Genomic DNA, 67,277 nt, shown 5'->3' with positions numbered 1-67,277 from the left:
CTTTTCAAACTCTGCCAAGCTAACCGCCTTCACCACGTTCTCCGGCAATGAATTCCAGAGTTTAATTATGCGTTGGGTGAAGAAAACTTTTCTCCGATTTGTTTTAAATTTACTACACTGTAGTTTCATCGCATGCCCCCTAGTCCTAGTATTTTTGGAAAGCGTGAACAGACGCTTCACATCCACCTGTTCCACTCCACTCATTATTTTATATACCTCTATCATGTCTCCCCTCAGCCGTCTCTTCTCCAAACTGAAAAGCCCTAGCCTCCGTAGTCTTTCTTCATAGGGAAGTCGTTCCATCCCCGCTATCATTTTAGTCGCCCTTCGCTGCATCTTTTCCAATTCCACTATATCTTTCTTGAGATGTGGCGACCAGAATTGGACACAATACTCACGGTGCGGTCGCACCATGGAGCGATATAACGGCAGCAGAGTGGACAGAAAGTATCGGAAGATTCTTCTGCTATGCAGGAGGGAAACAGGTCTATTCCTCTGAGTCATCACAGTGGCCTGCCGAAATTCCTTTTCTTGGGTGTTGTTGATCCAGGTGTGGCTGCATCAGAGCTATTAAAAGAACCATTCGTTTTGTTTCGAGTGGGTGGAAATTAAACATGGAAGGAGAATCCACAGCCATCTTTCGTTTCGATAATATGGTCAGGGACGGTCAAATCTGGAAATTTAGGTCGACCGTAGAGATGGTCGCCCTTAGACTTGGTCGTTTCTGATTTTCGGTGATAATGGAAACTGAGGAAGCCCATCTCAGAAACGATCAAATGCAAGCCCTTTGGTTGTGGGAGGAGCCAGCATTCCTAGTGCACTGGTCCCCCTAGAGGGCACTGCAGTGGACTTCAGAAATTGCTCCCAGGTGCATAGCTCCCTTACCTTGGGTGCTGAGCCCCCCAAACCCCTCCCCCCAAAACCCAACCCCCACAACTGTACACCACTACCATAGCCCTTAGGGGTGAAGGGGGGCACCTAGATATGTGTACAGTGGGTTTCTGGTGGGTTTTGAAGGGCTCATATTTACCACCACAAGTGTAACAGGTAGGGGGGGATAGACCTGGGTCCGCCTGCCTGAAGTGCACTGCACCCACTAAAACTGCTCCAGGGACCTGCATACTGCTGCGATGGACCTGAGTATGACATTTGAGTCTGGCAAAAAATATTTTGAGGGTGGGAGGGCGTTAGTGACCACTGAGGGAGTAAGGGGAGGTGATCCCCGATTCCCTCCGGTGGTCATCTGGTCAGTTCGGGCACCTTTTCGGTGCTTGGTCATAACAAAAAAAGGACCAAGTAAAGTCGTCCAAGTGCTCGTCAGGGACGCCCTTCTTTTTTCGATTATGGGTCGAGGACGCCCATGTGTTTACGCCCAAGTCCCGCCTTCGCTAAGCCTCTGACACGCCCCCGGGATCTTTGGTCATCCCCACGACGGAAAGCAGTTGGGGACGCCCATCTTCCGATTTGTGCTTTGACAACTGTAGCTCGGGGGGGGGGGGGTGATCCTTTACTGATGTTAATTTAAAGTTTTAAATTGTTAACAAATCAAGCTGCGGCCTATGGTTATCCCACAACTGTGTGCAGAAGAGTCATTGATTGATGAAGTATGGAGGCGGGGCAAGCAAAGTAAGGGGGAGGGGGAGGGGCATGCCTGGTCGAACGGGTCCCTGCTCCAAGGGTTAATACCAAAGAGGACATAGACATTCATTACATCACTCATGCACATCACATCAATTATAATATAATATAATATAGAGACCTTGTCTTACTCGAGTGCTGTATTGTTACATCTTTAGGAGGTATGTTGAGATTTTGGAATTGGTTTTCATTCCTTGTTGATTTTGATTATTTTCATTTGTCATCACTAAAAATTGTTGGGAAATAAAGGAAAGGGGGTGGGAGGGAGAAAATGTAAAATCTCGATGATACAGTTGAATGATTTATATCTAAGTGTATAAATATGGTGGATGCTTAAATGGTTATAACAGAAATGTTATGGTTTTTGTTTAAACTGTTGATCGTCAATAAAAAATTATTGAAAAATACATAATGTTATATTTCAACAGCTTTAAAAAAAAAAAAAAAAAAAAAGCGTATACAAATCTTGCACTTTGAATGAATCTCTTTAGGGCCCTTTTAATAAACGGTGCAAAGCCCGCCGCGGGCTTACTGTGCGCCAAACGGAAACTATCACCGGGCTACCGCAGCAGCCCAGCAGTAGTTCCCACCCCCACCCCCCAGGCACGCGCCATTTTGGCACTACAAAAACGTTTTCTATTTTTGTAGCGACAATGTTTACCCGGCGGTAATCAGGCAGTGCCGCGTGCAACCTGGTTACCGCTGGGTTAGCGCAGGAGCCCTTACCGTCACCTCAATGGGTGGCAGCAAGTGCTCCCCCCTGAAATGGCTGCGCGGTGATTCACTTATCGCACTGCCATTTGTTAAAAAAAAAAAAAAAGACAGCCTTTTACCAATGCAGTAAAAGGGGCCCTCAGTGCGCATCAAAAATACGCGCTGATGCTAGTGCAGGCCCCCTTTTACCACAGCTTAGTAAAGGGGCCCCTTTGTTTCCCTGACAACCAGTTCTAATCCCTGGTTCCAGGGCCGCCGAGAGGGGGGGGCAGGGGGGACAAAATTCCCTGGGCCCAGGCCTTCAAAGGGGGGCCCGGCGCCGCAGTCCCCTCCACCCGCCCCCCTCCGTCCACCACTGGGCCGGGCCCCCCTGAATTCAAATCATAGCGCCTCACCTCGACCGCGCTCAGTGTGAAAGAAGCGCAGAAGCGGCAGTCTGCAGAATGCCTCCCTTCGGGCCTTCCCTCCCTGTGTCCCGCCCTCATCTGATGTAACTTGCGTGAGGGCGGGACACAGGGAGGGAAGGCCCGAAGGGAGGTGACCTGCAGACTGCCGCTGCTGCGCTTCTTTCACAAGGAGCGCGGTCGAGGTGAGGCGCTATGATTTGAATTCAGGGGGGCCTGGCCTGGTGGTGGATGGAGGGGGGCAGGTGGAGGGGGGCGGCGACGATGACGCCGGGGCCCCGGGCCAGGCCCAGTCTCTCGGCGGCCTTGCCTGGCTCTGTCACTAATGTTGTGTGTAACCTTGGAGGAGTCAGACATTCTTTCTGTGACCCAGTTGTAATCTGTGGTTCTGTTATCTCCCCGTGCCCCAGTTCCAATCCCGGCCCTGTCTCTGACTCTCTTTGTGTGACCTCAGGTGAGTCACTTCATGTCCTTGTGCCCTAGTTTTAATCCCGGCTCTGTTAGTAATGCTGTGTACAACACTGGAAGAATCACATCATTTGTTCTGTGACCCAGTTAAACTCTGTGGCTTCTGTTACTGTCTCTCTTGAGCTGTGGTGGGTAACTATCTTGGGGACCTTTGTACATTAAAAATGGGCTAAGTGTGTTTTAATGCAGGGCTTTCCAGTGTGCCCAGCAGTGAAATAGGTTTCTTTATATATATATATATATATATTTTTTTTTTTTGCAGGTCCAGTGCTCATTTTTCAATTTGTGTGCAGGACTTGCAAAAACATTAACCACTTTGAGGATAGCAACATGATTTTACGTACATTTTTTGTTGTTGCATTATGTCCATTTGATGAGTTTAGTTTTATAATACTAAGGGGTCTTTATCAAAACACTACACTTGCAAAGTTCCACAGGTGCTCTGTCGATATTAGTACACCGACAGCTGCTAGTGTGTCTTAGTAAACAGGGGGGATGTATGTTTATTTTATTATCCTATATAATAATTTGCACCTCCAACGTTCTACGTCTGGATTCGTAACATCCATAACCACTCATTGCCCTGCCCTTGCGTCAAAACGTAATGTCAGAGGGCGGAACAGTGAGAGGAAAGGGAAGCCAGCGCCAGCCAGCCAGAGAATGTTCAGGTACAAATTGTGGGGAGGAGAGAATCGCGAGGGGAGGGGAGGGGAGGGCAGGGCAGGGCAGAGGAGAATGGATGGGATGGGATGAAAGGACAGTAGAGGAGAAAATCGTGGGACACAGATGGCAGGGCAGGGAAGAGGAGAATTGCTGGACATGGAGGCAGAGGCGTCGACTCCGTGGGTGCTGTGGGTGCTCCAGCACCCCCAATATTTGACCTGCCCGAAGTCCCGGAACGGAAGTTCCCAGTCAGCCCAACCTGCACTGCCCGCCCTCTTCTCCCTGTCCTTTGCCTGCTCCTCTCCTTCCTGCGTGCCGCCCAGTTCTTACCTCAGGGTCCGGCGGCAGCAGTGAAAGGCGAGCAGACTCGGCACTTCAGCCTGCCTTCCCTTCTCTCTCAGCTCTGCCTCTGGTCCTGCCCTCATTTTCTGTTTCCGCAAGGGCGGGAGCAGAGGCAGAGCTGAGAGAGAAGAAAAGGCAGACTGAAGCACCGAGCCTGCTCACCTTTCACTGTTGCCGCTGGATCCCAAGGTAAGAACTTTTTAATTCTGGGCGGCACGCAGGAAGGCGAGGGGCAGGCGGAGGACTGGGAGAAGAGGGCGGGCAGTGCAGGTTGGGCTGCCTCTCGGAGGAGAGGGACAGAGAGAGGGAGGGAGGCAGGGGGCCTGGAACTCAGAGGAGAGGGGGGCCTGGAACTCGGACGGGAGGAGAGGGGCATGGAACTCAGAACCTGTACGCCCTACGCGTTAATGAGCGCCGTGTCAAACTCGCGTCACAACTGGCCGTTGACGTCCAGACTCCTGCGCCGCTCAAACTCCATCGTAACCAGCAGGGTGGTGGGAAGCGGGTGAGCGCGGAACTCGCACCACAACTCGCCTCCTAACGGTTCCCTTAAAAACATAATCGCCATTACATGATAACCTTGCTAGCGCCCGTTTCATCTGTGTGAGAAACGGGCCTTTTTTACAAGTTTCTTATATTTTGTATGTAATTTTTACTAATTTTCATTGATTTTTTTTTGTTTATGAACTTGTGTTTTTATTTTACCCTCATTTGTTGTTATTTTTTTTGTTAAGGACTTTACAGGCTCTTTTTATTTATTTTTACATTTGTTGTTTGTTATGTACTTGACAGACTCCTGATGCAGGCCTTACAGCCGAAACACGGCCCATGTTGAGTCATAGTTTGAAGATGGTCATCCCTACTGTTTCTTGTGCTACCAGTTCATCAGTCCACATGTGCTAACAAGTTGGCGCTTACACACACACTCTCCGCCCATTCCCTGCCCATGCCACGCCCCCTCCCAAAAAGAAATAATCCCCCAGATTCTATATAGCGCAACGTTAAGTTGCATGCGCAAACAGTCATATTTTTTATTTGCGCACTCAACTTAGTTAACAAGCCAGTCTGCGCTGATAATTGCCAATTAACAAGGAATTTTTTGACACTAATTGGCACTAATTAGAATTTACATGCAGAACTGTCTACGCATATTGCATAACGTGATGCGTGTAAATTCTAAGTTGCATAGTTGAAAAGGGGGCGTGGCCTGGGTAGGTCATGGGCATTTCTAAAGTCTATGCGTGTTACATAGTAACATAAAAACATAGTAGATGACGGCAGAGAAAGACCTGTACGGTCCATCCAGTCTGCCCAACAAGATAACTCATATGTGCTACTTTTTGTGTATACCTTACCTTGATTTGTATCTGCCATTTTCAGGGCACAGTCTGTAGAAGTCTGCCCAGCACTAGCCCCGTCTCCCAACCACCAGCCCCGCCTCCCACCACCGGTTCTGCCACCCAATCTCCGCTAAGCTTCTGAGGATCCATTCCTTCTGAACAGGATCTCTTTATGTTTATCCCACGCATGTTTGAATTCCGTTACCGTTTTCATCTCCACCACCTCCCGCGGGAGGGCATTCCAAGCATCCAGCACTCTCTCCGTGAAAAAAATACTGCCTGACATTTTTCTTGAGTCTGCCCCCCTTCAATCTCATATCATGTCCTCTAGTTCTACCGCCTTCCCATCTCCGGAAAAGGTTAGTTTGCGGACTAATACCTTTCAAATATTTGAACGTCTGTATCATATCACCCCTGTTTCTCCTTTCCTCCAGGGTATACATGCTCAGTCTGAAAATATTTTTATTTTCTGGCGCGTGGGCGGTAAGCGGCATTTGGGCGCGCATAGACCAGTTACCGCCCGGCTACCGTGTGGCTCTTGCAGTAATTTCATTTTTGGCGTGCGTCCAATACGCGCGACTAAAAATATTTTTATTTTCTGGCACGTGGGCGGTAAGCGGGCATTTGGGCGCGCGTAGACCATTACCTCCTGGTTACCGCGTGAGTCTTTACTGCTAAGTCAACGGCTGGCGGCAAGGTCTCAGTCCCAAAATGGACGCGCGCCAATTTTAATTTTGCCGCACGTCCACTTTCGGTCGAAATTTTTAAAAACACTTTTTATAGGTGCGCTGAAAAATGTTTCTGCGCGCGCCCAAAACACGCGCCTACACTACCGCAGCCCTTAGCAAAAGGACCCCTGGGAGTGTGGGACCCTTTCACGAGGAGACAGGAAGGGGATTGAGGCTCCCACCAGGCTTTGACAGAATTACTCTCTCTCTCTCCTGCAGCCTATCAGACCTGGTCTAGTTTCATTGTTTGATGTTTTATTTCTGTTGTGGTCGGGTTTTCTATGTTCTGTTTATTGCGTATCATTATTTGCTAACAGTTTACAAAACAATATCAGCAGAAAAGAGCATTAATTTCGAGACAGGAGCGAGAAGAAACAGAAATCAGGGTCAGTTGCGGAGGTGCGTGAACAGATGGGGGGGGGGGGGGGGGAGAGAAGCACAAGGAAATAAGGAATGTGAGAGATCCAAAGGACAGGGGTGGGGGAGGGCTGTGTGGAATAGAAACCCTCTGTTAGGATCCATTTCCTCCTGTACAAAGTGTGATGTCGTAATGTTGATTTCTACGAATAATGGCATCTCTACCTTACTAAAAATATAGTTGCAAAAAAAACTTTGCAACCTGGAGCAATGGCACTTTCCTTTTTAAAGTGGACAGACTAGTTTTGCTGGTTGCAAACTTTCCTGGCTGGGCTGTGCACTGACAGTCAGAGGAATCCCAGGACCTGTGATCGGTTTGTCTCTTTAAAAGAGACTCCTCCCTTGGTGACACTGCCCCTCTCCACCCCAGCGTCTGCTCTTTAATAATCTGGCCCTGGTCCCTTTTTTGTGTACAAGCCGGCTCTTTAGCTGCCCTCACTCTGCTTCCTGGTCGCAGGTGCTTTCCTTGGCCTGGCTCTGGAAGGTGTTTCATTTCTGGCCAGCGGCTCAAACACTCTGGAAAGAGCCGGGGACGCTTTGTGTCACTCCGGATTCAGCAAGACAAGGCAGGACAGCGGCGCTGGAACTTGTTGGAGCCTCCAGGTCTGTCCGTAAATTTCTCCTGTGGTGCCTCTTTCAGATCTATTCCCTTCGCCCTTCCTTCTTTTCACCCTGGGGGGCGAGATGCTGAACTTTGATCCCAAGACCGGGGCGGTTGTTTTCGGAGGCCCGGTCGCCCTCAACGTGGGGGGCAAGCTCTACAGCACCACTCTGGAGACGCTGACCAAGTACCCCGATTCCATGCTGGGGGCCATGTTTAACGGGTTCTGTCCCCCTGCCCGGGCTGACGGCGGGGGGCGGTTCTTCATTGACCGCGATGGCAAGACCTTCCGCTACATCTTGAACTTCCTACGCCTGGGCCGGCTGGACCTGCCAGAGGGCTATCGGGAGCTAGCGATGCTGAGGCGGGAAGCCGACTTCTATCAGATCCAGCCTCTGCTGGAGGAGATCCAGAAGCGCGAGGAAGAGGTGAGGGGTCTGCGGGGACGCAACGCCATCCTGCACGCAGATGTGGACCGCCAGTGCCGGCTTTTGCACTTTACCTTGAAGATGGGGCCTCAGAGCTACGACCTATCCACTTGCCACGTCCAGATCTACACGGCTAACCTCTTCTGCACCGACGCAGCCTTCCTGCAGCTCCTGAGGTCCCGCCTGGCCTGCAGCACGCCCAGCAGTGACGACAGCGAGCAGGATGTCAGCTGCTGGAAAGACGAGGTTAAGGACCACCACATGCGACTGGAGTGGGCCCCGCGACCCCCAGACCTGCCCCTGGCGGAGTACTGCAAGCACAAGTTCCAGCAGCTGCAAGTGGTACCCGAGGGCCAGGAGCTCATCAGCGCCGGAGATTTCCTGGAAGAAGTCTTGAAGACCGCCTTGAGCGAGGGCTTCCGGATCGAGTCCATCTTCCCAGACCCCGAGGACATCTTGAACTCCAGGTCATTGCGATTCGTCCGGCACTGAATCCCTACAGGAAGGAGAGACCCAGAGCAGGGACTGTGCCACTCCCCTCCACGCTAGGAGCATATCCTAGGATACGAGAAACAAAATACTTGTGTGTGGGTGGCTTTATCCAGCCCAAGTTACTTCCAGCTGACTCCCTGTGCCTGGGTGGATCTCGGGCTGAACCTGCACTGACCCTTGAGATAAGGACTGGGGCTGGTGAATGCTTAACCGCACTGTCCTGGAAGAAATTGCATTGGTGTGGGATGTCACCTGGTCTCTGGAAAAGCACCTGTGAAACCTCAATTGTAAGCTGTTACTACATGTTACCCTGCAGATGTTGTTAGGATAATCCCATGGGAAAACAGAAGGGGAGAGAGCCGTTCGTTCACCCTCACACGTATGCATGCCACAGCTCTACACACACACACACACACACACACACATGCTTGTGTGCTCACATGCTTACTAAGCTTTGCAAACTACCTCAGGCATGCGGCTGCCCCTTCTGTGCCCATTCTTTGCAGACTCAGGGGTTGGGGGTTGCCAAGACTTGTTAGTGGAACTCCTTTCCTAGTTCTGCTCTTTATAGAGAAAGGTTTTCATGTACTCGCTCAGCTTCCCAATTCACAAAGGGAGAGCTGGAATGTTTTCATCCCTAAGGAGGTCCTGCCTGCTGCACTCGCTGCTGTCTCCCCCCCCCCCCCCCCCCCCCACCCCACCCCGAACTGGTAGAGAGAACAGAGAAGGACAAAGGAAAAAAAAATGACTAACTTTTGGATGCCTCCAATACCAGCTCCACATCTGTCATTGTCACCTTCCCCTTGCTCCTGCCTTGGGAATTGGTTCCCAGCGCAGGGCGAAATGAGAGCCTGCCAGTACAGTTTTTTTGATTCATGTTTTTCATTCTGGATCCTGCTGCCAGGATGGTGGAAAACAGGGGCCATTCTTGTTTCTTTCTGTTTTGGTCTGACTCCTGGACAACCCTAAATTCTCCTAAGACAGGTTTTGTCCAGTGATTCTGCAGTGGAGTTGCATCTTGTCCATCTACCTCACCCACCCCTCCTTCCGTGTATTTCAGATTTATAGTCTGCTTCCCCCACCATTGGAGGGGGGGGGGGGGATAAGCTTTTTGGGTATGGGTAGGAGGAATAGTTACCACGATAAACCAGTCCTTCTCGTGCATATTAGGTCTTGTAGTCCAGATTTCTTGAGAAACAGGAACTACAAGGCCCATCGTGCACTTGAAGTAAACCCAGAGCTGCGTCGGCCTCCCCTACCGACATGGAGTTTTGTGGTAACATTGGAAAGGGGGAGGGAAGGGTTGTAGTAACCCCGGATCTATGAACGAGGGCTGGCCTGTGGGCTTTTGTTGCTTTTAAGTCTGGTACTGTTCAGGGCCTAGGAAGCCTTTGTATTAAGAGCTTCTGCCTGGAGCGTTTCCCAGGCAACTCCTGGAGGAAGGTTCCGGCAAACAATGGAGGCTTTCCCAGCTGCCCCCCCCCTGAGACCGGGGAAGAGAGGTGCATGGGGAAAAAGGGGGCACGGCACAGGGAAAAAGAGATAGCCATGGAAAGAGGAAGGGGAGAGAACAGAAAATAGGGGCATAAGACAGGGGAGGGGATCCAGTGGAAGCAGGGAGGGAAGGAGGGTGGGAAAGGGGGAGAGGAGAGAGGGAACTGGATAAAGTGGTGTAAAGAAGGGAAGAAGAAGCAGGGGAGGATGAGAGTGGAAGAGAAGAAGGAGAAAGATAAATGGGAAGAAAACTGGTGAAGGGAGCGTAAATTAGGGAAGAAGAGGGGAATTGAGATGGGGAAGAGAGGGAGGCAAGGGTGTGAGGAGGAAGGCGAAGGAGAGAGGAGAAGGGTGATGGAGGAAAGAGGAGAGATGAATGGGCTTGTAGTCCTGTTTCTTCTATGTGTGGAATCAGCTCACCAGGGACCAGAATGCCACCAGCAAGAAGGGTATCCCAAAGCCCAGGATGATTCCTCTTGGTTCCACCAAGTGGCTTGCTGGACAGCCTTAAGGGTAGGTGTTCACTCCATACCTTGCAGGTGGCCCTGGCTTGCTAGAATCTCACCCACTGGGGTAAGTTAGTTCAGGTCCTAGAATCCTGAAGCAGGTTGGAAAACAACCTCCGGGTCATCCTGAGACAGACCGACCCAGTCATGGTGCCCCCTCCCCCCCTGTCACATCCTCCATGCCTCTGGACTTTATCATCCTGATGTCTTGGCATCTAAAAGATCCCAGACATGACTGGCATGCAATGTTTGGAAGAATCCTAACCCTCATTAACTACAGAAACACATCCTGTGTAATTAGTAAAGGTTTATATTTATTAATTGGAAGATGCTCCACTCCTGCCTAGTTCATCACGCCATGGGTGGGACAAGAGCTATTTTGGGGAAGATTAGTCATGGCGTATGGTTATAGGAAGGACATGCTGCATGTTGTATGGTGCTACAAGTCTAGGCACATAACCGATACTTGGTCAACACCCCTTTCTTCACGGCATGAAGTCATCTGCTAAGCCTTCCTGCCCCAGGGCATGCTGGGAGAGCCAAGAACTACTACGTATCCCAGTCTTGTGATGTCACCCATGGCAGGCTGACTTTCTGGTTTCACCTAGTCTGCCCTGTGAATTAGCTTGTGTCGGTAGAGGGAAGATGTTATTTAATTACTTATTTATTAATGAATTATTATTTTTTATATCTTGAATGTCTATAAGTGCGGTTATTTATTCTTCCCTCTTCACTGCCCGGCTGTTTAATTTGTGACTTTAAAGGGAGGGCAGCCATGTTGCTGAGGGTGTCGTGGAATGATGACATCACCCACATCCGTATCGCCAGTGCCTTTGTTTCACAACATCACTAGCAATCTGGATCAGATACTGCCATGTGTTGAGAGGGTTGACCAACAAAATTCATCTCATGAGGGACAGATTGAGCCAGGCCCCCCTCCCCCTCCGTCCATTGCATGCCAGGGACTTGGACTTGCTGCTTTTCTTAGAAAGAAGTCTAGAGATGTAACATGGGTAAATACAGGCCTGGACTGAGTACCTGGAGCTGCTTCACCAACCCTAAGGCTGCCAGCTAGGGTTTCTACCTCACTCAGTTCAATCCAGTGCACGGATGCCAAGTTATCCAGTTCCAGGCTGGAGAGTTTGGGATAGTCCTGGATTTCTGGGAACGCCATCATGGTGCATTGTGGTTACCTGCAGCACTTATTTCAATGGGCAGATTCGGGGTCTAAAATCCCACACTGCTTTGGGGTGTAAAAGTCCAAATCCAGGACTGGCCAAAAAGCCTCCAGCCTGGAATTGGGTAACTAACGTGGCGCCTCTGCCAGTGGCCAAGCTCTTCAGTCCCATGATCCTGCCCTGCTTTTGCCCAATTGCATGCAGGGGGTCGTAGTTCTAATTTACTTAAGAAAAGGAGGAACCGCATCTCTCTGCATACAATGGGGCAAAATCCAGACTGGCTCTGGCTGTTTAGATTGACCTGGATGAGGTGACCATCTAGCTGTAATGCCCTGTCCGTAATAAAGGCTCGTAGGGTAGACCAGGGAGCGTGGCAGGGCACCCCAAATAGTTCATAGTGATTTATTTATGTGAAAATGGTTTTTATATTTGGGTAACATTAAATTGAATTCTGGTACTTGCTATAATAATCAACACATATATAAGTCCACTGATAGCAAGTAACACTCTTGTCTACTAGTATACTAATTTATATATGTAGAGGAAAAGACTTCAGATACTCGGTTCAAGTAACGGATCACTGAGACCCGTGAACCGAGCCGCTCAGCGTAACCTCTGGGGTAATGAAATTCCTTTAGCTCAATCTGCTGGTGAGTGTCCTCCTTAGTCTGAATAACCTCTTATCTATTAAATAGTCTTTTATAGCCATGTAGGTGAACTTATACTTAGCTCCACACTTGCTGGGAACCAGTGGTGTAGCCACAGGTGGGCCAGGGCCCACCAACTTAGGGGCTCAGGCCCACCCACCAGTAGCACACATTTGGTGGTTGCTGGTGGGGATCCAAAGCTCAGCCAGCTGAAGACTTCCCCTTGATGGTAACAAAAACATGATACCAGCACCTGCTCGCTACAGACCGAAAAGGTGGAAAGAAGCGTTTTCACACCTGCTGAGATTTTTTTTTTTGGGGGGGGGGGGGGGGAGAACATTTGGTGCCCACCCACTTCTTGCCTAGGCCCACCCAAAATCTGTAGTCTGGCTACGCCCCTGCTGGGAACGCCCGGCAGTGAGCTCCTGGCTCGCAGATGCTTCTAAGGAGCTGAACCCAATGGTCTTCGTTTACATCACCTTGATGTCTTCTACGTCACCCTAGGTTTAAGACAAAAGTCAAAGACTAAGTAGACAAGAGTGGAGAACGCGAGGACGTCAAAAGAATAGTATAACTATGCCTGAATATTCAGCATCTGCACTAGTAAACTGTTTTTTCATTTTTCGTTGCCGTTTCGTTATTTGACGATTAGTCTCCCTTTAATTATTTTCTTCAGTTTTGATTGGTGGGTTTCCTGGGCATCCTATTTAAAAACCTGGCCGCCATGTTTGAAGTCGGAAATATCCCACACAGACTACTTAAAGCAGGTACTTATACTATTCTTTTGATGTCCTCGTGCTCTCCACTCTTGTCTACTTAGTCTTTGACTTTTGCCTTAAACCTAGGGTGACGTAGAAGACATCAAGGTGATGTAAAAGAAGACCGTTGGGTTCAGCTCCTTAGAAGCATCTGCGAACCAGGAGCTCACTGCCGGGTGTTCCCAGCAGGGGCGTAGCCAGACTACAGATTTTGGGTGGGCCTAGGCAAGAAGTGGGTGGGCACCAAGTGTTCTCCCCCCCAAAAAAATCTCAGCACGTGGGAAAATGCTTCTTTCCACCTTTTCAGTCTGTAGCGAGCAGGTGCCGGTATCATGGAGAGTACTGTTTTCGTTACCATCAAGGGGAAGTCTTCAGTTGGCTGAGCTTGGGATCCCCACCAGCAACCACCAAATGTGTGCTACTGGTGGGTGGGCCTGAGCCCCTAAGTTGGTGGGCCCTGGCCCACCCAGGCCCACCTGTGGCTACGCCACTGGTTCCCAGCAAGCGTGGAGCTAAGTATAAGTTCACCTACATGACTATAAAAGTCTATTTAATAGATAAGAGGTTTTTCGGACTAAGGAGGACACTTGCCAGCAGATTGAGCTAAAGGAATTTCATTAACCCAGAGGTTACGCTGAGCGGCTCAGTTCACGGGTCTCAATAATCCGTTACTTGAACCGAGTATCTGAAGTCTTTTCGTCTACATATATAAATTTTTTATATTTGGGTGCAATGTTGCATTTAAAAAGCTCCCAGCTTGCCTTATAACCCTGCGTTATCAATGCTGTCCGTGCAAAGATGACTGACTTTCACCACGGCGAGGTCAAGGTCATATTTACTAGCCTCGCATGGCTACCAACTAGGCCAGTTGGTAGAAAACCTTCTAAGACACTGTCTGTCACCCACAATGATGATTTCTCCTGCCCACAAGAGTTTACAGACTAAGACAATAAATTTGTATTGGAGGGGAATGAAAGAAACCTAATGCAATGTGGTTTGTCTGCTTTATGGATTTTGACATGTGTAAGATAACACTGTTTCCTTTCCTCACACGCTGCTGAAAAAGATTGAACTTGTTGTGTTCTCCGTCACAAGGAAGGTTGTTTTGTGTCGAGTGCCCTGGATGGCACGGCGCTGTCTCTCCGTTTTAAGTTTTACAAATAATCTCTCACGCTGTAGCCCTGGTTTCTTTTTCTTAAATGGTTCTACTTTCATCACGAACAGCATTACCCTAGTGAAAGCGTCTCATTCAGAGCTGATACTGTTTAGCAGGCAGAGTACTGGGCTCTGGCATCTGCTGATTCATGTTCCAATTCCACCACTCCTACAAATCTCACTGCACAGACGAGTGCTGGGGGGTGCAGTCCACCGTGATGTCCATGGATCCAGGCTCTGACTGTGCCCGTGCTGCCCGTATCACTGTGCCGCGGTAAAAAGTGGCCTGCAGTAATGCGAGCGCATCTTTTGGGCGTGCGCTGGGCCAGTTTTTTTACCGCGTCTAGGGAAAAGGGCCTTTTTTTTAAAGGGGTCGGAAAATGGACCTGCGCTAAAATTGAAACCAGCGCGCGTTCATTTTTGGCCTGAGACCTTACCGCCACTCATTGACCTAGTGGTAAGGGCTCATGCACGGTGACCGGTCGGCACACGCCAACTGCCGATTAATGCCGGAAATGACGCATGCGGTAGGAAATTTAAAAATCATTTGTCCAGGCATTATGGGTGCATGCCAAATCTGAAATTACCGCCAAGGGGGGGCGCGCTAGCCTGGCGGTGGTCTCATTTTGGCACACACACACACATACAGCCTACCAGGGCCGCCGAGAGGGGGGGGGGGGCAGGAGGGATAAAATTTCCCCGGGCCTCCAAGAGGGGCCTGGCACCGGGGTCTCTCTCCTCCTGCTCCTAGGCTGCTGGCACTGCAGTCCCCGGTCTCACCTGCCTGACCTCGGCTCCGTCGACAGCCCCCCTCCGTCCGCCACCGAGCCCCCCTGCATTCAAATCGGCAGCGCCTCATCTCTGTGTGAAAGCAGCAGATTGCCTCCCTTTGGGCCTTCCCTCACTGTGTCCCGCCTTCCTCTGATGCAACTTCCTGTTTCTGCGAGGGCGGGGCACAGTGAGGGAGGGCCCAGAGGGAGGCGATCTGCCGCTTTTACACGGAGGTGAGGTGCTGCCGATTTGAATGCAGGGGTCCCGGTGGCGGACAGAGGGGGGCTGTCGACAGGGCTGGGGTTGGGCGGGTGGAGAGCGGGGACTGCGGTGCCGGCGGCCTGAATGCAGGAGAGGGAGGCGATTGGGGGGAGCGGCCGTGGCAGGGGCCCCAGGCCCGGCTCAGTCTCTCGGCGGCCCTGCAGCCTACCTTGCATTTGTAAAAGGTCCCCTGTGTGACTCAGTGCCGAGAGCATGGAGCTGGGACACCTGTAGAGCAAGGTTCTAATCCAACCCTTGTCCTCACTTTTGCTGTGTGACCTTGATGCAACCACCTGACTTTTCCTGTGGCTTTTGGTGCTGCACAATTTTGTAGATGCATGATGCAGAGAGGGATTTTGTGCAGAAGCTAAGCCTGGGCACAGTCTTGCCTAGACACCAGCGCACAGCATATTTAAACCCATAAGTAATGAAGCTAATTAGCTAGCCTGGGCTGATACTGAGAAGTGCGCAGAAGACTTAAAGGCTTGAGCACAAGGCCAGGGCTTTAATGCCAAGTCTGAGAAGGCGTAGATTAAGAGAGTTAGCTCATTCTGCAGTAGCATCTGTGAGGATTTAACGCCTGTTCTTTCTCCCGCAATCATCTGGGACCTGCCAACTTTTCTTTGTGGCCTCCGTGAAGAGCGTGGGTAAAAAAAAGTACGTCAGAACAAGGGAGGTGATAGTTTTGTTCTAAGGGTCACTATCTGCTCACAGATCTGAGCAGGCAAATATCGTATCGGCACCCATCTGTGCCTGTCCCTGGATACTATTCTCTGCAAAAATGTTATGCAATGGAATAACATTCTGGGACATGCACAGAGGTCATAAGTACATAAGTACATAAATACATAAGTAATGCCAGACTGGGAAAAGACCAAGAGTCCATCGAGCCCAGCATCCTGTCCACGACAGCGGCCAATCCAGGCCAAGGGCACCTGGCGAGCTTCCCAAACGTACAAAACATTCTATACATGTTATTCCTGGAATTGTGGATTTTTCCCAAGTCCATTTAGTAGTGGTTTATGGACTTGTCCTTTAGGAAACCGTCTAAACCCTTTTTAAACTCTGCTAAGCTAACCGCCTTCACCACGTTCTCCGGCAACGAATTCCAGAGAACGTGGTGAAGGCGGTTAGCCGATATGTTTTTCTGCTCAGACATGCTCACAGCATTGGCTGCCCATAGTGCAGAATCTTGTGCTAATGTGTCCGATGCCCTCTCCCTGGTTAGCGCATACATTTTACGCAGGTCCAGTCTGCATATAATTTACTGCCCATCACCCTTGCACCAGTTCTGGCCAGGGCCTTCTGTGTAATGGCAGAGCTAAACAGAAGGGAAGGAGTGGTTATAAAAAAGGGGAAATCCATTAGTGATTACGAATGAAGGCTGATGGCACTATAGACCTGATAAGGCTGGTTCTGATTGAACTATGAATTCCGAGCAGCAGAAGGAAACCGCCGAGTCCAAAAAAAACCCAGATAAGTCTGCAACCCACAAATCTGAAGGAGAGTTGCAAAAATTACTGGACTGCGGGAATCTAAATTGCATTTCAGGTGATTTTGCCAGGGTTGGGTCTTAAAAATGAAAAACCACAGAAGGGAGGCTTTTTCAGTCAGAGTGATAAAGTGGCAGAGATAGACACCCAGCATCTCTGCCACTTTATCACTGACTGAAAAGCCTCCCTTCTGCGGTTTTATAAGGGTGTATAAGGGGTGGAACCACCAGCAGGAAAACGGGGTGAATATTACCTTTGTATAGATCAATGATGTATTACCACTTTGAGCTGAGTGTTCAATTTTGGAAATCAGACCTTCCTAAAGACATTGAGAGGGAGCCAGTGTGGCTTAAAGAAGACCTACCAAAATGGTATAGGGCCTACGACATGAACCCTACCAAAGACAGGCTGAGAACACTGTAAAAATCGAATTTTTAAGGGGAGTCCGCTGTCCTACGTCAGCCCAAGGCAGAGGACAGTAGCGGATAATACACACGCCCCATACGATTAAGCAAGAAATAAAACCAACATGAATTAACTTCTAAAAACAGCCCGGGTGATATTCAGCCCATGGCAGTCTGCATTTTTGGAAATGCTGAGTGCCACGGGCAGCTGTAGGATTGGGTAAATCAGTGCAATGGCAAATCCAGACACTGGTGCTGAAGTTATCAGGGTCGGCCAAAAATTCAGTGAGGATAACCACATAGCTATCCGAGCAAGGTAGGACGACTTTTCTTCCAGTACAGTTTGTCCAGCTAACTCACAGCTCAGACTGCTCCAGCGTTAACCGGCCTGGCACGGCAGTCTGTGCTGAACTTGGCAGCACCGTCTGCTTGATTTCCACTGAATAACAGCTCCAGATCCAGATAGAAGCTCTCCTGCCCAGTTAAATCACGCAGTACAGCTGGGACAAACAGACTGCATTAAAAACACTAATATCCAGGGCTTTTTTTTGAGGGGGTACTGAGTACCGGCACCTTTTCCGTTGTCTGCTAAAATTGACCCATGGTCCCCCAAGTTTTAATGAAAGAGCTCAGGTTCTGCACACCAATTCTGCCTTGTCATAGATTCTGTGACTGGTTGCAGGGGGCCTGGTCCCTCAGTGATCACCCCACCCCTGAAGGGTGGCCTTAGCATTTGAGTACCGGCACCTTTTTTGCTAATAAAAACACACGGCTAATATCAAACCAGTTCCTGAAGATATCATTTTAAAAATATATAACATCATCACATTAAACGGTTAAATACAGACAGCAATGAACAATCATATCCCGGAAGACACAATGACAGCAGGCTGTAATAAAGCGCAAGGAATGCTCAAGGGCAGTGAATTGAAAGTGCAGGAGGAAGGTGCAAAGGAACACGAGAACCTGCAGAATGGAGTCTGGATACTGGGAAAAAAATCTATCAAAATCAATCTCTTGTGTTGTCGCCCTCTGCCATCTGCTTTCTCATCCTAATTTTATAATGACTTCTGTTTCCTAGTCCAGTTCTGCTTTGTGGTCTACGCCCTGAAAATGGCAAGGGCAAATCAAGATCAGGTCTACATATGGAACAGAATCAGATCATCACGATCTTACCTAAACCTACATTACCCAAACTGCAAAGGACTCAAATACAAAACAACATACACATCTAGCTTCTCCTACATAAGCACACAACTATGGAATGGACTCCCAAAAAGCCGTGAAAACAATCCATGACCATGCCCCTGGCACACACTCTCAATCTCACACATACTCTCTCTCTCTCACACAGACACACTCGCACCCAGTCTCACTCTCTGTCACACGCACACACTCGCACATTCACTCTCTCTCACAGAGTCACTCTCACACACACTCTCTTAAACATACACACTCCGAGGAAAACCTTGCTAGCACCCGTTTCATTTCTTCCAGAAATGGGCCTTTTTTTCCTAGTAAACCATAAAATTGTACTGCTTTGTCACCTTCCTGTCTCCATGCATATCTTTCTCACCTGTCCCTCTTCCTGTCTCTCACCTACCCACCCCCATCCTGTTAGACTGTCACTGAAATGCTTTGATGTTTCACTCATACATACTGTCACCTACCAACATTTGCTTATTTCCGATCTGACGAAGAAGGGCAACCTTCGAAAGCTAATCAAGAAATGTATTAAGTTATGTCCAATAAAAAAGGTATCTTATTTTCTTTTCCATGTTTTATTTTGTTTTATTTCTATTGATTACCGCTAAAGAAAAACAATAGACCCTGCCAGAATCCGAAAGAACCATCAACGTGCGCCTTTAATCACAGAGGCCCCAATGCTCAAAACTCTGGTGCAAACAGCACGGAAAATTACCGCCACAGTAGTGCGAGGAAGGAATTCCCTAACGGTCAACACTAATGGCATGCAAATTTAGGCGCGCTGTTGGCGTTGAGCACTAGGGACGGGAGGATTGTGCCTGGGCATGCACTCAAGAGCTGTGCGTAACAGCAGTGCAGGAATTAATAAAACCAACCTATCCTTTTCCTTATCCTCAGAGTTTATGGTTAAAAAGACTCTGAATTCAAGGGCTGAATCTACAGAACGAATAGTTGGAGGTGAGTATGGGAGACAGTGGGCAGTGACTTTTCCCCTCCCCCCCCCAATGTTGCAGGTGCTAATGCTGAATTGCTCCCAGCCAATATGATTCGCTTACCCCTCTCCCCTCTGATGCCCCCACAAGTAAGCAGGCAAATTACACTCATGGGGCCTGTTCATGCATGCCTAATGCTGCCTGACAACCAATACAGAGCCATGCTAATCAGATAGGAAGTGTAAAAGCGGCTGCTCTAAGGAATTCGTTGCCAGAGAATGTGGTAAAGGCGGTTAGCTTAGCGGGGTTTAAAAAAAGGTCTAAAGGAAAAGTCCATAGACTGTTATTAAATTGACTTGGGGAAAATCCACTGCTTATTTCTGGGATAAGCAGCATAAAATGTATTGAACTTTTTGGGGATCTTGCCAGGTATTTGTGACCTGGATTGGCCACTGTTGGAAACAGGATGCTGGGCTCGATGGACCTTTGGTCTATCCCAGTGTGGCAATACTTATGGCCTCAGTGACAGAGAGAGATGAAGGCTTGTGACCCGATGTGGAATTATTCAAACCAAGGCTCCACAGTAGTGGATGCTCTCTATGAAGACCTATGGGGTAGTGAAATATACAAAGCAGATTGGTGTATTTAACCTGCAGCTTGTGATACCAACTATGATCAATAGGTGGCAATGCAAACAAAGAAACAAAATTAAAACTTTTCCCACAGGAAATTAGAGCAGTGAGTGGATGTTCTTTCAAATAATGTCTTCCCTCAGGCGATGAGCAGATCATTAATTAGTTTCTTCATCCCAAAGCTTTACTGAAATCTGAGCAAATCACATCCAGAGCCCACCCCTGAATTAATTCTTTCATCACCCAGTCAGACATATTGATCAGATATAGTAACATAGTAGATGACGGCAGAAAAAGACCTGCACGGTCCATCCAGTCTGCCCAACAAGATAACTCATATGTGCTAATTTTGTGTATACCATACTTTGATTTGTACTTGTCCTCTTCAGGGCACAGACCGTATAAGTCTGCCCAGCACTATCCCCGCCTCCCAACCACCAGCCCCGCCTCCCAACCACTGGCTCTGGCACAGACCGTATAAGTCTGCTCAGCACTATCCCTGCCTCCCAACCACCAGTCCCGCTTCCCACCACCGGCTCTGGCACATATGTTGGATAAGTTCTCACTCTGGTAAAAACCACAGGGCCCTGGATCCTGCAGCCCTCTGGGATTAAGGCACTCCACGTCCCTTTCTTTCAGGAGACTCTCCAATTTTCCCACCACTGAATTCAGCCTCAGCCTGTAAATTTCCAGCCTCCTCCCTGTTACCATTTTCAGGAAGAGGGATGACCTTCACCCTTCTCTGGAATTACTGCTGTCTCCAAAGAGGGGCTGAACAGAACCATCGATGGAGCACTGTCAGAACTCTCTGGACATTCTTACATGCCTTTACATCTTATAAACTCTAGAGGGAAGCTGTCTTTGGCACAATGCAATTACTACAGCGAGCCTTAGCAGCAAATTTAAGAGTCTGAGATCATATTCCATACGCCCTGGTTTTGGAATGAGATTCTTTACTGTCATCGGGTGTGCAAAATTAACCCTTTGGAGATGTGTTCACTGATGTAGTGGGGTTGAGGGTATCCTATGGGGCAGGTACACACATTATATATGGTGTCTGTGGTTATAAAATCAACATCTCCTCCAAAAACCTTCTCCCTAAGCACACTGAACAGGTACAAAGGGGTCCCCTGATTGCTGGCTGTATAATCTGTGAATAGTCTCTGGATAGGCTCAAAAACCCCACACTGGAAAATAGTATTTAAAGGTGATGATATGGAAGAACTGAAACAAATCTCGGTGAACCTGGAAGATGCAATAGGCCAAATCAGCAAGCTAAAGAGCAGTAAATCACCTGGACCGGATGGCATACACCCCAGTGTACTGAAAGAATTCAAAAATGGAATTTGTGATCTAATAATCATCTCTAACCTGTCATTAAAATTGTCCATGGTACCTGAAGACTGGAAAGCAGCAGACTTGCTGCCTATTTTTATAACGGTCTGTAAGGGTGATCTGAGAAACTACAGACATCAGTACCAAGTAAATTAGTAGAAACTATTATAAAGAACAAAATTACTGAACACACAGACTAACAGTCTCTCATGAAGGAATCCTGAGGAAATTAAAAAACCATGAGATAGAAGGCAACGTTCTGGTTTGGAATGAGAACTGGTTAAAAGATGAGATTAATTTGTATTGTGACCACTGGTTTTTAACATATTTATAAGTGATCTGGAAATGGGAACGATGAGTGAAGTGATCACATTTGCAGATGACACAAATTTATTCAAAGTGGTTAAAATCACAAGTGGCCTGTGAACAATTGCAGAAAGACCTTATGATTCTGGAAGACTGGGCATTCAAATGGCAGATGAAGCTTAAGTGGTTAGAGCACCGGTCTTGCAATCCAGAGGTGGCCAGTTCAAATCCCACCGCTGCTCCTTGTGATCTTGGACAAGTCACTTAACCCTCCATTGCCTCAGGTACAAACTTAGATTGTGAGCCCTCCTGGGACAGAGAAATATCCAGTGTACCTGAATGTAACTCACCTTGAGTTACTACCAGTGGCATACCAAGGGAGGGGCAGTGGGGGCGGTCCGCCCCGGGTGCACGCCGCTGGGGGGGGGTGCCATGCGTCTGTCGGCAATGCTTGTTCCCTGCTCCCTCTGCCCCGGAATGGGTTACTTCCTGTTCTGGGGCAGAGGGAGCAGGGAACGAGCGAAGCCAACAGGCATGCGGCATCCCCCCCCCAGCAGGTGAAGATGCACCTGGGGGGGTGTCCGTCGTTTCGCCTTGGGGGGGGGGGGGGGCGCATCGGCGATCTGCCCTGGGTAACCAGGGAACGCCACTGGTTACTACTTGAAAAGGTGTGAGCAAAATCTAAATAAATAAATAATGTGGACAAGAGAAAAGTGATACACATTGGGTAGAATAACACCAAAATATAGCTACATAATGCAAGAAGTCACCACCCAGGAAAAGGATCTAGGTATCATCATGGACAATATGTTGAAATTTTCTGCTTGCTGTGCAACAGCGGTTAAGAAAGCAAACAGGATGTTAGGAATTATTAGGAAAGGAATGGAGAATAAAACTGAGAATGTTACAATGCCTCTTTATTGCTCCATGGTGTGACCTCACTTTGAATATTGTGTGCAATTCTGGTCACTGTTTATTAAGAAAGATATAGCAGAATTAGAAAGGTTTCAAAGAAGGATGACCAAAATGATTAAGGGGATGGACTGACTCTCATTTGAGGAAAGATTAAAGAGACTAGCAGGCTTATTTTCAAAGAGAAGGACGTCCATCTTTCGACACAAAATCGGGAGATGGGCGTCCTTGTCCCAGGGTCGACCAAATCGGCATGATCGAAAGCCGATTTTGGGCGTCCCCAACTGCTTTCCATCAGACGAGTTGGAGGCGTAGCGACAGCAGGACTTGGGCGTGCTTAACATATGGGCGTCCTCGACCCATAATGGAAAAAAGGGCGTCCCTGACGAGCAATTGGCTGACTTTACTTGGTCCATTTTTTCTTGCGACCAAGCCTCAAAAAGGTGCCCGAACTGACCAGAGGACCACTGGAGGAAATCGAGGATGACCTCCCCTTACTCTCCCAGTGGTCACCAACCCCCTCCCACCCTAAAAAAAAAAACTTTTTACATATTTTTTGCCAGCCTCAAATGTCATACCCAGGTCCATGACAGCAGTATGCAGGTCCCTGGAGCAGTTTTAGTGGGTGCAGTGCACTTCAGGCAGGTGGACCCAGGCCCATCCCCCCTCCACCTGTTACACTTGTGGTGGTAAATGTGAGCCCTTCAAAACCCACCACAAACCCACTGTACCCACATGTAGGTGCCCCCCTTGACCCCTTAGGGCTATGGTAGTGTTGTACAGTTGTGGGGAGTGGGTTTTGGGGGGGCTCAGCACCCAAGGTAAGGGAGCTATGCACCTGGGAGCAATTTCTGAAGTCCACTGCAATGCCCCCTAGGGTGCCCGGTTGATGTCCTGGCATGCGAGGGGGACCAGTGCACTACGAATGCTGGCTCCTCCCATGACCAAAAGGCTTGGATTTGGTCGTTTCTGAGATGGGCGTCCTCGGTTTCCATTATCACTGAAAACCGGGGACGACCATCTCTAAGGTCGACCTAAATGTGGAGATTTGGGCGTCCCCGACTGTATTATCGAAGCGAAAGATGGACCTCCATCTTGTTTCGATAATATGGGTTTCCCCGCCCCTTCGCGAGGACGCCCTCAGGAAAACTTGGGCACCCGGTTCGATTATGCCCTTCCACGGCTCTATAAGGATGCTGGCGAATCGACACTGGCACGTAAGCACTGTTTCCACTACACGTACATGCTTTCCTATCCCAGATTTCATGCTGCCCTTAAGACACATTTGTTTGAAAGGTCTTTCGGAGCTATCAGAGCCAACAGTGGTGGGTCTGACCCAAGTTCATTTACTCCATTAAGTTTTAGACTTATTGTTTTCTTTCCTCCTTTGAAGATTCTTGTGTCGTATAATTATTTTTTTTCCCTGTTTAAAAATGACACTCTTTTCCTTATTGTTATTGCTATCTTTATTAAATGTTATTTGATTATAATGCAAACTGCCCTGCTTTGTTTCCAGCCAGGATGGGGTATTACATTTTAAATAAACCAGAAACCATAATATGTTTGCTAAATACAATTTTTATTTTTCAGTAGACACCCTTGATGCAGTCTATATGAAACACGGCCACGTCAGGTATTTATGTTTGATTATTATACATAAAGATATTTGAATATATATTTTGAGGTTGAGATCTGTTCTTGTTCATTGATTGAATCCGGTACAGATTTTGCCTCTGTTTTTGGCTTAGTTATTTTTCCTGCTTTTTCATCTATTTTCTTTTTTTTTCTTTTTTAATAATCAGGCAGTTTTCTCCTGCTTCTTTGGGCTTCCAGCTCAGTCAGAACCAGCTTCTCTCAGGCTACAGCCACCAAAAGCATTAACTCAGCCCAATCATTTGCCAGTGGAGGAGTGGCCTAGTGGTTAGAGTGGTGGACTTTGGTCCTGGGGAACTGGGTTTGATTCCCACTTCAGGCATAGGCAGCTCCTTGTGACTCTGGGCAAGTCACTTAACCCTCCATTACCCCATGTAAGACACATTGAGCCTGCCATGAGGGGGAAAGCGCAGGGTACAAATGTAACAAAAATAAAATAGATACTATTGGAGATTCTACATGGAATGTTGCTACTATTGGAGATTCTACATAAGTACATAAGTAGTGCCATACTGGGAAAGACCAAAGGTCCATCTAGCCCAGCATCCTGTCACCGACAGTGGCCAATCCAGGTCAAGGGCACCTGGCACGCTCCCCAAACGTAAAAACATTCCAGACAAGTTATACCTAAAAATGCGGAATTTTTCCAAGTCCATTTAATAGCGGTCTATGGACTTGTCCTTTAGGAATCTATCTAACCCCTTTTTAAACTCCGTCAAGCTAACCGCCCGTACCACGTTCTCCGGCAACGAATTCCAGAGTCTAATTACACGTTGGGTGAAGAAAAATTTTCTCCGATTCGTTTTAAATTTACCACACTGTAGCTTCAACTCATGCCCTCTAGTCCTAGTATTTTTGGATAGCGTGAACAGTCGCTTCACATCCACCCAATCCATTCCACTCATTATTTTATACACTTCTATCATATCTCCCCTCAGCCGTCTCTTCTCCAAGCTGAAAAGCCCTAGCCTTCTCAGCCTCTCTTCATAGGAAAGTCGTCCCATCCCCACTATCATTTTCGTCGCCCTTCGCTGTACCTTTTCCAATTCTACTATATCTTTTTTGAGATACGGAGACCAGTACTGAACACAATACTCCAGGTGCGGTCGCACCATGGAGCGATACAACGGCATTATAACATCCGCACACCTGGACTCCATACCCTTCCTAATAACACCCAACATTCTATTCGCTTTCCTAGCCGCAGCAGCACACTGAGCAGAAGGTTTCAGCGTATCATCGACGACGACACCCAGATCCCTTTCTTGATCCGTAACTCCTAACGCGGAACCTTGCAAGACGTAGCTATAATTCGGGTTCCTCTTACCCACATGCATCACTTTGCACTTGTCAACATTGAACTTCATCTGCCACTTGCACGCCCATTCTCCCACTCTCGCAAGGTCCTCCTGTAATCGTTCACATTCCTCCTGCGACTTGACGACCCTGAATAATTTTGTGTCATCGGCGAATTTAATTACCTCACTAGTTATTCCCATCTCTAGGTCATTTATAAATACATTAAAAAGCAACGGACCCAGCACAGACCCCTGCGGGACCCCACTAACTACCCTCCTCCACTGAGAATACTGGCCACGCAATCCTACTCTCTGCTTCCTATCTTTCAACCAGTTCTTAATCCATAATAATACCCTACCTCCGATTCCATGACTCTGCAATTTCTTCAGGAGTCTTTCGTGCGGCACTTTGTCAAACGCCTTCTGAAAATCCAGATATACAATATCAACCGGCTCCCCATTGTCCACATGTTTGCTTACCCCCTCAAAAAAATGCATTAGATTGGTGAGGCAAGACTTCCCTTCACTAAATCCGTGCTGACTTTGTCTCATCAGTCCATGTTGTACTAGCAACATTCCATGTAGAAGGCTGCGCAGGTTTCTGCGAGTCTGACGTCCTGCACGTACGTGCAGGACGTCAGACTCACAGAAGCAGAAGCCTGCACAGCCATATTGGTGATCTGCAAAGGCCGACTTCTAGTGGAATAGCAACATTCCATGTAGAATCTCAAATAGTAGCAACAGTGGAGGAGTGGCCTAGTGGTTAGGGTGGTGGACTTTGGTCCTGGGGAACTGAGGAACTGAGTTCGATTCACACTTCAGGCACAGGCAGCTCCTTGTGACTCTGGGCAAGTCACTTAACCCTCCATTGCCCCATGTAAGCCGCATTGAGCCTGCCATGAGTGGGAAAGCGCGGGGTACAAATGTAACAAAAATAAAATAGATACTATTGGAGATTCTACATGGAATGTTGCTACTACTGGAGATTCTACATGGAATGTTGCTATTCCACTAGCAACATTCCATGTAGAAGCCTGCGCGGCCACATTGGTGATCTGCAAGGGCCGACTTCTAGTGGAATAGCAACATTCCACGTAGAATCTCAAATAGTAGCAACAGTGGAGGAGTGGCCTAGTGGTTAGGGTGGTGGACTTTGGTCCTGGCCCAGCTGGCTCAATCCGTCCTCCTTTTTCTGGAGCCATATGGTAACCCTATGGGGAACTGAGTTTGATTCCCACTTCAGGCACAGGCATCTCCTTGTGACTCTGGGCAACTCACTTAACCCTCCATTGCCACAGGTACAAATAAGTACCTAAGCCGCATTGAGCCTGCCATGATGGGGTACAAATAATTTTAAAAAAAAACTGTGCCTCTCTCAGAACTGAACATGGACCCTGGGTCTGGCCACTAGGTGTCACTATTGGATGTAGACTTTGAATTCCCTGCCTTCAGTGCCTGCTCAGATTCCCCAGTCCCAGCTGGTCTGAGAAATTGAAGACCTGACCTGGGCATTGAACACAGATCTTTGGCATTCTAAAGGATTATTTTTATGTTTAAATACGTTTCATTGAAGTCACCAAACCAAACAGCAATTATACGCAATAGAACCAAGCATATACTCTCCCAGCCCCGTGATAATAACAAGGGAATCTTGAAATACCCCCCTCACTAATATATATGCCACCTTCCCCTCCCCAGCTAACAAACCCCTTACTCACTACACCCCCCCCCCCCGATCCAACCTATCCCCCCACCCACCCCATCCTTGTATGAGCACAAGTATTAAAGGATTCTTTTTAAAATGTGATAGATATTCCTTAAAATGCTGGGGTACATTTGCCACAGAATAATTGCAAGGTTTTGAAAATGTTGGTGCCCAATTTTGAACACTTGCCCCAAAATCTGTACCCAGAAATGTTGCAGGAACCAATGAGCAGAAATTCAGTCCACAGTGTACAGAGAGAAGCTTAACTTTATGGCAGAAGAGCCCCAGGGGACTCAAGCCCTGGAACAAATTCCTCAGGGAGGGGGTGGTGTAGCCCTGTACACCTCTCTGAATAAAAGGTGTGTAGAAATACTAGCCACTGTATGTGACGGCAGATAAAGACCTGAACGCTCCATCCAGTCTGCCCAACAGTCACCCTCATTATCAAGACACGATTAAACCAGCAATGAATGTGAATCTGTGCCCTGAAGAGGACAGGTACAAATCAAGGTAGGGTATACACAAAAAGTAGCACATATGAGTTTATCTTGTTGGGCAGACTGGATGGACCGTGCAGGTCTTTTTCTGCCGTCATCTACTATGTTATTTGTAATGCTTATACCCCGCACTTTCCCACTCAATAGCAGGTTCAATACGGCTTACATATTATATCAGGTAAACAGAATAACATAGGGTGGACCGTAGCTATAAACTGATGAGTAAAGGGGTGGTCGATTAGGTATGGATAGGTAAGATGGACAAGAAGGGAGGAAGGTAAAGGTAGGGGGAAAAGGAGGAGGGTGTATATTGGGAATGGCGTATTGTTGAGTATGGGAGAATGTATAGGGAGGGGAAGGAAGAGGGATGTGTTAGAAAGCACATTCTAGGTTCAGTCTTCATGGTCAGATCCGGTAGTGCATCTGGACTCATAGTCTAGGTCAGGTCATTTGTGTAGGCTTGTTGAAGAGGTAAGTTTTTTAGAAGTTTCCGGAAAGGTAGCAGGTCCCTGATTGTTTGAATAGATCTCGGTAAGGCATTCCATAGTTGGCTGCCTAAGACGGAGAAGTTGGATGCATAAACAGTCTTGTATTTGAGTCCTTTGCAATTAGAGAGATGCAGATTGAGATACTACTACTTAACATTTCTAGAGCGCTACTAGGGTTACGCAACGCTGTACAGTTTAACAAAAAGGGACAGTCCCTGCTCAAAGGAGCTTACAATCTAAAGGATGAAATGTCAAGTTGGGGCAGTCAACATTTCCTGAATAGAGGTGTAGTGGTTAGGTGCCAAAGGCGACATTGAAGAGGTGGGCTTTGGGCTAGGCTTTGAAGATGGGCAGGGAGGGGGCCTGGCGTATGGGCTCAGGGAGTTTATTCCAAGCATGGGGTGAGGCGAGGCAGAAAGGGCGGAGCCTGGAGTTGGCGGTGGTGGTGAAGGGTACTGAAAGGAGGGATTTGTCTTGAGAGCGGAGGTTACGGGTAGGAACGTAAGGGGAGATGAGGGTAGAGAGGTAAGTAGAAGATATTGATTCGTTTCTGGCAGGAAGGTCAATCAATTTGTACATGTATTCTGGGGCTTCACCATAGATAATCCTGTGAATTATGGTGTGGACTTTGAAGTGAATTCATTCAGTAATAGGGAGCCAATGAAGTTTTAAACGGAGAGATGTTGTGCTTTCAAATTTATTTATTTATTGCGTTTGTACCCCACATTATCCCACCTTTTTGCAGGCTCAATGTGGCTTACAGAGTGTTGTTATGATGCAGTCATTACATGATCTTAAATACAGTCAATAATAGGCTGAAGGTAGGTGTAGTGAGAGGTGTTTTTGATGCACCTGAGAAGTTTGAGGAATGATTTATTAAGGATGTTTTTAGTAGGCTTTGTTGAAGAAATATGTCTTTGCGAAAACTGGTTAGATTGTCTATATTCTTCAGGGCCATGGGTAATGCGTTCCAGATCTGTGTGCTTTTATACGCAAAAGTAGTAGCGTATGACTGTTTGTATTTAATTCCTTTACAGCTGGGGAAGTTCAGATTGAGGAATTTGCGGGCCGATCTTTTGGCGTTTCTAGGTGGTAGGTCCACTAGGTTTAACATATAGAGTGGGGTGTCTGCATGGATGATTTTGTGGACGGTTGTGCAGATCTTGAACTCAATTCGTTCCTTGAGTGGTAGCCAATGTAGTTTCTCTCTTAGAGATTTCACCCTTTCGTATTTAGTTTTTCCAAAGATGAGTCTGGTTGCGGTGTTCTGGGCTGTTTGGAGTTTTTTTAATGGTCTGTTCTTTACAACCTGCGTACAAAGTGTTACAGTAGTCCAAATAAGATACCTGGTCAATAGTAAAAAGCTCGGTGGCGTTCTTCCACTAAAGACTACTCAACAATCATTCCCAATATTCATGACAATTGTTTGATATTCCTTGACTCAAATCTAATGAATACGCATGCCGTGTATTTGCATACAATGGAGTCAGTGTATCCAAACAAATCTCATGCATATTCCTTGTGGAAATCCTGAAAACCTGACTGGGTTGCAGACCTTGAGGATCAACATTGAAAATCCCTAGCTTAGGGCACCCACAACCCTTGAACAGGCTCTGGCTATACATGAAGGTTAAAAAAACATTATCAGGGGAAAAAAAAAGCGAGACTTGCCAGGTGTTCTAGACAGGATGGAGCATTAGGTTTCACATAGAGGGAAATATCCAGGCTGGGTTGGCTAGCAAGCTCCATATCATAATATCATGGGCTAACCCCTGCCCCCCAAGTGCATGCTGGAACTTGTAGTTCCTGCAGTTCTTAGAACAGCATTTCTCAAGACATTCTGGAAAGTTATTCAAAGTTGTTAAACCGCAAGAGGACTGTGAAAAAATTGGAAGACGACCTTACGAGACTGGGAGACTGGGCATCCAAATGGCAGATGACGTTTAATGTGAGCAAGTGCAAAGAGATGCATGTGGGAAAGAGGAACCCGAACTATAGCTACGTGATGCAAGGTTTCACGTTAGGAGTTACCGACCTGGAAAAGGATCTAGGAGTCATCATTGACGATGCTTTGACTCCTTGCTCAGTGTGCTGCGGCAGCAAAGAAAGCAAATAGAATGTTAGGTATTATTAGGAAAAGAATGGAAAATAAAAATGAGGACGTTATAACAGTGGCGTACCAAGGGGGGGCGGTCCGTCCCTGGTGCACGCCGCGTGCCGGTCAGCATCGTTCGTTTCCATGCTCCCTCTGCCCCGGAACAGTAACCTGTTCCGGGGCAGAGGGAGCATGGAAACAAACGACGCTGACCGGCGCGCGGCACCCCCCCAGCAGCGTGCACCCGGGGGGGGGTTCTTTCACTGGGGGGGGGGGGGGGTCGCGCTGCACCGGGGGGAGCGCTGCACCCGGGGGGCAGGACGCATCGGCGATCCGCCCCGGGTGTCAGTCCCTCTAGGAACGCCACTGCTTTATAATGCCTTTATATCGCTCCATGGTGCAACCGCACCTTGAATACTGTGTTCAATTCTGGTCACCGCGTCTCAAAAAAGATATAGTGGAATTAGAAAAGGTACAGAGAAGAGCAATGAAAATGATAAAGGGGATGGGACAACTTCCCTATCAGTAAAGGCTGAAACAGCTTCGGTTCTTCAGCTTGGAGAAAAGATGGCTGAGGGGAGATATGATAGAGGTCTATCAAATACTGAGTGGAACGGGTAGATGTGAATCGCTTGTTTACTCTTTCCAAAAACACTAGGACTAGGGGGCACACAATGAAGCTAGAAAGTAGTAAATTTAAAACAAATTATAGAAAATATTTCTTCACTCAACATGTAATTAAACTTTTGAATTTGTTGCCAGAGAATGTAGTAAAAGCAATTAGCTTAGCGGGGTTTAAAAAAGGTTTGGCTAGCTTCCTAAAAGAAAAGTCCATAAGCCATTATTAAAATGAACTTGGGAAAATCCACTGCTTATTTCTGGGATAAGCAGCATAAAATGTATTGTACTGTTTTGGGATCTTGCCAGGTACTTGTGACCTGGATTGGCCACTGTTGGAAACAGGATACTGGGCTTCAGTCTGTCCCAGTATGGCAACACTTATGTACTTATAAGTGTACTCTTATAAGAATTGTAATTTGTACAAGAGTTCTTGCTGACCCTGGAGAATGAATGCACTATGAAAGAGAGAGAATGAGGAGAGAGTTAAGAGTAAATGCTAATATGATATGGGTATTATTTATGTTAAAATCTAGATATTGAATAAAAACAAAAATAATACATGAAGTGAACTGCAGTCATTTGGAAGGTATAATATTGAGTCTGCAATAAATTAAAGGGAGCTCATTTAGATATGCATATTCACTAGGGATATCCTGACAACCTGGCCTACTGGCAGCCCTCGAGGGCTGGGAATGAATCCTCAGATTATTGCTGTCAGGGAGGAACATCCGGAGTATTTGGGGCTCGCTTCTTTGTTTTGGCATCTCCAGCCATCGCCCTGGCAAAGTGCTGAGTGGAGAGGACAGGAAAGGGTGGTGCGGAGGGATGAAGTAAGTGTAAGGTGCTCCTTGGCTGCTTATTTTAGGATAATCAGTAGATGATATAACAATGTGGGGGTGGAGTTGATAGTGCATTCACGGAGGGAGGTGCTCCTTTCCATTGCCTCTGCCCCAGCCCTGCTCCTGAATCACAACAGGCTGTATCTGAGTCAAGCCAGCAGCCAGGGTAGCTGGTAGCAAAACTGGGCAAGCACCAAGGGGTAGGCGTTACAGCCCTCCCCCCCCCCCCTTCATTTATTCTCTCTGTTCATATTGAAATATGGAGAGATGCAGGTAAATGTGAAAAGGTTCATGGAAATGCAATCTTCTAGATCGTGGTGTACTCAGGCTTCTCACATGTAGGTCTGTTAATGCACCTGGTTCCTGCCCAGCAGTCCACAAAAGCAGAATACACATCTTCTAATATAGAAACATGACGGAAGATAAAGGCCACATGACCCATCCAGTCTGTAACCCCTAATTCTTCCTGTTCCTAAGCGATCCCACATGCTTATCCCATGCCTTTTTAAATTCTGCAACAGTCCTTGACTCCACCACCTCCACCAGGAGGCCATTCCATGCCTCCACCACCCTTTCTGTGAAATAATACTTCCTTAGGTTACTCCTAAGCCTATTCCCTCTTAACTTTGTCATATTTTTTTTTGTTACATTTGTACCCTGCGCTTTCCCACTCATGGCAGGCTCTATGCGGCAGGCAATGGAGGGTTAAGTGACTTGCCCAGAGTCACAAGGAGTTGCCTGTGCCAGGAATTGAACTCAGTTCCTCAGTTCCCCAGGACCAAAGTCCACCACCCTAACCACTAGGCCACTCCTTTGCTCATATGCCCCCTCATTCCAGAGTTTTTATTCAGTGGCATAGCTATGGGGGACCACAGGGGTGGGGCCTGGGCCCCCCCCAAATTGTCTCTGCCCCCCCCAGAAACAAGCAGTGGATTTTTCCAAGTTCATTTTAATAATGGCTTATGGACTTTTCTTTTAGGAAGCTTTCCAAACCTTTTTTAAACCCCACTAAGCTAATTGCTTTTACCACATTCTCTGGCAATAAAAGCCCCCCCCCCCCCAGGTTTGGCTGGCGGGGGTCCCCAACCCCCACCAGCTAAAGTGTTTCTCCTGCACTGATCTCACATTGCCTGGCGCCTTGTCCTGTTTTCAGTCACTGTGCAGGACGGGACAGGGAGGTTGGGGACCCCCGCCAGCCAAGGTACCTTCGCAGTGGCGGTGGTGGTGGGGGGGAGCAGCAGCGGAGGGAGGAAGCATCAGCAGAAGTGGGGAGGCGGAAGTGGCAGCGGTGGGGAGGAGGCCAAAATGTGCCCCCCCCCCAGGGTCTGGCCCCTCCCTCCCATCAAGTTCTGGCTACGCCCCTGCTTTTATTCCCACCACTTCAAAACATACAATGCCCGACGTGGCCGTGTTTTGCCTTCCTAGAGGCTGCATTAAGGACTGCAACTATGAGGGTCCCAGAGGGCAGGTCACACCTAATAGTTAATTGGAGCAAAACAGCAGGAACTGAGAGCAAAGCAGATAGCAGTAAGTGTTCAGATTCGGATTCCCAAAGTGACTCCAAACAGCTGCCAGTTCCCGCTGTTTTCTTCCAGTATCCAAAAGCTGTAGTCCCCGATGCAGCCTCTAGGAAGGCGAAACGTGGCCACGTCGGGCATTATTCATTTTAAAGTGCTGGGAATAAAAGCCTCTCGTGTATTCTGCTTTGGTGGACTGCTGGGCACTGCTTGCAGACCACCCGTTTCCTCTTTTGGACTTCCTCATTCCTGCCCTGCAGCACTCCCCCTCTACCCCCCCCCCCGACCCATTATTCCAACAGGGCGACCCACACACAGTTCTGCCACTGCACCTCATTCCTGCCCTGCAGCACTCGCTTGCTGTTCTAGTATTAGGATCCACACACACACAGCTCTGCCCACAGACACTCATGAAATGTTAGTTAAAAACCCAACTCCCCTCTCCCCTCTGTTTTTTGTATCCCACTGGTAGGACAAATGTCTTTCCTTGTAGGTCATTTTGGAAGAGAGCCCAGCCTTGAAGGGATCCTCAGACACCCTGTAGTTTATGGGAAACACACCCAGTGCTTGTAAAACTTGTTTTCACCCATTAGAGCAAACCACATTCCTCCTTCTGGAGAGAGGCCTCAGTCTCAAAATGGATTTAAGATAAGAACCCTGCAAACAAGCTGCAGGAAGCCCAGCACACAGTTTAAAACCTATGCGTGACATGTCTCACGTCCCAGCGTCTCACCCTGAGCTATAGCACAGGTGAGCAGGACATAGAATTAGGGGCAGTCTGCTGCTGGAGACACTTCCCTTCATAACCAGGACATAGCACTTCTACCAATACCCCAGCATGGCAATAGGAGACACTGTACCTGCTGGAAACACTGTCCTTCATAACCAGGACATAGCACTTCTACCAATACTCCAGCGTGGCAATAGGAGACACTGTACTTGCTGGAAACACTGCCCTTCATAACCAGGACATAGCACTTCTACCACTACCCCAGCGTGGCAATAGGAGGCACTGTACCTGCTGGAAACACTGCCCTTCATAACCAGGACATAGCACTTCTACCAATACCCCAGCTTGGCAATTGGAGACACTGTACCTGCTGGAAACACTGCCCTTCATAACCAGGACATAGCACTTCTACCAATACCCCAGTGTGGCAATAGAAGACACTGTACCTGCTGGAAACACTGCCCTTCATAACCAGGACATAGCACTTCTACCAATACCCCAGCGTGGCAATTGGAGACACTGTACCTGCTGGAAACACTGCCCTTCATAACCAGGACAAGCCACAGCTCTCAGCAGGGTGTTAGGGGCACTCTGCTCATGGATGTTCGACGGATACTACTTAATCAAAATACCGCTGTGAAATTTATCCATAGTGCAGACGAATGGGATCACCTAATACCACTATTAAGAAAAGAGCCCAGACCCCCCTATGGCCCTTAGAATCACACTTAAGATTCTGACTTTGGTCCACTCCGTTCACTACTCAGGTTTCGCTTTTCTCTTGGTACCGTGCACTGCATCTCAAGCATTGTGCTCCTCTCAGCAAAACCACTTAGAAATACCTTTTTTTCATATTGGTCTAGATTCTACTCATGGCCTCCAGTTTTAGTGCAACCGGTCCATCACTTTGGAATTCACTACGTATGACTCTCCCTTCCAGCATTTCAAAAAGGTCTTACAACCAAGGGCGTAGCCAGACACCCAATTTTGGGTGGGCCTGGACCCAAGGTGGGTGGGCAGAAGAACGCCTTGTCCCACAAGTGATGTAGTCTTTCCCTCTGTTGCCTACATGCCATATGGTCTCTCAAACATCCTTCCTCCCCCCACATACCTTTAAAATAGCAGATTTTCACTGGCAGCGAGCAGCAACTAATACACACTGCTCATGTTGGCCCCACAGCCTTCCCTCTGATGCAACTTCCTGTTTCCACATAGGTGGGTATATATCAGAGGGGAGGCTGTGGGGCCGGTGCGAGCAGTATGTATCAGTCGCTGCTCGCTGCAGGCGAAGATCTGCTATTCATAAGGTATGCAGGAGGGACGGTTGTTGGGAGTTTTCGGCTGGTGGATATTGGGGATCCCTGCCAGCCACATCATAGGTGTGCTGCTACTGAGTGGGCCTAAGCCCAAAGTGGGTGGGCCTAGGCCCACCCAGGCCCATGCCACTGCTTACCAGCGGCGTAGCCAGATGACCAGTTTTGGGTGGGCCTGAGCCTAAGGTGGGTGGGCATGGAATTCATTCCCCCCCCCCCCCCCCCCCGTTTGCTCCTCTCTCCACTTTTCCCTGCCCACAAACCCCAAATATTAAATACTTGAGCTGGCGGAGATCCCCAAACCCTGCCAGCTGGAGATTTCCTCCTCCTCCTCATGCAGCCAGCGCTCTTCCAAACGGCAGCCAGCAGCACTTGCTCAGGCCGTGCATGCTCAGTGCTTTTGCATGTGGGAAAACTGAGCATGTGCAGAAGGGTCAGTCTCAGCCTCAGTTCAAGGCAAGTGCTGTTAGCTGACATTTAGAAGAGTGGGGACTACCCAAGGACAGAAAATCTTCAGCTGGCAAGATTTGGGGATCCCCACCAGCCACAACAAGAGTGTCACAATTTTGGGTGGGCCTGAGTCCAAAGTGAGCGGACCCAGGCCCACCTGTGGCTACACCACTGCTGCTTACAACTTTTTTATTTGCAGATGCCTTTGGATAATGAGTGGAACACTGCGGGTCTGGAGCCAAGAAAACGCATTATCTTCACTTTCCCTACTCTGTTGCTTTTGTAGCTTTTTACTAATCTGTTATTCCACTGAAATTTTATTACTATGAAACACGATGAAGGCACGACCACTGGCAGTATAGTGAATAGACATAACCTTGAACTTTGCTAATGGAGACACTGCACTTCATAAACAGGACATGCCCCATCTGACAGCAGGGAGTTAGGGGCATTTTGCTAATGGAGAGAATGTCTTCCATAACCAGGACATGCCCCATCTCACAACAGGGTGTTCGGGGCATTTTGCTGTAGACACTGTCCTTCATAACCAGGACATGCCACATCTCCCGACATGGTGTTAGGGGCAGTCTACTAATGGAGACACTACACTTCATAACCAGGACATGCCCCATCTGACAGCAGGGAGTTAGGGGCATTTTGCTAATGGAGAGAATGTCTTCCATAACCAGGACATGCCACATCTCCCAACATAGTGTTAGGAGCAGTCTGCTAATGGAGACTCTGCACTTCATAAACAGGACATGCCCCATCTGACAGCAGGGAGTTAGGGGCATTTTGCTAATGGAGAGAATGTCTTCCATAACCAGGACATGCCACATCTCCCAACATAGTGTTAGGAGCAGTCTGCTAATGGAGACACTGCACTTCATAAACAGGACATGCCCCATCTCACAACAGGGTGTTCGGGGCATTTTGCTGTAGACACTGTCCTTCATAACCAGGACATGCCACATCTCCCGACATGGTGTTAGGGGCAGTCTGCTAATGGAGACTCTGCACTTCATAACCAGGACATGCCCCATCTCACAATAGGGTGTTAGGGGCATTTTGCTAATGGAGACTCTGCACTTCATAACCAGGACATGCCCCATCTCACAATAGGGTGTTAGGGGCATTTTGCTATAGACACTGTCCTTCATAACCAGGACATGCCACATCTCCCGACATGGTGTTAGGGGCAGTCTGCTAATGGAGACTCTGCACTTCATAACCAGGACATGCCCCATCTCACAATAGGGTGTTAGGGGCATTTTGCCAATGGAGACACTGCACTTCATAACCAGGACATGCCCCCATCTCACAATAGGGTTTTAGGGGCATTTTGCTATAGACAATGTCCTTCATAACCAGGACATGCCACATCTCCCAACATAGTGTTAGGAGCAGTCTGCTAATGGAGACTCTGCACTTCATAAACAGGACATGCCCCATCTGACAGCAGGGAGTTAGGGGCATTTTGCTAATGGAGAGAATGTCTTCCATAACCAAGACATGCCACATCTCCCAACATAGTGTTAGGAGCAGTCTGCTAATGGAGACACTGCACTTCATAACCAGGACATGCTCCATCTCACAATAGGGTGTTAGGGGCATTTTGCTAATGGAGAGAATGTCTTCCATAACCAGGACATGCCACATCTCCCGACATGGTGTTAGGGGCAGTCTGCTAATGGAGACACTGCACTTCATAACCAGGACATGCCCCCATCTCACAACAGGGTGTTCGGGGCATTTTGCTGTAGACACTGACCTTCATAACCAGGACATGCCGCAGCTCCCAGCAGGGTGTTAGGGACACTCTGCTGCAGTAGACATTGTCCTTCATAACCAGGACACACTCCATCCCTCTACCCAGCTTGCCTTCGAGCAGCACCATTTTACTGTTTTGTTGGTTTTCCGTGGAAGGTTTAATTGTTCTAGTCTGTATGGCTACAACCAGTTTCTTGTTCCCAGAGGGGAGCCCCCACCTCTCATATTGTACAGGGTCTCAGGCTCAGCCCAGAAAGGAGCCATCCTCACCTCAGACTTGAGCTTGAACTGGAGCCAAGAAGAGACCGTGAGAGTGCTAAGCTGCTTTTTTTTTTTTTTGGCCCAAAGAGAAACCAGAAAAGTTCGAGAAGTGACTCAGAGGAAAGGGGGTGGCGGTGTTTTCAGAAATGTGGCACATGGGCCTCACAGCTGTCCCCAAATCCCACTGACACTTCACTCCTGCACACATGAGACCTTGTTGTCTGTAAGAAACCTGCTGTGTTTACATTTTTACAGAGACTTATGTCTGCACTCAGGTGCAGGGCACAGGTTGTGGGCAGGGCAAGAAAACCACTTCTTCCCAGTAGCACATGTCACAAGGAGTGACTTCAAGGATCAGCAAAACTAGCCAAGCACCTTATTGCTGTTACTGTAGCAGTCATTGCTATTCCAGCTCTGAGACCACCCCCGTTTCTGCCAGTGTGCCCCATATAGTAGAATTAGAAAAGGTGCAGAGAAGGGTGACGAAAATGATATGGGATGGGATGGCTTCCCTATGAGGAAAGGCTAAAGTGGCTAGGGCTCTTCAGCTTGGAGAAAAGGCGGCTGAGAGGAGACATGATAGAGGTCTATAAGATAATGAGTGGAGTTGAACGGGTAGATGTGAAGCGTCTGTTTACACTTTCCAAAAATACTAGGACTAGGGGGCATGCGATGAAGCTACAATGTAGTAAATTTAAAACGAATCGGAGACAATTTTTCTTCACCCAACGTGTAATTAAACTCTGGAATTCGTTGCCAGAGAATGTGGTAAAGGCGGTTAGCTTAGAGGAGTTTAAAAAAGGTTTGGACGGCTTCCTAAAGGAAAAGTCCGTAGACCATTATTAAATTGGACTTGGGGGAAAATCCACTATTTCTGGGATAAGCAGTATAAAATGTTTTGTACTTTTTTGGGATCTTGCCAGGTATTTGTGACCTGGATTGGCCACTGTTGGAAACAGGATGCTGGGCTCGATGGACCTTTGGTCTTTCCCAGTATGGCAATACTTATGTACTTATTCCTCCTCTGCAGCACCTCTGCTATTCCAGCTCTGTGACCTCCCTCTCCCCCCCCCCCCCCACACACAAATTCTGCCATGCACCTAATTCTCCAGCACCCCTTGTTATTCCGGCTCTGAGACCCCCACATAGTTCTGCCAATTCACCACACTCATGCTCTGTAGCCCCCTTTGCTATTTCAGCTGAGCTCCCCCCCCCCCCCAAATAAAATCCTGCCAATGCATCTAATTCCTGCTCTCCAGCACCCCTTGCTATTCCAGCTCTGAGACCACTCCCCGCCCACCCCACACACACACAGTGCTGCCAATGCACCTCACTCCTGCCATGCAGCATCCCCTATTATTCCAATACTAAGATAATTCCACACCTCAAAATGTGCAACCGTGTCCACCACGATTCACATTAGCACATTTCTATCTTCCTTGTCTGGATGGGAACCTATATTGTAAATCAACTGTGAGGGCTTTGGTTAGAGATTGACAAGGGGATGGGGACAGAGCTCGCAGGGACGGGGCGGAGACAGATCCCACAGGGACAGGGCAGGGATGGGGACAGAGCCCACAGGGACAGGGACAAACTTTGTCCCTGTGTCATGTTCTAGTTGGAAGGGTAGAGGGTGGTGGTGGGAAGGAGGGTTATTATAGCTGCTCGTTGTTATTATTGTTTTCTATTTGTAATTTATACACAACAGTTGCACAGCATATTGTTCCTTTTTATACTTTAATAAAAAAATTTAAATTTAAAATCATAAGTGTTCAAGGCTTCTGTAGATGAGGACACAACCCATGGGGATGGGGGAGGGGGAACGGAGGCAGAACTCACGGGGATGGGGCAGGGACGGGGACGACATTTGTCCCCGTGTCATTCTCTAGCTTTGGTTAAGACTCCTATAGAAAGTGACCATTGAAGATGCATCCTTGCTGTAGGCAGATGGAATCTGAAAAGAGGCTCCCTGCCCTCAGAAATAAGGTGATCCAGTCCAGGCTTTACCCTTAGTGCCAGCAGGGCTCTGAGGTTTTCTGATTCCCATTCCTAGTTAACTTTAGACCAGGTGTTCTCAACCCAGTCCTCAGGTCATACCTAGCCAGTCAGGTTTTCAGGATACCCTCAACGAATATGCATGAGATAAAATTGCATACAATGGAGGTACCACATTTAAATAGGTCTCATGCATATTCATTGTGGATATCTTGAAAACCTGACTGACTAGGTGTGTCTGAGGATTGATTGAGAAGCTCTGCCTTAGACCTGGGGGTTCTCAGCCTGGTTCTTGGGACACTCCCAGCCAATCGGGTTTTCAGGCTATCCACAGTGAATATGCATGAGATTGATTTGCATACACTGCCTCATTGGTCTGCAAATCTATCTCATGCATATTCATTGTGGATAGCCTTAAAACCTGGCTGGCTGGAGATTCCCAAGACAGGTTTGGAATCCCTGCTCCACTGAATGCAAAGAGATCAGCACGCACATTTCTCAATCTCCATTACCCTAACTGCAAAGGACTAAAATATAATTCCACATATGCGACCAGTTTCTCATACATCTGCATGCAGCTATGGAACGCACTACCGAAGGCCATAAAAATAATGCAAGACCTAACTATCTTCCGAAGGCTACTGAAAACAGATCTGTTCAAGAAGGCATACCATAAACATCCATCTTAAACACCAAAACATAAGACTGTACACGACATAGACATAATTGAAATCTTATCACTTGACTGATCAACCTCCTTACCTCTAATGAATAAGCATAATCACTTCAATCTTTATGTTGAATATGGTCTCTCCATAGTCGATGACCTAAAGAATGATACAACCCAATTTTGTACTCAGGAACGTTCATGTATTATCATAATTTATTCTTCCTTAACATATATATGCACATGATATCTATCTATACCATGATCTGTTCACGTATGTTATGTTACATGTATGTTACCATGTATGTATGCAACTTAACACATTACCATTTGTAATTCTGTTACCCGGAAATGGCAACCGCCATTACGGCAAATGTAAGCCACTACGGCAAATGTAAGCCACATTGAGTCTGCAAATTGGTGGGAAAATGTGGGATATAAATGCTACAAATAATAAATAAATTTAAATTTCCCCTAGAGGTAGCTCATTTACTATGTCATGCCAGAGCCCCTCTGACCATATTACTCTTCTGTTGCCGCAATTGCACTGGCTACCTATACATTTGAGGATTCAGATTCTTAATTCATACGGGTCTACCTGATTATTTGGCAACATTGCGCTTGCTCAATGACCACAGACTTTGTTTTGCCTAATCCCAAACAAGCATATTATAAAGTAACAAGAAAAAGTGAGTTTTATTTCTTGCATATAACAGCAGAACCTTCATTAAAAAATGTCAAAGTGGCTTTGAAGACGTATTTTGTTTCAACTATGTAGTGTGTTTCTTATGCAGGCTATATATTTTTTTTATATCTCTTTTGGTGAGATTGTTTTCTTTTCTTTTATCGGCGTTCTTTTCTGTTTTTCATATTTTTATTTATTTATTTGTTACATTTCTATCCCACATTTTCCCACCTATTTGTAGGCTCAATGTGGCTTACGTAGTACCGGAGAGGCGTTTGCAGACTCCGGTGAGAACAAATACAAAGTGATGTTGTGGTAAGATAGAGAGCACATGGCGTAGCCACATAAGGGAATCGTGCATCGGAAGAGTTGAGTTTTGTCCATTACGTACTTTGGTTTTGTTGTGTTGCAGGGATCAGGCATTTAAGTAGGATCGGTGGGGTATGCCTTTTTGAACAGGTTGTTTTTTTAATGTTTTTAATTTTTGTAAATCACTTTGATTTAGTTGTTTAAAAAGGTGATTCATCAAGCTTAAACAAACATAAACATTTTCAAAGCACTTATCATAAAAACTTATAAAAAAAACCAAAACACATAAAGTCCATACTTACTGTTCACTAATGCATCGTACATTCATCTCAGAACTCCCACTCCCAAATTATCACATCACTCATACCTTTACTCACAGAAAGTTATATACCATATGACTTCATGTCTTTTATCGCCCCTAAGCCACCATTGTTTCCTTCCAAAGTTGCAATGCCTATGTCCCATTATTACATCCCTAACGACACCTCAACTGCTTCGCTTAACCCTGCATAATATAATCTCTAACTATCTGTAACAAATTGTATTTCCAACATTCAAATCATATTGTAAGCCACACTGAACCCGCAAAAAGGTGGGAAAATGTGGGATACAAATGCAATAAATAAGCAACCTACAGAACTCTGTAAGTCTAAGTGCTTTGACAACGGGACCCCCTAGTCTGATTGCGATCGCCCCTTGGGCTTTGTAATTCCAACAAGTAAGCCGCATTGAGCCTGCCATGTGTGGGAAAGTGCGGGGTACAAATGTAATAAATAGTAAATAGTAACATACTTCAATCTTGAGTAGAGTGGTGTGGCAACCGTGTTAGTCCACTTTTAAAGGTAATCAATAGATGTTTCACTTATATACACTGTCATCTACCAACATTTGCTTATTTCCGATCTGAGGGAGAAGGGCAACCTTCGAAAGCTAATCAAGAAATGTATTAAGTTATGTCCAATAAAAAAAAGGTATCATCTTATTTTCTTTTCCATGTTTTTTAATTTGTTTGATTTCTATTGAACAAACTTCAAGAAACACCTGCCACCAGCGGGCAGCCAGTACCTTTTTTTGTTGGCAGCTGCAAACGAGGGGTCTTCAGCAGTGGCGTTCCTAGCGTCGACGACACCCTGGGCGGATCGCCGATGGGTGCAGTGTGCCCCCCCGGCGAAATGACACCCCCCTCCGGGTGCACGCTGCTGGGGGGGGGGTGCCACGGCGCGCACCTGTCGGCTGCGAGTTCAAATCGCTATGCTAAATTCTCTCGTTTGCTGCAGCTCCCTCCCTCTGCCCCGGAACAGGAAGTAACCTGTTCTGGAGCAGAGGGTGGGAGCTGCTGCGAATGAGAGAATTTAGCATAGCGGTTCGAACTCGCAGCGCCGCGGCACCCCCCCCCCAGCGGTGGGCACCTGGGGCGGACCGCCCCCACTGCCCCCCCCCCCCCTTGGTACGCCACTGGTCTTCAGAACACACCCAGCGAGTCTGAATATGCTTGAGCTAGATTTGCATGCAACTGCCTTCATTATAGGCAAATCTAGTCATGCATATTCACTGAGGATATCAAGAAAGCCTGACGGGCTGGATGTGTCCCAAGAACTGGGTTCAGATCCTCTGGTCTTGCCCTCAAGATAACTAGTTCTTGATACTATGTTGGGCAAACTATTGGTAGGGTTGTGGCTCCAGTGGCCCAGCCCAGTTCCTCTACCTATGTCTTGCCACCCACTAGGAGTGCAGAAAGCCCAGGTTCAAAGCTCACTACTGCTCCGTGTGAGTTTGGACTAAGGCTTGCAACTGGCCTGAGATTTGCAGGACAGGGTTACCCCTTTGCATGCATAAGTACATAAGTAATGCCACACTGGGAAAAGACCAAGGGTCCATCGAGCCCACCATCCTGTCCACGACAGCGGCCAATCCAGGCCAAGGGCACCTGGCGAGCTTCCCAAACCTACAAACATTCTATACATGTTATTCCTGGAATTGTGGATTTTTCCCAAGTCCATTTAGTAGCGGTTTATGGACTTGTCCTTTAGGAAACCATCTAACCCCTTTTTAAACTCTGCCAAGCTAACCGCCTTCACCACGCTCTCCAGCAATGAATTCCAGAGTTTAATTACGCGTTGGGTGAAGAAATATTTTCTCCGATTTGTTTTAAATTTGCTACACTGTAGTTTCATCGCATGCCCCCTAGTCCTGGAAAGCGTGAACAGACGCTTCACATCCACCCGTTCCACTCCACTCATTATTTTATATATGCAGGGCTTGCAGTTCTGATTTCCCCACTGCATTCCCTCAGACCAGTAAGACTACAAGTCCCAATATGCACTTGGGTAAACCCAGGACTCAATCAACCTTGTCCTGAAAATCTGGATCCAATTGGCAGCCTTACTTTGGACAAGACACTTTAAACTTCCATTTCCTCAGGCACAGGAAAATACCTGCATGTAATTTTGCTTGAGCTGTTACTGAAAAAGGCGTGCTACATCCAAAATCCTTTCAGTACCTACACTGCTATGGGCCAGACCCAGAGAGGGAGGAGGAATCCGTGGATTTGTACCCTCTGCAGCAGATTTTGGGGCAAGCCGCATCATCCATGCAACAGCTTGACTTCATGCACCATCATCTGCAGGTTTTAGTGGCATTATACCGGTGCTTTTTTTGAGGGGGTACTTGGGGGAACTGAGTACAGGCACCTTTTCCATTGTCTGCTAAAATTGACCCATGGACCTCTAATGAAAGAGCTCAGGCTCTACACACAAATTCTGCGTTGCCATAGATTCTGTGACTGGTTGCAGGGGTCCTGGCTATTGTGGGGAGGGTCCCTCAGTGATCACCCCACCCCTGAAGGGTGGCCTGGAATTTGAGTACCGGCACCTTTTTCGCTCGAAAAAAATCACTGCGTTATACCATCAGCCAAGTCACCCACAGGGGATGGGGGTACCCAGAGATGCCAAGTTACTTAGTTCCAGTCTGGAGATTTTGGGACAGTGCTGCATTTCTGAGTATCCCATCCTGGTGCAGACCTGCCAAGTCTCCCACTTTTAGCGGGAGACTCCTGCAGTTGCGGGTCATCCTCCACTCCCGCCGAGGAGCCAGGATCTCCTGCTTAGTGGCCTCCCCGTCCCACGGCAGCAGGAAACGCCTTCATAAAATGTCATCTTCTGCAGGAGATTTCCTGAAGGCGTTTCCCTGCTGCCGCTGGACGGGGAGGCCACTTCTTTTGCAGCTGGACCAGGGGCGGAGCTATGGGCGGGACTGAGTAGAGCTATGGGCGTGGCTAGGCAGGGCTGGGGGGGGGCAGGCCCTAAATCTCCATTGAGGTCGGTCGGTTCCTTTGGCACTGGCAGCTCTGCTGGTGCATTATGGGACTTGAAGCACTGATTTCAATGGGTAGGATCAGCTGCTACATATCCCACACTGCTTTGGGATGTAAGTTCCAATTCAGGACTGTCCCAAAATCTCCAGCCTGGAACTGGGAACTTGGCATCTCTGGAGTCAGCCTGGGTAGACCACAGTGGTGGCGTAACGTGATAAGCACCAGGCCCGCACTCAAGCCTTGCCACGTCCAGCCCCCTGCAACAGAAAGCGGTCAGCTGTGCTGGCAGGCCCTGTACCATGTCCATGTCTTCCTTCCTCTGGCCCAGCAAGGGTAGGGGCAGAGGTGCCCAACATTTCAAAATGCTGTGCCAAACACAATGCAAATTACCCCTCCCTGGACGCAATGAAAAAAGTTATTCAATATTCGGGGTGCTCAGTACCCTCTGGCACCCACAGAGCTGGCTCCTATAGGTGGGGGTAGGGAAGGAGAGGTGAAATGCTAGACATGTTGCAGAAGAGGGAGGGTGTCTTGGATCCCCCAGCTCCATTTCTGGCAGTCCAGGAATTCCTTCTCTCTGTTACCTTATCTACCTACTGATAGATGTTGCTCCCTATTACACCTCTCAAGCATATTTCAAAAGGAGTTTCTTTTCTATCTGATCCCTTCCCGTGCCGCCAGTGTCACGTGTGTATTGTTTACAGGTACCAAACCTCGCCAAGGAAGCGGAGGGGGAGCTGTATGTGTCTGATGTCCCCAGGGTAGTGGGCCAGGCACATGACTGAAAGTGGGGGAATTTTCCACACAGCAGCAGGCACGGGGAGTGCATTGCACTGTGAGTCACGAGTGGGAAAGCACGTGTTTCACGCCAGTCTGTGTTGACACCTTGCTCTCCAGCTCTTCTTCCTTGTTTTGGGTCTGACAGTTCCTCCACACTTTGGAAGCCAGATCTGGATCCCTCATAAGCCCAGAGGTGTCAGATTTCTTTTGGTGGGGGCACGTGTTGGAATTTTTCTTAACCATGAACTCCCTTCTGACGCAGGGAGTTCATGGTTAAGCATTCAGGCCCATCCCTAAGGCTGAAATTAGTACCACGGTGGTGAAAAGCCGTGTGTATTCAAAGGCATGAGTTTTGGCTTGGAAAAGGTTTGATCTTTTCCGACTAGCATGCTGGAAAAATACCTAAATCTTTTAAAAAAAACAAAAAACAAAAAACAAGAATGGGCCAGATCTCTCTAGCTGATCCCCATTCACAGTTCTCCCCTCCAGTTCTCTTTTGTAATGTACCCCAAAATCTACCTCAGAGGGCTTCCGGAGTTCCAGGTCCCTGCTCCCATGAGCTACTGGGGGAAGGGAGAGGGTGGTGGATGCTTAAAATGCCCTCCCGCTGGAGGTGGTGGAGATGAAAACAGTAACGGAATTCAAACATGCATGGGATAAACATAAAGGAATCCTGTGCAGAAGGAAGGGATCCTCAGGAGCCTAGCCTAGAATGGGTGGCAGAGCTGGTGGTTGGGAGGCGGGGCTAGTGCTGGGCAGACTTATACGGTCTGTGCCGGGGCTGGTGGTTGGGAGGCGGGACTAGTGCTGGGCAGACTTATACGGTCTGTGCCAGAGCCGGTGGTGGGAGGCAGGGATAGTGCTGGGCAGACTTATACGGTCTGTGCCAGAGCTGGTGGTGGGAGGCAGGACTGGTAGTTGGGAGGCGGGACTAGTGCTGGGCAGACTTATACGGTCTGTGCCAGAGCTGGTGGTGGGAGGCAGGGATAGTGCTGGGCAGACTTATACGGTCTGTGCTGGGGCTGGTGGTTGGGAGGTAGGGCTAGTGCTGGGCAGACTTATACGGTCTGTGCCGGGGCTGGTGGTTGGGCGGCGGGAATAGTGCTGGGCAGACTTATACGGTCTGTGCCAGAGCCGGTGGTGGGAGGCGGGACTGGTAGTTGGGAGGCGAGGATAGTGCTGGGCAGACTTATACAGTCTGTGCCAGAGCTGGTGGTGGGAGGCGGGGATAGTGCTGGGCAGACTTATAGGGTCTGTGCCAGAGCTGGTGGTTGGGAGGCGGGGTTGGTGGTTGGGAGGCGGGGATAGGGCTGGCCAGACTTATACGGTCTGTGCCCTGAAGAGGACAGTACAAATAAAAAAGTAGCACATATGAATTTATCTTCTTGGGCAGACTGGATGGACCGTGCAGGTCTTTTTCTGCCGTCATCTACTATGTTACTATGTTGTACTTTAAGGGTTTGGGTTCAGTTCTTTAATCAAAGGATGCACGGCTGCCAGGGGTGTGATGTTACAAAAATTAAAGTCTTTACTGGGAAAATGTCCTCATGAAAATCCCTTCTCATTTCTTCCCACACAATGCAAAAACAGGGTAAGATCCCTTTTTTTTTATTTTTTTTTTTAGTTCAAATATTTTGTTATACAATTTTTTAAAACAAACATTACAAAAAGAATGATCAAAGCAATAGAAAAACAGTGTAAGATATATAGTAATAGTAGATGATGGCAGATAAAGCCCTGCATGGTCCATCCAGTCTGCCCAACATACGCATACTTAGTCATGAGTTGTCCTTGCCATTATCAGGGCACAGACTAGAAATGTGCCTGCCGCTGGCTTAATTTTCAACTACTGGAGCTGCCATTGAAGTTGGACAGGTAATATTATACACTATCTTTAATTAATTAATTAATTAATATAGATTTTGCTAACACCTTTTTCCAGTGTGATGAAGCTACAATGTAGTAAATTTAAAACGGATCGGAGAAAATATTTCTTCACTCAACGTGTAATCAAACTCTGGAATTCGTTGCCAGAGAATGTGGTAAAGGCGGTTAGCTTAGCGGGGTTTTAAAAAAGTTTGGATGGCTTCCTAAAGGAAAAGTCCATAGACCGTTAATTAAATGGACTAGGGGAAAATCCACTATTTCTGGGATAAGCAGTATAAAATGTTTTGTACTTTTGGGGGATCTTGCCAGGTATTTGTGATCTGGATTGGCCACTGTTGGAAACAGGATGCTGGGCTTGATGGACCTTTGGTCTTTCCCGGTATGACAATGCTTATGTACTCCATTATGTACTCCATTATGTACTCTAAGCTTCTGTGGATCCATTCCTTCTGCACAGGATTGGATCCACAGAAGCTTAGCTGAAATTGGGTGGCGGGGGGAAGAGGGGTTGGTGGTTGAGAGGCTAGGATGGGGGAGGGCAGACTTATACGGGGTCTGTGCCGGAGCCGGTGATGGGAGGCGGGACTGGTGGTTGGGAGGCGGGAAATACTGCTGCACAGACTTATATGGTCTGTGCCCTGAAAAAGACAGGTACATATCAAGGTAAGGTATACACATGAGTTTATCGTGGGCAGACTAGATGGACCGTGCAGGTCTTTTCTGCCGTCATCTACTATGTTATGTTACTATGTTACTATGTTACTCAAGGTGAATCACATTCAGGTACTCTGGATATTTCTCTGTCCCAGGAGGGCTCACAATCTAAGTTGGTACCTGAGGCAATGGAGGGTTAAGTGACTTGCCCAAGATCACAAGGAGCAGTGGTGGGATTTGAACCAGCCACCTCTGGATTGCAAGATGGGTGCGCTAACCACTAGGCCACTCCTCCACTTACTGGTTTTTTTTTTTAAGGAATTCACTCAAGTCAGTGTACAGTAAGAATAGATCAAACATGAGCAATAGATAATTACAGCAGTAAAAATATTCAAATAACAATACAAGGTATGGCATAGTATGCTACATTACAATGTCAACGCAATACATAATAGAAACATTTTAATTGATAGTGAAGGGTATTAGCAAAGATGGAACATATAGATAGGTAAGAGAGTAAGAAGAGTTAGAAAGTAAAGTGACTGATTTAAAGAAAGTTGCACATGAGGTCTGAGAGATGGTTAAATATTATCTCAGCTAGGGTAGGAGTGGATAAACATGTCCCGCTGCAGTATGTGCAGCCTGAGTCACTCCTTGTGTGTGTGAGTGAGACTAACAAGTTAGTTACTTCTTCCATTAAAGCCCTGGTTGAAGAGCCAAGCGTTCACCTGCTTCTTGAAGTAGAGATAGTCTTGTGTGAAGTGTATTCAATAATAGAGGTATTGTGAGTGTCAATGAATAGAAACTGAAAAAGGTTCAGATAATTTTTCTGTAGTTCCTGGTGACACTGTCCTTCAGTGGTGTAGCCAGGCGGCAACTTTTAGGAGGGCATGAAATTTCCTCTCTGCTGCCCGCCCCCTCCCTCCAACTTAAGCTTTAAATATAAATATTTTAGCGGGTGGAGATCCATCAGCAGCCGAAGACCTCCTACACTTCTGCAAAGCTCAGCAATCAGCAGCAGCCGTCCTCAGCCACCACTGCCAGCCCCCCCCCCCCCCCCCCCCAAGTATACTTAGTTGTCATGCATGAACTCAGCATGCATGGGATGTCAGTGTCCCCAACTGCCAAGCTTCCAAGGAGGTCTTCAGAGGGCAAGGCTTGGAGATTCCTGCCAGTTACAGAAGGTTGCTCTGCTGCTGGGGCGGGGGAGGGGGGGGGGTGAATTGAGCCTCTGCTCACCCGGGCCCACCTGTGGCTATGCCACCTCTCTCCTTCCCTTCCTCCACACTTTAGGCTTGCTTTTACTCCAGCTGGCCTCCCTGGCCCTTCCTTTTGGTACCTCATTTCTCTCTGATGCTTGATTCTCTCCTCACTCCCCTCTGGAATCCCTTGGACTGATTCAGCACCCATGGGGTAGCTTATCCTTTCCCCCTCCACACAGAAGACGCAGTTTAGCAGGACTGCAGAGAGACAGAGCCGGGCCCCTCCCTCCACTCAGGCTGCCCCCCCCCCCCCCGCCTCAGGCAGCCGCCCTCACTGCCCCTACTCTGGCCACCACTGCTGCCCCCCCCCCCCACACTCAGGCTGCTGCCACCAACCCCCTGCTGGGACCACCCCTGCTCCCCTTAGCTCCCTGCATTTGCACCTCCCTCAGTCTGTCACTCTCCTGCTCCTCTGTGCCAGGACCCAGGTCTCAACACACAGGAGCAAGAGAGAGACTGACCGAGGGAGCAGAACAGGTACCCCTTGGAGCCTGGACCCAGGGAATCTTGCCCCCCCCCCCGCCCCTCCTCTCTGCGGTCCTGCTTAACAGGACAATTGGATGCCACCTCAGACAGACTCATCCTCTCTTAGGACGTGGAACCCAAGAGAGGGCCCTTCCTTTCCAGCTGCAGCTTCAGGGAACAAGCAGGCTGCCTTGCCCCAAGTTCCCTCTTCGCTCTCCGGGAAATTACACTGCCCCATCTCTTGCTCTCTTACACTCACAGTATAGATTCAATAAAAGGTGCCAGGATCGTCCGCATTAAGCTGGTATTTTACAAAGGGTCCTTTGTGCAGAGCGTCCTTTACAGAATACTAGCTTAGCGGAGATTTCACGCCTAACGTCTCCTACATAAGCATGCAGCTATGGAATGCATTACCACTCGCCGTGAAAACAATACCTGACCTAACTAACTTTCGGAGATCACTGAAGACCAGCTTGTTCAACAAGGCAAACCACAATGATCCATCCTAATTACCAGACAATGAAACTCAAGCCTAAACTGGATAAAACCTAACTCTCTATACTCGACTACCAAGGTCTACTCTACCAAGAATGAACTTTAACACAATACCACCCTATCTCTTATTCCGAATATGAACTCCTTATACTTGAATGCTTAACCTACTATGTCAACCAAGTTCTTTAATGTAATAACACCTGTATCTTCACTCCGGAAATGGCGATCGCCATGACGGAACAATGTAAGCCACATTGAGCCTGCGAATAGGTGGGAAAATGTGGGATACAAATGCAATAAATAAATAAAATAACTTTGGACACAAGTACTTAACGCCTTTCAAATGCTGGTGCTGAACTGATGGCAGTTAGGCGTGCAAATCCAGCTATTCTACAGCATTGTGTCTAAATTCTGGATACGCCCCTTCACCCGCCCATGCCCCTCCCATGGCCACACACCCCCTGTGGAGTTGCACCTATGAAATTTAGGTTTGCATGTCATAGAATATGATGCAGGTCAGATCTGTGCATCACTCCTAATGACTGCCAATTAAGTGCTTAATTCTAATAATTGTTAGCGCCTACTTGAGTAGTTGACGTGCGGATCTGGGATCCACGCCAAATTTGGACAACTTCTACAGAATCTGGGAGGCGCTGCCCTGAAGTTTAGTGGCCTTTCATGTATACCCTGGGGACTCAACTGCTAGGAAGGGAGGCGTCGGTTTAGTCCTGAACCTACTCCCTCCACCACCTCCGAGATCCTTGCACCGCCCTGTGGAGCATCACAAGTCTTCCTGCTGCCTTGGGCTACTCAGGGGAGAAGCACAGACACCCCCACATTTAAACTGAAATGAATCTTCTGTTTTATGAAGGCTGCAAAATCGGTACTACAGATCCAGAACACCCTACAGCTTTTCAGGTGGAAAATGTCTCTCTAAAGTTCACTGCTTCTCACCCATTGCATGCTGAGACTTGTAGTTTCTGTGATGTAATTGGAACCATAAGTTCCCAGCATGCAATGGGTGGAAAAGCAAGGACTAGCTCCTCAGCTTCTTCTTACAGACACAGAGGTATATAATGACCTTATCCAGGACTAGGTTGCCAGTCTTTTGCCATCTCGGGGGATGGAAGATGACTCACAACAGAGCCATGTAGTTAGGTTCTGGAACATCAGCAATAGTTCTAAGGTTCTAGGTTCTTGTCTCTGGAGTCACATACATACTCTTGCATTCTGGGTTCTGAGAGAAGGAATGGATTCCCTACTTCTCTGTCTCACCTTTCTCCCACTGGCCCTCCTTCAGACCAGCCGCTGCTGCGTATTCTGCCAGATGAAGTCAAAAAATGTGGAGCGACGGTTCCAGAGACTTTGCAACTTCTACAGAGAGGTCTTTGGCACCAACTCCTGTACCAAGTACCCCAGCAGAGAAGATTTTGCCCCCTTTGGCCTTGGTATGCTGCTGTGTACTGGCTCAGCCCAGACCTCAGATCACTCTCCTTGCCTCTGACCTTGTTCTCTTACACTTCAGTAAATATGGGTGCAATGTCATGCGTGGGGCCCATGGGTGGGTGGGGCAACAAATCCTGTGTAGAGAAAAGTGGGCTCCTTTTCTCACTTTTTCAGAGGAAAACCTTCTTATTCTAATAAGTCTGGGAGCGGGGAGAGATCACGACAGCTCTCTGGACTGATGTTGGGTCGACAAGAGGTATCACGGGCCTGCAGAAAATTGTGCTCTTTCTCTGTCCTTCTCTCTCTCTCTCTCTCTTGTAGATGTGGAAGCCATGAAGATGGTGACAGAAAAGACGCACCGGGTGTTCCGAGTTATCGGTAATCAACAAGCAAAAAGATGTTTCAACTCTAACACAGAGGATAATGCGCGTATTCCATAGAGCAAGTCTTCCCAAACCTCTGCTACTGACCCTACAGCCATTAAAGACCCAGTATATATATATAAATGTATCTCATGCATATTCATTGTGGATGTCCAGAAAACCTGAGCAACTGTTCCTATCATCTCGATGTGGAAAGGGCATCGGATTTTAGAAGACCTTTAACTCGCTTTTCCCCATAGCAGGAACTTCACTATGGAACTCCATTGCTGTAAGATCCGTTAATAACGATCTCAGCTTTAGGAAGCGACTAAAAACCTTCCTATTCCCAAAGGCCAATACATAATATACCTTCTCTGTTCTGACCACGCTTATTCCCACTGTCTTTCCCATGACAACCTACTTCTTAATCACCCAAGAAGCCAAATAATCTCAAGCTGTATATCTTCATGTAAGCTAACTGATGAAACCGCACTGAACCCTAGAAAGGGGATCTTAGCTGTATACAAGACCTGATTTGATTTGACTAACTGTAGGTCTTCAGCATAGGTTTCGGAAGCCCTGCTCGTAGAATACGGCTGCCTGGAGGCGATATTGCATCTTTCGTTCTCAAACGGCCCATAAATCATTAATGAAGTAGCTATGACTCAGGGAGCAATTCTACAACTGGGTGACTAGTGCCCTAAGCAGGGCCGGTCTTAGGCAGGGGTGGTCACACAGGGTCCCGTGCTCCTAGGGGCCCCACATCTCTGGCACGTCTGTCCTGCTGTCTCGGAAACACCTCCCTGCTCCGTACCTTAATGTGCTTCCACATTTCAGTAGAGAGCATCAGGCAGCGATTTTCTTATCCCATCAGCTGCCGAGCCCAGATCCTCCTCGCTGCTGCGTCCTGCCCCCTTTTGATGTCACTTCCTGCTTCCGGAAGGGTGGCATGCAGCAGTGAGGAGGTTCTGGGCTCAGCAGCTGACGGGATATGAAAATCGCTGCCCCTGTCTGCCGCTGTCTACTGCAACGTGGTGGATGCACATCAAGGTACGGAATAAGGTGGGGTTATGAGGGCTCTAAACCTCCTTTTAAACTGATAAATTATGATTTATGGTGGCGTGGGCGAGGGGTGCCGGCGGGACCGGGTGGGGGGCCCCACTGAACTCCATTACCTCACTGTACACAGGGTCAGTTTAGGAACAGACTCCAGAATGTTCCTCTATATAACTAAAGAGGCAATATTTTGGGATTGACCATACTGGAAATTCTTTTCTGCTCCATGGTAATAACAGCCAATCTCTTCTCTTTCTGTACCTTTTCTTTTGGTTTCTTTCCTCCACTCTATCAACCTTTCCTTTCTCTTTGTCTCCCACCCTCTTCATTCTCTCTCCTTTTCTTGGTTTCCTTCCCTCCTGTGCTCTCTTTCTCTCTCTTTTTATAGAGATTAAAGAGGAGGCGAGGCTGGCCGATGTGGAGACCTACTGGGATTGGCTGGTGGAGGTAAAGCTGCCAGAGCTCACTAAGGAGCGTGAGTATCACTTCAGGTGGACAGACACACCTTCGAAATGCTTTCTAATTCCAAAGGACCTTGAATGCTTCCCAGTCCCTGTGCTGTGCCGAGTGCCCAGTGCACAGAGCTCAGGTCTCCTTTCAGCTAAACTGATCACAGAATTGTGTTATGATTCCCATGAGACCGTGTTCCGCTCTCTCACCCAGCCAAGCTGATTACACACCAGTGACGGGGGGGGGGGGGGGGGGGGGGGGGGGGGTGTTGTCCCAGGCAATCAGGTGGATCAACTGATGCCACAGAAGTCCGCAAATTAATCCGCAAACGAATCTTTTCCGGAGATGGGAAGGCGGTAGAAGACGATGAGGACATGAAATGAAATTGAAGGGGGGCAGACTCAGGAAAGATGTCAGGAAGTATTTTTTCACAGAGAGGGTGGTGGACGCTTGGAATGCCCTCCCGCGGGAGGTGGTGGAGATGAAAACGGTAACGGAATTCAAACATGTGTGGGATATGCTTAAAGGAATCCTGTGCAGAAGGAATGGATCCTCAGAAGCTTAGCTGAAATTGGGTGGCGGAGCAGGTGGGGGGAAGAGGGGTTGGTGGTTGGGAGGCTAGGATAGGGGAGGGCAGACTTATACGGTCTGTGCCCTTCCGGGGCAGAAAGAGCAGGGAACCAGCTAGCCGACACCCCCCCAGCGCGTGCATCCGGGGCGGACCGCCCCACCCTTCTTACGCCACTGCATAAAGGTGTTAACAGATCGTTTGCACCACTGTACTGAAAGCCATTATATTTTTCATTGGTCATTTCTTATTTTCTTTGGCCTAGGTCTGTTCATCTTTCGAAGATAAGTGCTTCGTTTGCACACAGGAAACTCTCTGTATTGCGAGACAGCAATTACTATTATCGACAGCAAAGACAAGTTCAGAATGAGATACGAGAGATCTGAAGAACATTGATTTAAAATAAGAAAATAAGAATTGACCAATGAAAAATTAAGAGTGGTTTATTTTCAAGTGGGTTTGAGGTTCAATATGTTTAGCCATGCTGAACATACATGAATGATTTAAAGGTCGCAGTTGGGATTTTTTTTTAAAACAGTGACTGCAAGGTTTTAAATATTGACTTGTGTGTTCTTATTACGATTGCGACTTCATTTTCAAAAGAGAAAAACATTTCAAAAGTGGCATAAAGCAGCATTTGGGTGTTTCGCTTGCCAAAATGCTCAAATTGCTATTTTTGAAACCTACGTTACAGACGTTTTTCTATGCATTTCATCTGCAGTGCATCCAAATCACAAGGGGAGGGGGTGTGGAGGGGTGTTGGGGTAGGATTAGGGCATTCCTAACAACTGAATGTTTTTCTGCCATAACGGAACAAAACCAAAATGTCCAGGACTAAAATTAAGACATTTTGAGTTAGACCTGTTTTAATAATGACTAAACCACAGAAATGACCACTGGAGGAATAAAGGAATGACCCCCCTTACTCCCTCAGTGATCACTGACCCCCTCCTCCCCCCCCCCCCCCACACACACAACATGTGAAAGAAACAGTACTTACCAGCCTCAGATGCCAGTCCTATTAGAGCAGCAAGTAAGTCCCTGGAGTTGCCTAGTGGTCGGTGCAGTGCGCTGTGGAGAAGGGGATCCAGGCCCATAAGCCACTCTAACTGTTCCACCAGTAGCGTAGCTACGTGGGGCCATGAGGGCCTGGGCCCCCGTAGATTTGGCCCTGGACTCCCCTGCCGACAACCCTCTCGACCCCCCCCCCCCCGCCGCCAACCCGCCGTCGCCTACCTTTGCTGGCGGGGGACCCCAACCCCCGCCAGTCGAGGTCCTCTTCTACCCTCAAAAGGCTTCGTGCTGTTTCTGACGTCCTGCACGTTGTACATGCAGGACGTCAGACTCACGGAAACAGAACGAAGCCTTGCGCCGGAAGAAGAGGACCTCGCTGGCTGATCTGCAAGGCTTCGTTCTGTTTCTGTGAGTCTGACGTCCTGCACGTCAGACTCACAGAAACAGAACGAAGCCTTGCACCGGAAGAAGAGGACCTTGGCTGGCGGGGGTTGGGGTCCCCCGCCAGCAAAGGTAGGTGACGGCGGGAGGGGAGGGGGGGGTCGAGAGGGTCGTCGGCAGGGGGGGCTAAAACGTGCCCCCTCACCTCGGGCTCTGGACCCCCTCCTGCCGAAGTCTGGCTATGCCCCTGTGTTACACTTGTGCTGGAAAGTGTCAGTCCCCCCAAAACCCACTAAAAACCTACTGTATCTACATATAGGTGTTACCTGCAGCCATAAGGGCTACTGTAGTGGTGTATAGCTGGGGACAGTAAGTTTTTGGTGGGTTTTGGAGGGCTCACCATACAATATAAAAGGGATAATAATGAGATATGTACCTGGGAGCTTTTACGTAAAGTCCACTGCTAGGGTACCCCACTGCTCTCCTGGGATGTCTGTGTGGCTAGTCTACTAAGAATGCTGACACCCCCTCCATACATCCCAATGACTTGATTTTGTGCATTTTTCACTTGGACTTTTTTTTTTTTTTTTCCGAAAATGGACTAAAAGGATAAATGCACTGAGCACAAAAACATCTAGCAAGCATCCATTTTCAAAAAAACAAAAAAAAAAAGAGATTTTGCTGTTTTGAAAATTGCTATCTTTGGCACTTGGATTCTGGACGTTTTGAGCAAAACGTTCAAAGTTGAACTTAGACATCATACTGAAAACGCCCCTCTGTGTCAATGTGACAATTCATCAATTCAGTTTATAAGATGATGTGCAACTCTTCCCCTCTCCCCTGTGTTCTTGGGTTCTGTTCTAGGAAAATCATGTTGGTTGACATGATTGGCTCGTGCTGTGTTCCAATAATGCTTTCCTTCTGGTCAACTCATAAGAAGCTGAAATTCAACTCTTTGCCTCTTCAGCTACTGGTTTGTAGCTAAAAGCCAGCACTTTGGCTTTGTGAATTGTTCTTTTCTTTGAGTCTTCCTGGAGGCTAAGGGGCAGGGTGGAGATGGGAATCCTGCTTAGTTTTGCCCAGTGGTTCTTTCCGTCGTATTTCTTTATATACCTCTATGTTTTTGGATCCTTGTTTACTGTGGACTATATTAATGACAGGAAAATGCTTGTACTTTGTTTAATGTTCTATCCTTACAGTTGCAGGTAGGGTTACCATTTTTTGTCCCCCAAAAAGGAGGACACATGCCCCGCCCCCTGTCACACCCTCGCTCCACCCATCACATTTTCTCCTCCCCCCTGTCACATACCCCGTCGCCCCCCCCTCACCTTACTACTGCCCTGGTGGTCTAGTGACCTCTTCGGGGCAGGAAAAAGCCCCCTCTTTCCTGCTCGGAGCACTGCCCTGCATGCATCCTTCCTGTTGGTGATCTTGGCGCCGATTCAAAATAGCCGCCGAGAGTTGAAGTCTCGCGATGTCACTTCAACTCTCGGCAGCCGAAGGCGGAAGAGGTCACTAGACCACCAGGGCACTAGTAAGTAAGGGGAGGGGAGGCTAGCAATCTGCCCGTTTGTCCGGATTTCTGGACAAACGGGCAGACTGGCAAAACCCGTCCGGTTGCCCGGTCATGCCCTCAAAAAGAGGACATGTCCGGGTAAATCCGGACATATGGTAACCCTAGTTGCAGGTATACTTGAAGTATTTTTGAAAATGGATAAAAATTAGATAACAATTAAAAAACAAACAAAAAATCAAGCACTTCTGCTCTTCCACGCAACGGGGAATGGGGGAGGGCGGGTTATTTTTAAAAATTCTGTTCCAGGTTTTCAGAATATGTCTAGGGCTGATACTAGGCTGGTGCTTTAGTTCTCTGCAATGATGTAGTGACCCCTAACCCTTCTTTTCTTTCTCTCTCTCTTTCCTTGTAGTGCTCTGCCCTCCAGTTTGCCGTAAGTACTGAAAGTCTATTCTACTAGTTGCTTTGGCGATGGGTTGGGAAGGGGGAACTTGCAAGGGACGCAGAGAGATGTTACAAAGGATCCTAAAAGCGAGGCCCAGCTATAAAAGAGCAAATATTTTACTCCACCCCCCAAAACAGGGGTTTTGCCCACTGCTTTGGCGTTTGTTGGGCTATCATTGGAGGATGCTGCCAAGTTTCCAAGTTTTTTTAAGGATTTACTATCCCGTTCATCAAAAACATGATTATCTGAGTGGCTTACAAAGCTTACATTGGGTGGACTAAGATAGAGATAACGATACAGAGCGGGGAGGCTAGATGGGTAAGAACTAGAATATTTGATAGGACAGGGGCAGCGGTCAACACACGAGGGAGTTAACTATTTAATTTATTTCTTACATTTGTACCCCGCGCTTTCCCACACATTGCAGGCTCAATGCGGCTTACATAGTAAATATAATCACAATTACAAAACTTGAAGGAGAATATTATAATCAGTGAGTGGGGTTTTGAGGATAAAACGTTGAACATGTAGAGGCAAACAAAGGAAAGGATAATCAAAAGGAAAAGAGATTGGGAGAGGTGAGGAGAGGAGGGATGGAGAGGAGAAGATAAAGGGTAAAGGATGGAGAGGGATGGAGGGTCAACTATGTCTTCCAAGCCTGCACCAGCTAAAGGAGAAAATAGAATAATGTACTGTACAAACACATCAGCAAAAAGACATGTCTTAAGGTCTAGTTTAAATTGTCGTTAGGAAGTCTGGAGTCTGAGGTGCTGTGGCATCACTTTCCTTCTGTCTCACTACAGTGACAGTTCTTGGCCAGGTGACATAGAGCATGACTCCCTTCAGGAGTCTACTCTGCATGTACACAGAAGCCTGGGCAGTAGACATCGCTGGTGTGTAGTGGCCTAGATCCCTACCATTCCTTCTTTCCCTGTCTCTGGAGGCTGTGATTTCTACCTTTGCATTTCTACCTCTGGCCCCAACCCCAAGAACTGGGTTTGTGAATTGGTTCCAGTTTTCTCCTATGAACCATCAGGCCATTTCCAAGAGACTTGATAAGAGAGAGATACATTGGATATGACAGTTATTCTGGCCATCGGAGACAGAAGGATTGACATGATGTACACATGCACCTATCTAAGCCATGGACTTACTAGGTCAGAGGTGGTGGGTGATACATCTTGGATCATGTTGAGAAATTAAGAGTTGATCACAAACTCCCTCTTTGGTCAAATAGCACCCTTTTAGCAGTTCCTCCCTCCTTCTTCTCACCTTGAATCTGTGGAAGAGTCTGCCATCTTGCCCTCATGACCTTTCAAGAGCTGACTTAAGTGTGTAATCTAATGGGCTGGAGCAACCAAACTTGCTGCTGAGGGTAGAGTGAGATGGGATTGGATCAGATTTAGCCTTCGTGATACAATATGGGTTGGATCTAAGGGTGGTGGAGGGAGGACAGGTGCAAGGTTATCTTTTGTCTTTCATAGGTATGGTCCAGGGTCCCCTCTTTAAGTGGACATTAATGTAGTCCTGTCTCGTCCCAATCATCCCTTGAGTGAAATAGCCTCAACCAGAGCTTTCAACCCTACTGGACCAGACCCCCATCCCACCTCCTCTTCTAGGTTTAAAAAGGACTAAATGAGGCACTCTTCCTTTCCTTTCCATGGACACAGACGATATCACGAAGGGCATCAACTGCTCAACATGTAAGAAAAAAGCCATGAGGTGCTTGTCCCTGAAGACCTGCTACCCAGGTGAGCTTCCAGGACCTCACAGGGACACACCCGAGATGTATCAGTTCAGAAGCCTGGGAGGAGGAGGTCAAGGGTACTAGATCTGCTAGGATATCCTCTTTCCCCCTTCCAGCCCCTCCCCCCCTGCACAAACTTCCTTAATTCTTTGCTTAGTATGATCCTAAAATACCTTAGCACGCAGAGTGATTTCCTGCACTAAGGTGGAGGATGACTATTCCTGACCCTACTCAAGCCCCCACAGCTTCCTCTTGAATTAAAACACTTAACAGTAGCTCCCTTCCTCCAGTTCCCTGTCTCTCCACTCACACCCTGCAACAATCCCTTGCACTAAGACCAAAAGGTCATTTTGGATAAGACATGGCGCATGCAAGTTTGCATGAGGGATTACTCATGAGCCTTTCTTGTAACATCTAAGACCTCCTTCTTTTGGTTCTCCAGATCAGATGGACATTTTTGACACCGTGATTGTCCTGGCCTGCAGCTCTGCCCTCTCCATAGTGGCTGGCTGTATTCTGTGTGTCGTAGAGTAAGTGACACTTCAGCAGGCGGTCTGTCTCAGTCTGTTCGTAAACCTCTCTTTGTATACCCCAGTTCCGTGTGTGTGAGAGTTTGAATCAGCTATCTATATCTGTGCTCTCTTATAATGTTGGCTTTTCTACTTACAGATTCAGATACAAAAAATGAATTCATTTGGCAAGGAAGGAATCTGCGGAGTCCCTCGCCGGCTTTAACCTGGCCACGAGCGGTCCCATGGATGGATGTCTCGGCAAATCTCATAGCTCGTCAACTAAGTGTGTTTTTACTAACACTTCTGACCATGGCACCTTTTCAAGAAGAAATGCAATCAACTGTGTCATTTGTATGAACTGAATTTCTCTGTCTCCTCCCCCCCCCCCCCCCCCCCCCAGCCCATGCAGTGGATTTTTCAATGCATAGTGCCTTTTTCCACCCCAATGACCTTCATTGCCCTAGGTGCTTTTCCATAAACTCAGTGACTGCCGTTGTTATTTACAAGTTGAAAGAGATTGGGTAACTTGATCATTGTCTTTTCTCCCTTTTTCCGCTTTCTTCTTTTTCCTTCCCCACCTGTCTGCATGATATCATGGCCCGGCCATTGAGTTTACTGCTCTCTGTCTGGTAATCACTTCCAAGCAGCTAATAAAATAAAACAAAAAAACACCTGTTCTATGAATCAGAGTGCAGTGCAGTGCTGCACAGAGTGACACTTCCTGAAAACTGAAAAGGTTCTCGTGATGGGGTATTCCCTGCTTGCAGTCTATCGCTGGCATCTTCCGGGGATTATCCAATCACTAGTGAAAGCATGTACGCAGAAAACAACTAGACATGCAGCCTTCTGTGTTCTTTGCATTGTGCTGGTGAACCCTTGTGGCAAAGTCCCCAGCACAGCTGGAGCGGAGGAGTGGCCTAGCGGTTAGGGTGGTGGATTTTGGTCCTGGGGAACTGAGGAACTGAGTTCGCTTCCCACCAGGCACAGGCAGCTCCTTGTGACTCTGGGCAAGTCACTTAACCCTCCATTGCTCCATGTAAGCCGCATTGAGCCTGCCATGAGTGGGAAAGCGCAGGGTACAAATGTAACAAAAATAAAATAGATACTATTGGAGATTCTACATGGAATGTTGCTACTATTGGAGATTCTACATGGAATGTTGCTATTCCACTAGCAACATTCCATGTAGAAGGCTGCGCAGGCTTCTGTTTCTGTGAGTCTGATGTCCTGCACGTACGTGCAGGACGTCAGACTCACAGAAGCAGAAGCCTGCGCGGCCACATTGCTGATCTGCAAGGGCCGACTTCTAGTGGAATAGCAACATTCCATGTAGAATCTCAAATAGTAGCAACAGTGGAGGAGTGGCCTAGTGGTTAGGGTGGTGGACTTTGGTCCTGGGGAACTGAGGAACTGAGTTCGATTCCCACTTCAGGCACAGGCAGCTCCTTGTGACTCTGGGCAAGTCACTTAACCCTCCATTGCTCCATGTAAGCCGCATTGAGCCTGCCATGAGTGGGAAAGCGCGGGGTACAAATGTAACAAAATGAATGGACCAGCAATAAAAGACCTGACCCTAAATTACTGTTAACAGACAGGAGTCACTGTGGCATAGGTCACTAGCTAACATCATCTTGGTTTGGACATGGGGGTTAGATGGAAAGACGAGGACAGAAAAATGAAAAATTGTATTTACACATTTATATACCACAATATCCAAAGATCTATGTAGTTCTCAATAAAACATGCATAATAAAAAAACATCATAACATAAAATCATAAAACAACAACATGCAAATCAATACAATTAACTATGCATAAATTATCCACAGTTGAAAAACAGGGATTAGACAGAAAGGTTGGTCAAAAGTTGGAGTCCCACATCACCACTTGCCCCCTTTTTGGCTCTCTTGTTTCTTTCTGCTACTTTGGACCTAGCCTCTGTTGACTATGGCACCACAATCCTTCACTTGCAATTAACTGGGGTGTTATCCCCCTATCAACTCAGCCCAGCATAGCACTCAACAAGGAGCCACTACCTAGATCCAGGGCCGGTCTTAGCAATTGCGGGGCCCTGTGCAGACCAGCTCAGTGAGGCCCCCCTGCCCACGCCTGCACTCGCCACCATAAGCCATAATTTCTCAGAGTTTAAAAGGAGGTTTAGAGCTCTCGGAACCTCACCTCACCCTGTACCTTGATGTGCATCCACCACGTTTCAGTAGACAGTGGCAGACAGCAGCAGCAATTTTCATATCCGAGCTGCTGAGCCCAGAGTCTCCTCGCTGCTGAATCCCGCCCTTGCGGAAGCAGGAAGTGACATCAAAAGGGGGCGGGACGCGGTAGGCAATTTCACCTAAGCGTATTCTAAATACCGCGCGTAAATCTACGCACGGTATTTAGAATACACTTCGGCGTAGTTCATGCGACTAAATGTACACACGTCCATTTAGGTTTAAGTGCGCAGGCCCATATTTTTTGACAACGCACGTAGATTTTGGAACGCCCATGAAATGCCCATTTCCATGCCCCTAAACATGCCCCTTTTTTGCCTGTGCGCGTTAGAATTTTGGCGCAGTGCATTACAGAATACGCTTAGCAATGTACGGGTGTAAATTCAAATTTTTGCCAATCAGTGCTTGTTAAGAGCTGTTAACAACGCTAACAGCTTGTTAAAACAATTAATCTATGCACGTAGTTATGGAATACGCCTAGATTTACACTCAGAACAGCGCTTAACTCTAGGCGCATTATACAGAATCCAGGAGATACCGGGAAGAAAGATCTCAGTAGATACCACTGGATTGTTTTTTGGTCCTGAGTGATTTTTGCAAGGTTTTGTATTACTGCATAATGTGCCTCAGGGGCGTAGCCAGACTTCGGTGGGAGGGGGGGCCCAGAGCCTGAGGTGAGGGGGCACATTTTAGCCCCCCCGCCGCCGCGCCCCCCACGCCATTGCCGAACCCCCACCAACAACAACTTTGACCCCCCCCCCCCGCCGCTGCCGCCTACCTTTGCTGGCAGGAGGGGGGGGGTCATCGGCAGGGGGTCCAGGAGCAAATCTACGGGGGGCCCAGGCCCCCCTGTGGCCCCATACTGGCTACGCCCCTGATATGCCTGGTACTGGAGAAGGTTTATGTTGCTGATACTGAAATGAAACCAGGGGCATGGCATGAGCAGAGTGAGTAGCAAAGGAGAAGGTCCAAAATTGCAGACGAACACAGCAAAGAAATGGAAGCAAAAAAGGGCTTCAGGAGTCCTTTATTCCTAAGACCCAACATGGGCCGTGTTTCGGCACTCATGCACCTGCATCAGGGGTCTAACAAATAAAAATGAAAACATGCTATCAATAAAACATAAATAATGAACATAAAATTACAGACATCAAAACAACACCAGTTGTATAATGATGCTACACATCCTTGGCCACCTTTAAATCTAGACTGAAAGCCCACCTCTTTAACATTGCTTTTGACTCGTAACCACTTGTAACCACTCGCCTCCACCTACCCTCCTCTCTTCCTTCCCGTCCACATTAATTGATTTGATTTGCTTACTTTATTTATATTTGTCTATTAGATTGTAAGCTCTTTGAGCAGGGACTGTCTTTCTTCTATGTTTGTGCAGCGCTGCGTATGCCTTGTAGCGCTATAGAAATGCTAAATAGTAGTAGTAGTAGTAGTAAGTACACATACTGGGAAAAGACCAAGGGTCTCCGACAGCAGCCAATCCAGGCTTCAAGAACCTGGCAACCCCCTCCCCAAAAATGATTTTTAATAATGTTCAATGGACTTTTCACTCAGGAATCTGTCCAAACCCCTCTTAAACTCCGTAAGGCCAGCTGCTGTCACTACATTCTCCGGCAACGAGTTCCAGAGTCCAACTACACGCTGAGTAAAGAAAAACTCTCTCCTGTTTGTTTTAAATCTACCATATTCTAGCTTCATCTTGTGTCCCCTGGTTCTGTTGTTGTGTGAAAGTGTCTATAAAAACAGTGCTTGTGTAAAACATACTTGTCACACCAAAACTGTGTCGATGTTTACAGGCAAATGAAAAATGTGCATTTATACTCAAACATCAAAGGTACATATGCATTGGATGCAGGACAAATAAACCCCTCTGTTGACTAAGCCTTGCTGGCATCTGCCGTGCGCTATTAATGCCAACAAAGCTCATTCACTTTGAACGGGCTATGTCTAATGTCTGCATTGCCGCGTGGCAACCACTAACGCAGCTTAGTAGACAGGGAGGAAAGAGTGCATTGATGCTCAAACATTAAAATTACAATAAAAAAAAAAGTGTGACAAGAAGCCAATGTGTATATTTAAGAAAAAAAATACAAAAATGTGATAATGTGAATTTAAAAATATCCTATACAAAATATACGTGGAGGGGCATAATCGAACGGGGGCGCCCATCTATAATGACAGCCCCGTAAAGCGGCGTACCCGACCGTATTATTTTTCGTTTCGATAATACAGTCGGGGACGGCCAAATCTCAACATCTGGGCCGCCCTTAGAGATGGCCAAAATTGGTTTTCGCCGATAATGGAAACAAAGGACGCCCATCTCAAAACCGGCCAAATCCAAGCCATTTGTTTGTGGGAGGAGCCAGCATTTGTAGTGCACTGGTCCCCCTCACATGCCAGGACACCAACCGGGCACCCTAGGGGGCACTGCAGTGGACTTCATTAATTGCTCCCAGGTACATAGCTGAGCCTCCCCAACACCCATTACCCACAACTGTATACCACTACCATAGCCCTTAAAGGGTAACGGGGGGGGGGGGGGGGCACCTAGATGTGGTTACAGTGGGTTTCGGGTGGGTTTTGGAAGGCTCCCATTTACCACCACAAGTGTAACAGGTAGGGGGGGATGGGCCTGGGTCCGCCTGCCTGAAGTGCCCTGCAGTACCCACTAAAAACTGCTCCAGGGACCTGCATACTGTTGTGATGGAGCTGGGTATGACATTTGAGGCTGGCATAGAGGCTGGCAAAAAAATGTGACCACTGGGGGAGTAAGGGGAGGTGATCCTCGATTCCCTCCGGTGGTCATCTGGTCAGTTCGGGCACCTTTTCAAGGCTTGGTCGTGAACAAAAAGGGACCAAGTAAAGTCAGCCAAATGCTCGTCATGGCCGGCCTTATTTTTTCCATTATCGGTCGAGGACGGCCATCTCTTAACCACGCCCCTGTCCCGCCTTCGGTACACTGCCGACACGCCCCCTTGAACTTTGGCCGTCCCTGCCTACGGAAAGCAGTTGAAGCTGGCCAAAATCGGCTTTCGATTATACCGATTTGGCCGGCCTTAGGAGAAGGCCGGCCATCTCCCGATTTGTGTCTGAAGATGGCCGCCCTTCTCCTTTGAAAACAAGCTGGATAGTGAGCATTGGTGCATTAACCAGAAAGTGCATTAGGATTATCGTGCGCTAACTTAATGCAAGGTTAGTGCAGGAGCGCTTATCTCCTCCTAATACGAGGCAGTAAGTGTTCCCGCATTATTTTTTTTGCAGGTGTTTTTTTGCAAACGGGAACATTAGCGCATGACCTGCTAACAAAAAAAAAAAAAACGAAAAAGTCCAACTTCAAAGCCACATTAAATCTGAGTTTAATGTATGGGAAAGTCCCACATTATTATGTGCGCATCCAGATTTCACCAAACCTTAATAAAAGGGTCCCTTTGCCCTTTTCTGGAAACATTTCAAAACCTATTTAATTAGCCTGGCTTTCCAATAATGTATTCTCCGTGTCACTGCTTTTGTAAGTAAGGGCGTCTTTTACTAAGGCGCGCTCACGTTTTAGTGCACGCTAGAATTTTGGGCGTGCTAAACGTTAGAGACGACCATAAGAATGCATTGGCGTCTCTAACGCTTAGCGTGCCCACAATTTGAGTCCTCGCCAAAAACGCGAGCTTGGCTTAGTAAAAGACCCTCTAAGTTCTCTTGTCACATGTTCAATGTAAATGGCTATTGTTTTGTTGTAATTGTCTAGTCTTGGATGTATTTCGTTTATGTGATGGATTTTATTGTCTGCCTTTTTGTTACCTGCCTAGAATGGCAGAGAGCGTGGGCTATACATTTTTAAATAAATAAAGAGGGTTTCCACGCAACGTGTAATTAAACTCTGGAATTCATTGCAGAGAATGTGGTAAAAGCAGTTAGCTTAGCAGGGTTTAAAAAAGGTTTGGACACTTTCCTAAAAGAAAAGTCCATGAGTCATTAGTAAGATGGACTTGGGGAAAATCCACTGTTTATTTCTAGGATAAGCAGCATAGAATCTGTTTTACTCTTTCGGGATCTTTCCAGGTACTTATGACTTGGGTTGGCCACAATTGGAAACGGGATACTGGGCTTGATGGACCTTCGGTCTGTCCCAGTATGGCAACACTTATGTTCTTATATTCGTCTAGCAAATCAAGAGGGGTGAAGACTTATACAATCAAGATGGTTAGGTCCCTTTTTTCCCGTTATTTTTTTGAACATTTCTATAATTGTTATTTCACATTGAAAATGTAGAGTAGGTTGTGTATAACATTGAAACAATCTCTTGCTTTAATACAGTTAGAATTGTACTTTTTAGACAGCAGAATGTGAAAAATGTACAAGGGTGTGAAGACTTTGACAGGGCACTGTTCGTATCCCAGCATGCAATGGGGTAAACTCAAGCTTGGCTCAGCCCATCCCAGTTAACATAGTATCATCTGGTGACACCCCCCACCCCCACCCCATACATCATGCTGTTGTTGAAATATAAGAGATAATTCAGTTAGGTAACAGAATGGCTAGGTGGTAAGGTAACGAGCTTCAGATAGTTCAGCTCATCTGCTCAAGTCCTGGCTGTAATCAGTAATTACTGCCTTGAAATTCACAACATTGCCACCCTCATTATGCAATGGAGGGAAATAGGATTGCACACCCTCTGGGCAATTTGAGCGGATGTTGAAGATCTGGGAACTCAAAACAGGAAACCTCAAGGTCAAACAGGACATATGGTCTTTCTCCAGAATCACCACCATTGTACTGAAACAGGCAGGTTATGAACTAATAGGAGAACAAAAACTCATTGCCAGAGAACATGGTAAAAGGGTTAGCTTAGCAAGGTTTAAAAAAAGGTTTGGAGAGGTTCCTAAAAGGAAAGTCCATAAGCCATTATTAAGATGAACTTGGAAAAATCCACTGCTTACTCCTGGAATAAGCAGTATAAAATGTAGTTTACTCGTTTGGGGGATTATGCCAGGTACTTGAACCTGGAATGACCACTGCTGGAAACAGGATACTGGGCTTGATGGACCTTTGGTCTATCCCAGAAGGTCAATGCTTAGGTACTTACTTACAAAAACACACACAACTCTGATAAAATACAACCCGGCTTGGTCTTGTTTTGACAAATGCTGTGTGCATCAGAGGTTCTCTTTGTACAAAGATTCTAAACAAACACTTCCATCCAGGAACCCCAAATCCATCACCAAATATACTGCATTATACCATCAAAATGATCTGGGTTTCAGGAAGGAGCAGAGCGCACTGACACTCCTTGGAAGGCAGAGAACCTCTGTCCATGAGAGTTAGATCATGAGACTCCTCAACTCTTCTACTAAGCCCAGGCTAGTTTATGGTCAGATAATTGTCCCCATGGCCTGAGGATTATTCAGTAATTTCAATTTTGGCACGCGTCCACTACGCGCGTCTGAAATTTTTTTTTTTGCTGTGCGTAACGGACGTGCGCCAAGTGGCATTTAACATGCATAGGTCATTACTGCCCAGATTCCCTAGGACACTGGCTGGCGGTAAGATCTGTAACCAGGTACCTCTAAGT

The 67,277-nt window shown here is 47.6% G+C and overlaps 2 protein-coding genes across 2 annotated transcripts; both read left to right on the top strand.

The window, feature by feature from the left end:
- Window positions 1-7,143: 7,143 nt before the first annotated feature.
- KCTD11 (potassium channel tetramerization domain containing 11) lies at window positions 7,144-23,858 on the top strand. The gene is made up of 2 exons (XM_030187972.1): window positions 7,144-8,522; window positions 23,816-23,858. Exon 1 carries the CDS (start codon window positions 7,399-7,401, stop codon window positions 8,233-8,235), a length of 837 nt encoding a protein of 278 aa, XP_030043832.1. The 5' UTR covers window positions 7,144-7,398; the 3' UTR covers window positions 8,236-8,522; window positions 23,816-23,858.
- A 27,365-nt stretch (window positions 23,859-51,223) lies between these two features.
- Window positions 51,224-60,342, top strand: TMEM95 (transmembrane protein 95). The gene is made up of 7 exons (XM_030188196.1): window positions 51,224-51,422; window positions 51,742-51,798; window positions 53,227-53,313; window positions 57,180-57,200; window positions 58,883-58,963; window positions 59,402-59,489; window positions 59,629-60,342. The coding sequence occupies exons 1-7, from the start codon at window positions 51,224-51,226 to the stop codon at window positions 59,645-59,647; spliced, it is 552 nt and encodes a 183-aa protein (XP_030044056.1). The 3' UTR covers window positions 59,648-60,342.
- The last annotated feature ends 6,935 nt before the right edge of the window (window positions 60,343-67,277 follow it).

This window comes from Microcaecilia unicolor, chromosome 14 (assembly GCF_901765095.1).
Source record: "Microcaecilia unicolor chromosome 14, aMicUni1.1, whole genome shotgun sequence".
NCBI classification, from domain to species: domain Eukaryota; kingdom Metazoa; phylum Chordata; class Amphibia; order Gymnophiona; family Siphonopidae; genus Microcaecilia; species Microcaecilia unicolor.
The sequence above is the reverse complement of the archived record's forward strand: the minus strand, read 5'-3'. Positions and strand labels throughout refer to the sequence as shown.

Bases quoted from the DNA above. Each gene is read 5' to 3' on its own strand.
- TMEM95 (XM_030188196.1), top strand. From the start codon at position 51,224: ATGGATTCCCTACTTCTCTGTCTCACCTTTCTCCCACTGGCCCTCCTT. The intron at 51,423-51,741 runs GTATGCTGCTGT...TCTCTCTTGTAG, and splicing joins TTTTGCCCCCTTTGGCCTTG to ATGTGGAAGCCATGAAGATG. The intron at 51,799-53,226 runs GTAATCAACAAG...CTCTTTTTATAG, and splicing joins CCGGGTGTTCCGAGTTATCG to AGATTAAAGAGGAGGCGAGG.
- KCTD11 (XM_030187972.1), top strand. From the start codon at position 7,399: ATGCTGAACTTTGATCCCAAGACCGGGGCGGTTGTTTTCGGAGGCCCG.